Source organism: Chironomus tepperi, unplaced genomic scaffold (assembly GCF_022539635.2).
Source record: "Chironomus tepperi strain 1889 unplaced genomic scaffold, CSIRO-AGI_Ctep_v1 contig_171, whole genome shotgun sequence".
NCBI lineage: Eukaryota > Metazoa > Arthropoda > Insecta > Diptera > Chironomidae > Chironomus > Chironomus tepperi.
In genome coordinates this window covers 256,831-309,353 of record NW_027226293.1, presented here as the reverse complement: position 1 = coordinate 309,353, position 52,523 = coordinate 256,831, and the positions used below count along the sequence as shown (strand labels likewise).

The window sequence follows — 52,523 nt, the reverse complement described above, 5'->3', positions numbered from 1 at the left end:
ACAAACACCCCACACCCTCCCCCTGGGTTAGAACTGTAAAGGACTTGCTAGAATTATAATTTTGTGAAGAGGACAAAAGAAGCGAAGGCCAAATGATGTAACCAGAATTTTTGAGCCAATTTTCAATTTTTCGGACGATAACTGACTTCTAATGGGTACGCGTCTTTGTACCTCTATTCATGGATGGTCTAAAGCAAGGGTCTTTTATTTCTCGCAGAACACCTTAGTGGTAAGCCTTGATTGAAATCGCAAACGCCATACGATTCATGGTATTTCTTAAAAATTTCAGTGGCACATCAGTGTACCCCAGCAGACGGGTTGCTTGCCAATGATTTAAATAATCAAACTCCTCACTTCACATCACTTCCGGACAACCTCCATAGTCTGCATTATTTATTTACTTACTGCACACGTGCTCAACATTAACATGCACCTCTCTCTCTCGATTAAATAATTTCTCCGTGTTGAGTAACAGCCTATGCTGTATATTCACCACAGTCTCTCGCAACAACGAACGAAGAAAAAAATCTTCTGCTACAAGAATTCAACAAACATGTAAAAAAGAAAGAAATGGATAGAAGAGAAATGGGAAAAAGAAAAACTGAGAAAAAAAAAAAGTAGCAGAAATGTTTATAAAATAACCTTCACCCATTCAGTTGCTCTTCAGTTGCTGCGCGATTGTTTCATGGTCAAGTTTGAGTTCTGATAGAAATAAAGCTAAAGTGGAAGTGAAGTTTTTACGGAGTAAGAAATAAAAGTTGCATGTGCCGTTCTATATTAGAAAATGCAACAATTTCCATAAGAAGTTAATCAATTGTGAATTGTGAAGGAAGGAATAGAAGTAAAAGTTGCTAAATAGAAATTTTAATCGAAGATCAAAATCAAAATAAAGAAAACGAAAAAGGTGAAGAATATAAGCATTAAACCATATAATAAGCTTCACGTTGCATTTGATTGTTTTACAACTAGAATTAAAAGTCATGCGGGTCCATCACATTAATTCTCTTGGCCTACACAGAAAGTTATTTTTTTGATTTGGGCGCCTTTTGACTTAAAATATTTTAAAAATTCTTCATGCTATTAATTGAGGGATTTAAGCGCATTTTTGTGGTTGAAAGTCATTAATTAAATGATAATTTTATTGCTTATAGAACAAGTTCATGGACGATTTCTTTAATTTAACGGCTTTATAGAATTTAAATTTTTAACGGCTTTTCAAAATTTGAATTTAACATAATTTTCACGTTTTATGATTCTAAAATTGAAATGAACAGATTTTCAAGTCTAGCAGTTGCTATGCGCATTAAAAGTAGTAAGCATGCCAAGAACTTGACATAACCGATCAAACGCTTTAATTCCGACATCTCTGCCCATTCCCAAATATGCACAAAAAAAAACTATTTTAAAGAGTTTCTAATTTTCTCCACAATAAAAAAAAAGATTTACAAAGCATGCGTCAACGATTGATTCTTTCCATTATTAATGCTCGCTGTGATCTCAGAATTATTTGTGATGAGCAATCTTCTTTCTTTTTTTGATTCGCTGCTGCTTGCTGCTGCGTAAATAGGTCAAATAAATTTCATTTTCTTTTTTGCCATATTTACACGCTTATGAATATATATCGACGAGGTAGTAAATATATATATATGCACACCTGATGACCACATTTAGCACACTTTTCAATTCTGAATCGAAAATGAGCTTAAGAAAAAAAATTGTGTATTGGGTAAATTAATATTCACATTCTGTTGTGCGACCGATTTACTTGAGAAAATTTCACCGAAAATTATTTGCATGCCAAAAATGGATAATTCTCGTTCCGCTGTAAAAAACAGGAAAATAAGTATTCCAGTGATAGTTAGGACGTTCATTACATCTAAATCTGGGGCATATTTTCTTTTAAAAAGATGATGATTGGTATCTCAGTCACATACCTTGTTGAACGTGTAAATATTCACAGTTATAGGAGATGCTTTATAGCTCTTTTTTTGATTGGAATAATATTTATTTATTTATTGTGCATTCTCTTGAGGCTGCAACTTGACACTCAACCTTTGTGGGTGGTTAAAGTCATTCATCAATGCAATAATATCTTAGATCTGTTTTTTTGGGTTTGGTACCTTTATTATTATATGATCTCATAATGATGTCATCAATTCTCTTTCATGACATATCCATCATGTTTGTTTAACATGCTGCATGTCTTAATAATAAATGTACTTATTCACATATCGGCGAATGTGGATCAGAGAAAATAAGGTAGAAATTGAGATGAAGCATGTCTGATAAAAAAAGGATTTTTTTGTTGCTTTATTCATTTCTTCTTGTTGATCATGTTGGCATTGTGCTGTGTGGATTTCAAAAAATTTTGATTATCTTTTGCCAACAATACCATAATTGCTACAAATTTGAAGTTCGTACTTTATGTTGTACTTTTTTTTTGGCATTCTTACAACTTCTGGGATGTATTTATTTGGTATGAAGAAGAGTCTGAGGTTAAAGTGGCATTGTTGAATATAATTTGGGATTTATTTCATTATTTGTTGGATTTCCTGCTACTGATTAATGTTTTTTTGGTCAATTGTAATATAATTCAAAAGGAGATCAACAGATATAATTGAAAAGAAGTTTCAGACAATCCAGAAATAGATTAATTTAATTTTGTTACAAAACAAAGGATTAAGAATCAGATAATTTAAATAAATTCCTAATTTTCTCACACAATTAATAGGAATATCCATGTTCTGTGTACTGTAAAGAGGAAGAAGTAAAGCATTCATTCCTAGTCACATAGAAAGATCAGTTAGATTATTTCCATAAATCCAAAGAAAGAATATGAAAAAAAAATTTGCTGGATTGTCAGAACTTTTAATTGACGACTTCCGAATCAAGTGATGAACTTCTTGTTCTCTCGATTCTCATGTTCAGTTGCTATATTGTCTCTATTTTCTATTCTACTATTCATAAATCGTTTGCCTTATTTGATAAGATACAGCTCATTAATTCATCAATCCATCAATATATCTATCTATGCATCTCAAAAGCTTCTAGAAATCTCACATTCGATAAAGCCATTAAAGTATAAACTCTAATGCCAAGAAGATCAAACTCATCAGAATACCATATACTTAAATAAATCCAACTCCATACTTAGTTTTCCATTGACTTGTTAGGCAATAATTCTATTCATCTTCACATCCATAAAAGAAAGTTCTTTTTCTTCCACACTGATTTGTCAAGAGTGCATTTTTTGTCGTTCATCTACAGTGACTTATTAAATTGTCTAGAAATAATACCTTGAAATTTCATAGAATTTTTTCTACGTCTAAAGGGCAATTAACTAATTTAACCAGCATAACGCGGTAGTCGAGTTGATGAAAGTAAACCATTTTTATGGAGACAGAAGTTCATTCTAGCAAAAAAAGAAGTAAAATTCTAAAAGAATAAAAGCAGGTTTAAAGCATTTCGGCAAGAGATAATTAGTAGATATTTGAAGCAATACATGACTACTTAGCTTTACTTTCTTTTAGCATTCTACCTTGTTAACTTATTCCTCTTAAGACTCTTTTGTTGCTATGAAATTCTTGATTAGGCTTGAGTGGAGAGAGCAACCGAAAATTAACCGTTTTAGAATAATTTCATTATTTAATTATCATGATCAAATGCCTTCATAATTACTTTATTATTACAATTTTTTTATTTTTGCATTATAAAGAAACCTGAGTAGTGGTGAATTAGTTCTCATGAATACATATTACGAACAATATAACTGAAACTTACTTCTCTTTGCTCATCATTCTTTATGTACGGCTCTTTAAAATTAATTCCTCAACGTTTTTCTCGATGAATATCATTTCGTTTTGGCTGACTGAGTTGATAGCTGAATTTTTAAAAATCACTGTTAAATGGAATTCTTAATCAGATATCCACTTGAGAATTATTCTTTTGCCATTCTTTATGTGAATTCTATGTGCTTAGTTTGCAATTTAGATCCGTCAAAGTGTTTTAAAAGATTAAAAAACTTTTTGAAGTGAGAAATTTTTTTCAGTCGTCATTTTGTGATTAAATTTTTGAATTTTAAAAAGCCGTTGAATTTTCAACAAGTCATTCAAAGCTATGGAATGTTAAAAATGCGTCATAACCTCAAAACTGTCAACCTAACCTTCAACTTTTGCACTCGCAATTTAAGTTCTGACATTTTTCTGGAATAAATATAAATTATATCATAAATCTATGGTTAATGACCTCAACAAATCTCATGTGGTTAATATTTCAATGTCGTTTGAAAAAGACATGCGACCCATCACCGCTAAAAGTCATCTAAAATGGCATATTCTATGGTTACTTTTTCTACTTATTTAAAATAGATGAAAAAAAAAGGTATTTTTGCACGCGTAAGTCCAATAATCTAATACCGTTATAATAACTCAACGAAAAAAAAAGAGTATGAAATGCCACAAACTCCCTCATCTGAATGGAGTCTATTGATTATGTCAACATTTCTACTCATAATGTGTCATGCCTTATTGTAATATATTTATCAATATTTCTCATACAATGCGCTAACGGTTAACAAACACCCAAATGACAAAAGTGATTTCTTTTCGCAATTTACATTTCCACTTTTACTTCAAATAGACATAGCTTTGATATTTTTTTGCCTGAATCGCGTTAAAAATAGATAGATGATGTTATCTGATGGCCTAATACAGATGAATACATTATCTGATGATCTTTTAGTGTGGACAATTTAATGTGAAACATCCTAAATAACTTTAAGGTTGTTGAAATTCAAAGAATAAGTCAAATTTTATTGAGCATGTCGACAGTCACTTAATGGGCTGGATTGTGCTAATTTTTGGTTGAATTCAATGAACTCTGGTGGATTTATTTAGATTTTTTGGGGTTTTTTAGCCAGTGATGTCTGATTTACTTTTTTGGACTGCCAGATCATTTGTGATCCAAATTGCTTTATCGTAGCCAACCGAGTGGTCAATCGGACATAATGACTAGTTATTAACTAGGCCTAAGGCTGACTTTTACGGGATCATCTCTATCATTACTGTTGACTGTAGTTCAAGTAATTATTAAGACATTATATCATGTTGTAGAATCGAACTATCGTTTGTCAGTTGAAGGCTAGCTTATTGAATATGAGTATAACCTGGAGCTAAGAAATACTCTGAACAGAGTCATAGTCAGAAGCTGTAGTCATAAAATCTCTTACTTAATTACTTCGATGATCATACAGATTACGTATGATTCAAGGTCTTCTTCAGATGACGCCTACAGCTGATTCTATCGCCTGTTTCGGCTTGCCAATTTCCAATTTGTATAGAAAGAGTTCTAACCTCATTCTCCGATTCTCCAAGAAGTCAACTACTAAGAAGCTACTTCATTGACCCAAAATTAGCCTCTCATGACAGTTAGATTCCTAAAAATCCCATATTAGGATAGTCATCATTTAAAAAAAAATCCCCCAATATATTCAAATTAAGCTTTTTGATTCTTTTTACAAACAAAGAATCTGTTGAATGCGAGAATTATGCAGATATCGACCCAATATAGATTGCCATATCGTTAATATTCAGCAACCTCTCATAAATTATCGAATAGAAAATTGGTTTTGAAAGGCTATAAACGAAAAAAGATTTAGATATATCCATAAATCACTTTATAAAGGATCAGATTTCATAATGAGGAATGGATTTTTAATTGCCGCTTGCTGTTGTGATCTGACCCGTAGCGGAATTAAAATTTCATATTTAAGTAACCCATCAAAAAGAAAGACTTTGTATTGTTTATGTGTCTTCATTAGAACCGGTCATAAAAATTTTTTTAAAATTAGATATAAATCATGATAAATTCAAGTCATTAAATTTTTTATGCAAATTTCTCTTGCTTGCCATTGAAATTAATATTTATACCGTTAATTTCCTCATTGTCTGTCTCATTGCTGGATCTTTTTCTTTAATTTTTCATTACAATTATTTTTTTTTTGTTAATTAAATGAAGTCAAAGTAATCACAGCAGTTGATGCTTCATTAACATATCAGATTAAAGCTAATTTCGATCGATAATTAAGCAAAATGATTGAAATATACTTTAACTATGTCATATCTTTTAATTTTCTCTTGTAATTGAATATCTCTAAAGAGTTAATTAACTTTGTTTCAATAACAAAGTAGAAATTGGTCCATAGCTGCTCTGAATATTTAATTCTGTTATGAGCTCACGATTTTACTTGGCATCATGTTCAATACAGTGTAACTGACTGGTTATCAGCAAATAAAAAATGCATTCCGCGTCGAGTAGTTCTGTTTAGTTTATTATTAATGGATCATTGCTGAAGAACGGTTTATTTATCTCATTTCTTGTATTTTTGCGGAGTATGTGAAAATTATGACATCACTGCTTGCAATCGTATGAACAAGATTCTCTTGTGTTGCACAAAATCCAGGCATTTATATCATTAACAGCTCATAACAATTATTGTCGAGATGAAAGTCTCATCTTTACTTTTTTTCATGCCATGCACGGCAAATGCAGTTGTGAAGAAATTAATTTCATCAAATTCATGAGACTGACTGGAATGGATGATGATTGGATTTGAGGAATGTAAGTCAGTAGTGAAAAGAAAACACAAAATTATAATGATGATGTCACATTAGCGCTGCAATTTACAGATATTTACTTGAAGGCTGTTGCATTAACCCAGTTCTGGATTTACATTCATTCAACAGTCATCATCAACAGCATCATCATTAGAAATATATGCTGTCTTTCCTCTGCTTACATCGTTGTCAATTTTTTCAATTACTTGATTTATAAATCATAAATTAGCTGGCGGTTTTCTGAGAGGAAGTAGAAATTTTCATCCATAAGAACTTCCACTTTTCATCATCAAGTTCACTTTCACAAGTTTGTCAGGTACTTGAAGTACACAGAATGTAATGAGAATCAGTCAAATAAAAACAAATAGTAAGTGATCACGACGGAAGTGATCATATATTGTGTCTGTACTCAACGGTGATGCTTTCATACCTTCTAAGTTTTATTAAATGTAAGAAAACTTCAAATTTGTGTCAAAAATGTTCACATGATTTTGGATAATTCCTCAAATCTTTCCGAGGCTTTCTTAATGCCATAAGTAGAAAGAAATTTGACATAAATTCTTCTTCGGCACTTGGATCAACTTCTTTCCTTTCAATTTCTGCATAATAATGGGAAACAGTCTAATCATCATTCAAATAAACAAAACAAAACAAAACGAAAATTTGATCAAGAGATATAGCAATTAAAGTCATTCAACAATAACCAACAATAATCAGCTATTATTCTTTCGACTAGACTCAATAGCATCTCATAGCTCATAATTGGCCAATTCATGATTAGAAATTTATCAATTTTAGCGCATCTAAATGTGTGCTTCAAAGACATCAGACTCATGTATTAATTACTTTATTAATCCCCTCATGTTATGCTTGTGGAATTTATTTGTGGCATTTAATCTGAGGAAATTGTTCTTGTTGTGTTACTGTTATGTTTTAGAGCTATCGAGTTATAGTCTCAAAGTTAGTGCAAAATGTTCACAGAATGCCAAGCTTATAAAAATAATGAAATTAAATGAAAATGCGCCTTACAATGAGCATTTTATCTTCTGTTAAACTGTTATGTTGTTTGCTTATATTCACAACATTTTTCGTTCTTGAATTGAATCACCATTCATTGAAGTGGATATAAGTGAAAATATAAGAAGAAATCAATTGAGAGGAAAGGAATGAAAAGAAATGTGTCAGATTTAATACTGCGATATTTCTCAATTCCTATTCGCAATTACTTATTAATAGAAACACTCAAAATTTTATTTGATGGTGCTGTTCAAGCTTTCTTCTTGCCTCCTTTACGGTGGAAGAGAACATGTTGATGGACAAAAGTATCAATTACTTAGTACGATGCTATTATGACTTTTTTTTTGCCTATTCATTAGTGAAAACATTTTAACACACGCTGGTAAATTAAAAAGAAATTTTTCTAAACATTTATTCTTCTTGTTCCTCCCATTCTACATATAGCCCGAAGAACAACATACACCACTGTGTAGATTTGGATCTGACAACATAACAAATTAAGCATCAAAAAACAAAAATGTGTCCAAAAATAAGGCTGATTACAATTTTAGGAATAATATTGCTCATTAATTCGTTAACTACCTCAGTACATGCAAGACGAAAAGCACGACAAGAAGCAATTGACAGTCCGATCGAAAACGCTGCAGATGCGCCATTAGAAGATAATATTGCCACAGCTTCTGGTTCTGATTTAACTGAGAGCGAGGAAATTGTGGAAGTACCGAACGAATCACGCAAAACGGAAGCTACAGTCGTAGAATCAACAAGCTCATCAAATAACGAATGCAGTCCAGATAATATCAGTTTTGAACTTGTGACTGGGTAATGCTAATGAGAATATAATGAAACAATTTAATTACAGAATAATAAAAAATTATATGATTATAATGACTTATTACTTCCATCAACAGTTATATGTTCTCAGCACCAAATGCATTGCTCGATTCCGTACCTGGTACTTTAATGCTCAACGATTGCTTAGAACAATGTCAAGCAAATGATTCGTGCAGTGCGGTTAATTATGAAACTGGATTATGTGTGCTATTCTCAGCAAATGCCGATAAATTACCGGGTAAATACAATCCCATTTCTTCGCATTATTCGCACAATGACTTGTTGATTCTTGTTGAGAATCTCACAATTTATTTTTATAATTTTGCAATACGAGTGAAATTGATACATCAAAATGGTTAAACGAAAATGAACTGTGCTACTTTTGTTGAGTCTTTGTATGAATTCTTGTGTGTTCGATCGGAAGCCTTAATAATGTGTAAATGATTAAGATAAATACAGTTCATCGAGTTTGGCAAAAGGTTAAAGACTGCAAACTACTTACTTGAAATCTTGAAAAGGATTAATTTGGATTATATTGATATTGTTGTAATTTAAGAATCTTCATGTATTGTGCTGATTTATTGATGAATTCCAATTTTGGTCTGTATTTTGATAATTTCTTAAACTTGAGTAAATTGAGGAATTTTTTGAATCTTTTGAGTTTTCTTCATGTTCCTACTTTCTTGATAGCTATTATGAATAGTTTGTCCTAATTTATGTCCAGTTCTGATGTCAATAAGCTTCTTTTTTGAAAGATTTAAGCAATTTCTCTGAAAATTTCGCAAAGTAAACAAATCTTAGAAACCTTTCAAATGTTTCAGAAAATAACAAGAATTTGTACGGTTCTCACAAAACCAGATCAACTTTGTTTCTCACAAAATATTGTGGCATAATTAACCTCTTAATCACTCATATTAATGATCTTTTGAGATAATTTCGTATCGATTAGAAAGCAGTATATAAAAATATACGTAAGTGATCATAAAAGCATCATCTAAAAAGCGATGCGTTCGGTAGAAATTAAAGACGAAAAAAAGAGTCTTAAATTCACTTCTTATTTCACCTCCCTTCCGCTTACTAGATGATTTTACGAAAAAAAATCTATAATAATCATTACAGAAATGTCCATAAGACGTTTAAAAAAGAATTAAAAGAAATTTTTTGTAACGATCAAAATTTATTTTTCCGAGCAATCAAATGCCAAGAATGAACAAGATGAAAGCACGGAAAGAAATCAAAAAAACAATTAAAATAGATTTTTGTCGAAGATCTAACTGTTTTATGTGTAGTAATCTTTCAACAGCGTATAAAGCTATACTTATCTAACAGAATAGATACTGCGAACAGTCAATGAAGATTGATGAGTTTTCAAAAAAAAAGTAAAGAATTAAAATTAAGCTTGAAAAATCTTAAAAGAATGAATGAATTAACGTTATTGTGCTAATAGTATCTTTCTATATTCTACAGATTCATCTATTTATTCATTTTCATAACCTTTTCTTTCTTTCCTTTCGTTTCTCAGGTGCATTAACAAAGTCACAGTTTCCGGTATTTACAATTTATGCTCAAAAGACAAAATGCTTAAAGCAGAAGCCATGTGATCGTCCATGGTGCATCGATAGAGTTCAAGGCTATGCATTGAGAAATCACGTAAAACGATCATCTACAGCATTGTCACGTCAAGATTGCTATGAAATGTGCTTCAGAGAAACTGAATTTTACTGTCGGTAAGTGTGTACTGTGCTGTGCTTTTTTTTTTATTCGCAATTATTTTGTTTGTCTTTTCAATCTATGCGTGAAAAAAAGGCTTTTACCTCCTAACATGTCATCTCGTTATTTCTTTTTTTTCTATTAAAAATGGAAAAAAATATTTTTTAAAAAAGTGAATGTGTGAGGATGACTAAAGAGCATTTTACGATTTAAATCAGTTAAATTGCTTCAAGCTTGAGGGCACCTCTAACTGTTATTTGAAAATTGAAATTAACAAGTTTTGCGAAAATTGAAATGAGTGAGGCATGTGCTGTTGTCTTGCATGACCTCGGGTTCTTTGTTTATTCTTCCTTAAATTTATTAAACTTCCTGTTTTGATGATGACTTGACAGAATGGAAATGAGTTGGCATCAAATGACTGTAACAAGGTGCATTTTGGACAAATAATTCATACTTTCAAAGACATTTGTGATTTAACGGCTTTTTAAAATTTAAATATTTTAGTTCAATTTCAAGTTCAATGTTTGATCTCTTCTGAATTGAATTGAAATGAAATTTGATTTACTGAACAACATTGTAAACAATCTTGAAAATTCTTCAATCTCTAAACTCAAGCAGTGGCTTTTATATGCACAATCCGTGTGCAAAAGTGAATTCAAGTAGTCAAACACCTGTTTATTGATCCAATAGCATATAATCAATTGAAATATCCACAATAATTAATAAAATTAACAACTCAAAGTCAGTAGCACATGCAAAAGTGATCGCGACAGCTCATTTGTCTTACAGAAAGTGTTTTAAAAGAGAATCGCAAGGCTTAAAAAATAAAATAGTAGCAAAAAGAAGAAGGGAAGAAAAGATCGATTGAGAAATTTGTGTGTGGCGATTGATTGGAGAAGAATAAGATAAATGAAATTAATTCGTGTAGAAAAGAGTAATTAATTAATCGCACTCGTCGACAAATAAGGAGGGATAAAAAAAATAAAGAGAAGGTACGATGATCGATTTGTTTAACACGCCATTTACCAATTTATTAGAATATTTGAATGAAAGAAAATTACATAGCTGAACGTAATGCTTTGATGAAATTTAGACGGAACAAATCCTTTCTATCGTCTTAAATCCACACATTCAGTTCCATGCAAAAGAAGCTTTTCTTGCTTTATTATTTAATTTTCATGAAACTATGCCGTGGTAATTTACCTATATAACTTTTTTTTTTTAATTTCTTACCTGAAATAAACTAATGCTATATAGATAGCAAAGCATGCGTTACAATTCCAATGATGATTAAAACCTTAAACTTAAGGTGTAATCGTGATTATTCAACTGCGATGATGTAATTGAGATTAGCGATATAACTGAGAAAAAAAAGAAAGAAATTACATGATTTGATGAATTGAATCGCTTCTGTTTGCTAATAAGAATTAAACACAATGAAATAAGGCAAGTACATGCCTACTTATCTATCTATCTCATATCATTATTCTGCAAACAATCATTAGAAAAAATAAATTCCACTCACATATGAAGTAAGTTGCATGGGAGTTCATCGAACCTTTTTTTTTTTTCTTTCTTTTTAAAGAAATTGTTTTTTTATTTTTATGCGAATGATGGTGAGAGATGTTATGCGAACATTGTTGATGATGCTGAGATTCCATCCTTTGGGATTGTCCACTAATGATGACCATTCATAAATGGACTGTTGTTACTAACGTTCTGTTACGTTGAAATGACTAATTTGTCAATCTATAGTTCGAGACTTGACAAAGTTGCTTGTTGGAGTTGACAAGAATACGATATAATACGTCATAACCAGTTGATGGCAAGTTAATGTCCTGTTGATGACTATTTCTAACATAATTTTGTTCACTCGGATTGATGTTGAACCCGATAATTAAATCAGTTAGATAATCTCGAGAAATACTTTGTATCCAGTTGTTACATAGCAATCAGGCCACACTCATGTCTTTCCGTTAACACGATGACCCTGGAGACTACATTGTGCTGCACGGGAATGTACTGCATCACAGTGCTCCAGTGATCCGTTGTTCATTAAACTATGAGCTAAAATTCAATCAAATCAAGCTGTATGGCTTGGACATGGGCTTTTCCTAGGCAATACACTTAGAGTACGAATACTTCACGACCTGTTCAAGACTATTCATCAGGGCTAGTGCATCAGTATTCTATTGAATAACGAGCAATCGGCTTGTAGCAGCTTGAACAAACTGTAATCTGCAGGGTATTCTGCCACGAGGTTACATGACTGAACATATAAATTCATTTATGATATATATACATCATTTGCAAACACCTCCCATTAATGCAATTAAGTATGTGAAAATTGAGTATTCTCTGCTAATACTTAATGTTGCGTGAAGTGATTTATGATTTTCATTAAAAAATTACAGTTTTCGATGTTTTTTTTTTTTTTCATCCCATCAACAAAAAAGAATCAAGCATTATGAGCAAAAGTGCACTTGAAAATAAAAGATTCTTAATGTCCATCTATGGTGCTGTAAAAAATTGTCAGACTTAAATGTTCTTGTCTCACAATTACCATACATAATGATTTACAGATGACTATCAAATATGCAAGAAAATAACTTCCACTTCACTGTTAACAATCCACATACGTTACACGTTTTTAAGCAGCATCAAGCAGCAACATTCTATAATTACATTCCATCTTCAGCAACAAAACTATCGATGATGTTCTTCTCTTCCATTTTCCATCAATCATTGGATAATTAATTGAATTTCAATATCAATATATGTAAAATTATTCAACCTTACAGCATGAAAACTTTCTTCACACACATTATTCATGCAATATTATAGTGTACATTAACTGCTACTAAAAGGTTTAATAAAAGTGTCGAATATGCGCGTGAAGATTTTAATAAAAAATTATTATTTATGAGAAAATTAGCTGGATATAATTTATGGAATGTTGTACGCAAATTGAAAATGAAATTGAATTGTTCATTGAATACAGGGCATTGAGTTTAAAAGAGTTTAATTATATACGATAATTGATTTTTATTGTGGTTTGAAATTGGTTTACACGGTATTTTAGTGTTTAACGATAATTATATTTATTAAGGTCATGGCTTTAAATACTAGTCATTTTTAGTTTGAAATTGCAATGTCCTTTGTAAAAATAATTAAGAAGAAAATTTTCAAGTTTGAACCTTACAAAAACACCATGTTTTGTTTACTGCTAATAATCGACAATTATTGACTGTTTGGTTCCTTTTTGTCTCAATAGTAATATGTATGAAATCTAAAACTTTATGATCCAGGCAATTCCATGTTGTCGAACAGTTGTAATTGTAAGCCTACTAATTAGATGGCTATCAGACACAAAAAACCATGCAAAATCTACGTCACAATTGGTCCAGATAATTGTCCAGAATTAAGCCTTTGTTTTAGGACATGTCTACAATTACCTAAAATCCTATTTGTTACTGTCAAATTTCGATAAATCAATTTCCAGCCTGATCAAGGTTAATTTGAAAACCTCATTTTTGTCAAGTCCAGTTTTTCCTCAATTTCTCATTAAATCGGACTTTGTTGAGTTCTCTTATGACTCGTTGTTCCTTGGTCTTAATTGTGAATACAGGGCATTCATCCGGTTTGTCACTTATTCCTACGATAATTATTTAAAATTGAGGATTTGAAAATTCCACAACCTCCTTGTTTGGAGGTTGAGAAATTGCAACAAATGTTTTGTTTTATTGAGGGAATAGTCTAAAACCTTACAACAGAATTGAAAAAAATAGCTGGAACCTTACCCTAGGCAATTGTTTTGCCTTTGGCAAGGCTTGTGCCTATTCAGATGTCTAGGTAAACAATACTTATAATAGATTTTGATAGCAAATCGATAAATGACAATCTTCCCGGAAACTATACAATTGTTTAGATTTAACAAAACATTACATCAGCTTTTCCTATTGCATGTATGTCAAAACAATACAAATTATTTTATTAAAACAGTACAACAGCAATAAATTGATCATGACAAAAACCAGCTTTTGCAACAATTTATTATAGCGGTTTACCTTTCAATTTTCAATTGCATATTTATGGTCAGTAATTGCTATAATTCCCATGATATTCCCATATGCAAAAATAAAGAACATACATAATCAAATTTAGAAAGTTTTTCTTAAAACAAAAAAAAAAAAAATAAGTCGTGACATAAAGAATTTCTCTTTCGACATAAAAAATCGAAGAATAATAAGAAGATTTCAATGCAGTAGTAAGAAACGAAACGCTAATATAATTAGTATTAATTATGGTAGCGCCAGAGGATCAACACTTATAATTCTAGTTCTTCTAAAGCTATTTTTTCACTCGAAATAATCAGAAATGACAGCAATCTCTCACAGATGTAGAAATAAATGCATTTATGAGAGAACATAAATTATAATTTTACCATATATGCCCTCGGGTGTCATATAAATGCTCATACGCATGAGAGGATACATAAAAAATACAATCGGTAATATCAAATTAGAACTAAAGATTCATTTTATTGATAGTAAATTTGAGGTTATTTAAGAAGATATAATATATAAAATTGATATAAAATGGTGTTGGCGATTTGCACCATCTTGATGTTGATGAAGTGCTATTAACGTAATAAAGTAGATTGATATATAATTAACACAATGAATAGATAGGAACGGATAGGAACGTGAACTTTATTGACGGTTAACTTAAGTATATACTTTTATGGATTCATTCATAGCTGTATTTAGGAAAGGATGGGAGGTTGATGCTCTGAGTTGAGGTATCAGCGGCATATATCAGGAATATACAGGAAGGAATCAAGGTTGAGGAAGTTGAAAAGCAAATCAGTTCAAATTTTGGTTAAAGTTTGATTTTGAAGTTCAAAATAATCGTTAAAGTTAAAAAATCTTTCAAATTCGAAATTGAAGTTCAAAATTGTTCAAATTTGAATCTCAGGTCCAAATCCCTCAAAAAATTTAAATTAAAGTTCAAAATTTAAATTTAAAGTTCAAATCTCACTAAAACTTGAAATCAAAGTTCAAAACCACTTAAAAATTTGAATTTCATGTTCAAAAACCGTCTAAAATTTGAATTTGAAGTCAATCATCCCAAGTACTCCCAACCTTTCGCCCAAAATCACTTCATTCCATCTCAAAATATCCATCAACATCTACTTAAATGCATAGAAGATGAATAGCTGAGATACAATTCAAAGCACCATCAATTATGTAAATCAAAATGAAGTAATATAAAGCTAATAACAAATTTAATTTATTAAAATGCATAGCATTGATGCTATGTGCACGGTAATCAGTAGCAAAGTGAAATAACCGAAATGAGGGGTCCAATTAAGAAGAAAATTTTCTCACATTTTTATATTTTATAATGTTGATTTTTTATTTTCTCTCCTTTCTTCTATTCATTTCATTGCGCTACGGATCTTTTACCTTAATCTTAACCTTACGCCTTAAGCGTCGCTCGGAATGTCTATTAGATTAGATATGTTGAGGCCTTTTTTAAGAACACGCGCGTTTGTCCGCAAGTGGTTATTTTATTACCTTTTTGTATTTATAAAATAATAAATTAAAGAGTCATCTCTATAAAAGTTTATTTGAGATTTGGATTGGATGTTTGGACATTTGAGTGCATGTAATTGAGTGTTTTTGACTGTTTGTTTTCAAACATTAAAGAATTTTTGTTATTTGAATTCTTAAAAATTATAATTTATGCTTAGATGCATGCGGGATGCAAGACAATATGGAATTATTGTTATTTTATGATGAGATGCAGTCGAGTTTTGAGGTTCTTAGATTGAATTATGACAGGAAATTGGATTGAGCTTCTTAACGGTTTTCAAAAATTTAAATTTTGTGTCAAAAAATCCCAAAAATTCAACATTTGTCTTAAAAGTCTTCAAAAACTCAAATTTACTTCCTAACGGTTTTCAAAAAATTCAAATTTTCCGATTCAAAAATGTCAAAAAGCCACAAAATTATCATAAAATTAAAATTCACTTAATTCACGATTAATAGTCCAACAATCATGCCTTCATGCCTAAATATGATTAGTCACATAATTGAATTTAATGACAATCTAACATAATAACCGCAATTTCATGGTTTTATGTCAAAATTATGCCAATTATTGTCTCATTGTTTCAAAAAAAAATAATAAAATGCTACCAATTTTAAATTTCTAAAAACCGTTATATTCAGCATAAAATGCATCATTTCTATACTCAATTCATTTCAATTTAAAGGTGATGGATAATGAGATGAGTAGCACCAATTCCTAATTTACTTTATATAAATAAAAAATTAATGTTACTCATTAAACGATACTGCTTAAAGTGTCAGTAATGGATTTTCATTTAATATAGTAGAAAAAAAATTTATGTCTATAAGACATTAGAATTGCAGCAGCACGCAACCTATTGAATAAAAAAAATTTCTTTAAACTCATTTCTAAAATAATCATATAATAAAATTTATGTCTCAATTGAGCATTATTTATTAGTTTTCTCTTCTATTGAATCACATGAAATTATAATGAAAATTATGTTAAAAATATTTGAAATGAAGCTTTTAATCCCATCCATTATAATTGTAATATAATGATCATCAAAATCATCATAACTTACAGTAACATTAATTGTGTATATATAATACCTCCGCATAAGATAGGTTTCTGTATCATGTTCTACTTTGGTATTATTTTACCACTTCTTTCTCTTATATTTTATATAAAATATTCATAAATATAGTTTAGACTCATGAAAATATTTAAAATAGAATGAGATCAAAAAGCAGCAGAAAATCGTGTGTATATGTGTTTAATAATTGATTTCGCTTCTTTTTTCATGCCATTTTCGATACTACATAAAAATTGTTTTAATTCGTATTATTTGTATGCGTACCTACAACCGAGATCAAGATTGAGATTTTCTACAGTGGATATTTTTATGCTGACATGATATGCTCATGTATTGGATCAGGTTGACTGTTCAGGTTGGGTGAATTGAATTTGTAAAATGAAATTCTTTTGTCAAAATTTCAGTTAAAAGTTCAAAATTTTGATTTCGTTCGGAGTTCAAATTTTTGAAAACCGTTAAAAGTACAAAAATTTTTGAAAACTGCTGAAAGTTCAAAAATTTTTGAAACCGTTGAAAGTTCAAAAATTTGAAAACCGTTGAAAGTTCAAAATTTTTAAAAGCCGTTGAAAGTTCAAAATTTTTAAAAGCCGTTCAAAGTTCAAAACTTTAAAACCGATTAAAATTCAAAATTTTGAAAACCGTTAAAAAACTCAAATTTTTTGACAAACTATAAAAAATTCAAAACTTCTCATGCGTCTAAGCCTACATAGACTTTCATATAAACATAATTCCATACCAACATAGCAGCACAACATTCGACCAGACCAACCCGACTTTACCTATTTCGATCTATGATAATATGTAATGACGATGATGATATGTTGCTTGGAATTTACTTTTCATGATCCTTTTCAATGCTATTCATATTCACTATGCATAGATAAGAATTTCAATTTTATAGTGCATGCGAAATTATCATAAAATTATTGTGTAAAATAAAATAAGACAAGTCAGAGATAGGGAATTGTTGAGTAGTAAGAGAAAATATGCAGCATTACTGCATTAATAGAATTGTATGGATTTGTGCTTTAAGATGTGAAATGTGAGATGTGCAAGTATAGAATGACATTGTATTGCCGAGGCAATTGTACTATTGTGCGTAGTCTCATGAATCATTCAATAGAAAATTCTACGAACAATACAGAAAGTTGTCTGGCTGCAATGTTCTGTGGTCAGATGGTGGCTGTAATTAAAAACTTTTTCATACGTGTGAATTGCCTACTTAGATTCTCATGTTTCCTTCCTATTAATAGCAGCATAACACAAGCAGTTGTGATCCATAACTGGATTTTAAGTCTTATGAACCCAAACTTTACAGTTCATAAAGATTCCATTCAGCATTCCTATAGTTCCGATAATTAGATTGCTAAAATATGTGCCTAAGTACTTAACATTCGGAAGTTCACTTAAGCATCGAAGAAATTTCTCTTAAAAATTTCATGAATCAGCAAAAAATGAAAAACATTTTTCTTATACGAAAGCATCGACTAATTGTGCATAGACCTATTTACAGACATTTCGTGAGTAAAAAATTTCTTGCTTGCCAGCATCAATGTCTATAGTTCTCAATATTTGTATGACTGTCAATCTATTTATACCTTTGATTGAAGCTTGTTCTCTTTGTTTGTCATATTGATGTGCATTGATGTGCATGAGAGTTGTATGGAATCAGTAAATTGGGTTTTGTGGCTTCTAAATGTAGTCATCCTCCTTATTATTAATGATTTTTCAATTTATATTGAATATTATTTTATAACGGTAATTTTGATTTTGAATTTTTTCAAATGAAATTAGTTGATTCTCCCCTTCTTAGTTGCCTTTCCCTTAATTATTGCAAAATTTAGTCCTAATTTAGATTTGGAACAGTAAACAACTAATTAAGAGTCATCTTAAGTCTTTAACCTCAATAATCGGTCATTATTCTCTGATTATTCAGCCTGGCAATCACAAACATTCCTGCAAAACTGCGATAAACTTGACGATCCAATCTAATTTCACTTCAAAAAGAAGATATAACAGAAAATGTGGCATCCTAAAGAGCTATTCATAAAAATTAGTGTAGAATAATTGAAGAAAAATTTGTTAGGGCAATTTTCCACTCGATTAGACGAAAAATTGATCAAAATAAAGCGATTGAACATTAATTTTGACAGTTCCGTTTGTTATTGAAAGAAAATGAGCGGTGCGAAAACTGATTCCATTAATCATGTTGATTGTGCAATAGACAAAAAACTGTAAGTCAGGTCAATAATATTTGTCCAAGAAATGCACACAAAAAAACAATTCAACAAGGCAGCATAGAAGTAATTGAATGTAACAAATCTCTACAAGATTCATAAATTACCATTAAGAAGGCATAAGAAGAACTGTTCACATCAAGAAAAAGAACACGGCATTCGCACGGGATCATAAAAAAAAGAGACTTTCTTCTTACTTCCCTCTTTCCTCATTTGAATTTCGGTGCTACTTTCTATCTCTTTACATCTCTTCCAATTCTCGTTAATAAAGCCCCGAAAGTTATTTGGCATAATCGATGAAATAATGGAACAGTCAAAAGTTTTTTTTTTTTGTTGATACAGACCGGGAAAGTCGAAAGAACCGCAACTTGTTTAATTCTTTTTCAACTAATTAACTGCACATTTTATATCCACAATCAATGCACTTTTATGTGCCTTTAACATCTTCTCACATTACTCAATGTCTTTATATTTAACTTAATTTCTTATCTTACCATTTTTATTACTTTTTAATTCACAGTTCGGCAAATTGGTACCCAAAAACGAATGTATGTGAACTTTCGGAAATGGATCGTATAACATTAAGTGGATTGTCATCAGCATTTAAGGCAAAAGACGATGCAGAATATCTTGAAAGTAATTGCGTTGAAGAGCCGACAAAATTATGTGAATTTAAGCATTTAGGTGGAAAGATTTTGAAGACTGTTGATGCTGTATACCAAGATGTCAATACAATTGAAGAATGCCGTGAACTGTGTCTCAATTCGCCATTCAAATGTCGATCATATGATTATAATGATACTGGTGAAATGGTCTGCCGATTAAGTCATCACAATCGTGTCACACTTGCTGATATTCAAGAGCCATATTTGGAGGTGCCCGAAGCAACAACACATGAGTTAGCTGGATGTTATAACGTATCGATTGAATGTCATGCTTCCGATATGGTAGCCAAAATTCGTACATCAAAATTATTCGATGGAAAAGTATACGCAAAAGGCTCACCAAATTCATGTTCTGTCGATGTCAAAAACTCATTGGAATTTGAATTGAGAATGGGCTATCAAGATCTTGAATGTAATGTTCGTCAAAATGGAAATGGACGTTACTTGAATGATGTCGTTATTCAACATCATGATATGATTGTAACATCATCTGATTTGGGCTTAGCATTAACATGTCAGTACGATTTAACCAATAAGACTGTATCGAATCAAGCTGATTTGGACATTAATGGTGAAATTGAGCCTGCCTTGTCTGAAGAAGTTATTGTCGATTCACCGAATGTCATCATGAAAATTACAACACGTGATGGAAGCGATTTGAGATCTATTGCTGAGGTTGGTGATCCGTTGGCACTTAAATTCGAAATTATGGATAAGGATAGTCCATTTGAGATCTTCGTGAGAGAATTAGTTGCTATGGATGGCGTAGATAGCGGAGAAATTGTCTTAATTGACTCACGCGGATGTCCAACAGATCAATTCATTTTGGGGCCAGTACTAAAGATGCCACAAAGTCAAAAGATACTCATCTCACATTTCGATGCATTCAAGTTCCCCTCATCGCCAACTGTACAATTTAGAGCACTCGTGACGCCATGTATGCCAAGTTGCGAACCCATTCAATGCGATGATGAAATGAATGGTGGCGGTGAATTGAGATCAATCCTATCATATGGCAGAAAACGAAGATCTGTTAACAGTACAAACGAATTAAACTTAAGACGAAATAGACGTAAAGTCGATGAAAAGACAAATATGCATGAAGACTTGCTTTTGGTACAAACAATTCAGATTAATGATAAATTTGGATTTGCTAACAAACATCAACAAACAAAGCCAACATTGGCAACGACTGATAATAATAATAGCGAAACTGTTTTCTATGTACCATCATCTGAGCATCCATTCTGTGTCAATGGAATAGGTAAGAGATTATGGAGACTTTTTGCATATGACGTCTGACTTTATTTCGAAATCTTCTTAAAACTTTATCTGTTAAAATTCAAAAATTTAACGGTTTTGTAAAATTCAAACTTTTAAAAGAAATTGCAAAATTTGCAAAATTCGGAAAATTTAACAATTTTGTAAAATTTGAATAATTTAACGGTTTTGTAAAATTCAAAATTTTTGAACTTTCAAACGGTTTTTGGAATATTATAAGACGTCATTTGCAAACAACTCCTTAATACCGCATATTTTTATTATTTTTATCGTGCTGTATATGAAATGAATTGAAATTAACGCTATTGTCATTATTATCATTTTTCATGTATATAGGTCTTATTGTAACTGGAACAGTCTTCTTATTAGCACAGCTTGTAGTTATTGCTCTATGGATGCATCAGAGAGATACATCTAAATTAAGGCCATCGATGTCAAGCACAACTAGCTCAATATATGATAGAAATTATGCAGCTTTCCGATAAATTCAAATATGATTGATACTTTGGATATCATCAATAAAATATCTATATAGTTTGTGTAAGGAACGCTGATCATCAATCTCGTGCAAGTTGATTAGATTAATTATTTATTAATTTATGCTGCCTATTCTTTATGTCTACAACTCAATTCTTTTTCGCCATTGGAAAATTATTGGAATTCTCAGCGCGCATTTTTTTTATAATTTTATAGTTATATTAATAGCCATAAAACTTTTATAATTGTATACTTTACTTAATCCCCAAATTTAGTTGCATGTCATTGCACTTGTGCTGATTGTGTGATGATGTCATCATAAAATAATATGAAATAAGCTTTATTTGGGGATTGAGCGTTTAAGTCTTTAACAAATAATAATTTAAGAATAATAAAAAACGATTAAATTCTTTTCGAATATAATAAAAAAATTGAAATAAATGAGAAAAATTTTTTCTTAAAAAAAAGTCTAGAAAATTTTTCATTGTGATTGAAATTTCCTGTCGTTTCAGCACATATGATGGTTATCTGGAGTTTAATTGCATATTATATGTACATCTTGACAATGAAATGAAAAATTTTGATTGAAGAGTATAGAGCGATGGATATCTCAAGGCGCTTTGTGATGACTTTATTTCAGAAAACTATTTTAATTGTTTGTTAATTACGATGGTCGTTAAATTGTCTTTTAAAATAATAATTGGTTGCATTATTTATTCTAAGCTTCAGGTAATGACTTTATTGTGGTTTTCAAATGCAAAAGTTCATTTGGAAATTTGAATTTGTTAACGGTGTTGTAGAATTTGAATTTTTCAACTGATTTGAAAAATTCAAATTTTCTAGTGGTCTTGTGAAGTTCAAAATTTTTAACGGTTTTGAAAAATTCAAATTTTCTAGCGATTTGTGAAGTTCAAAATTTCAACGGATTTGTAAATTTCAAAAATTTTAACGGTTTTGAAAAATTCAAATTTTGTAACGGTTTGTAAAGTTCAATATTTTCTAACGATTCTTTGTAAGATTCAAATTTCTTATCGGTTTTTTGTAGTTCAAAATTTTTAACGGTTCTTAGGAATTCAAATTTCTAAGAATTCTTGCGGTTTTCTAAAGTTCAATTTTCTAGCAGTTTTGTAAAGTTCAAATTCTTAACGGATCTGAAGTTTAACTGAACTGAAATGAACTTGATATTCATCAAATATTGACATTTAATCACAAATTAACGACTTTTCATAGAAATTTTATAACTGGAATTAAACGATTTTAATTCCACTTTTATATACTTAGTATATTTATAAAACATCAAGCTAGTCAGCAGCCAGCAGTTCAAACTGAAATAGATCACTAAATGAACAATAAAAAGAGAAATAAAAAGATTGAAGATTTAATTCTTAAATATTAAATCACTAATTTCTGTTTTTATTTCATTCTCATCTGTCTCATTGTATAGTAATCATTATTTTTCATCATCTCGCACAACATAAAAAGTTCAAACTTGTATAATTGTTTTTCTTTTTTGCTTTTTTTTTCAGTTCTCTTAACCGAGAATCTTTCATATTTTTTTTTATTTATTAGTTAATCATGACGTAAGAAGTTCTAGAGTAAAGATGAAAAAAAAAGAAGCATTTATTATGTTTTCGTTTAATTATCATTATGCATCTTTCGGATCATCGCGCTTCCTTTACATTCCATTAGATGAAGAAAAAAGTGATGATGCTGCCGATGACTTTTCATCTGTTAAATTATGATGAGTTGCATAATAAGAAGACGGAGCTTTCTCATACAATTCGTCCATAGACGATGATGCTAATGAAGATGGACTATTGGAATTTGTAGAGCTTGTATGTTTACGATCAAAATCATCGCCCATAACATGTGCTACAGTTGATTTCTTCGGATTTACATGAATTTCATTCATATTGATGTTACATTTCATTTTCTGTTTTGGTGCAATATAATTCATATCAAACTGCTTAAACATCTCAATATCACGTTCATCATTCTCAATATCAACCGAATTTCTGCCTTGACTCACATACTTTGCGCTTTCTAATTTATATTATTATATTTATTTATAATTCTATTACTTTTCTTTTCTGAATCTTATAAAAATAATATATTATAAGAAAAGGCATTAAAAATTACCATTTTCGGCTGGGGGAGCGTGCGGACGACTAACAAGTGTCGGTTGAATTAATAAGTCACCGAAAAGTTTTGGCGTTGTTATGTCTGAAATTAAATTTCTTGGCGTTCCGATTGGTGCTTGAGCTTTCGTTTGGTTTTGAAAAAACTTTGATTCCGTCACATTGTGAATTGTTACCTAAATTTGAATAAATAATAAATTAAAAATTATTAACGGTTTTTTACAATTTAAATTATAACGGTTTTTCAGGATTTAAAACATTTTCGCAGGAATCAAATAAATTAAAAAATTAACGGCAATAAATCTTGATTTCTCAGGCATCTCAATTTCATACATACGCACATACATTGCAAGCAGACACATAATGTTCAAAAAAAACATAAAATGTACAGGAAGATGTAATAAATTATCACTTAATAAACGTTACCTCAGAGTTCAACATTTTTCCTGGTTGTAGCCGTAAATCATCGTAATTTATCGATTGAGATGGATACGTTTGATAATTATTGGATCGATGCATGTAGTTTTCATCACAACCGGCAGCGTTATTTTGATTAAAATTAACCCCACTTCCGCCAAAATGTGAATATTGAGATGATGATGAAGATCTCATTCCATATTGATTATATGGATCTAAATGTGCATATTCTTGCTCTTTACGTCGTTGTAACACGTTCTTCATTTCACTCCCTATAACGGAGCTACATTTTGGTTGTGATTGTTCTCCATGAGAATCTGATTCGTACGGCATGAATGATGATCGATTTGATGTAGTATTGTTGTCAACTGTTGAATGAGTTACGTATGATGAATTGTTCATATAATTACTAGCATTTCCGGCATTACTTGGAACACTACTGCTACTAGCTCCAAATGCATTCTGAAATGCTGGATTACGTATTGTATACATTCCATTCTCATTCTTGATTATTGACGCTTGTTGTGGATCATTCATTGGTGATATGAATGGTGGTGTCTGTAAGTTTCTCATCATTGACATCATTGTTTCTGAATTGCCATTATTGTTACTATTATTATTAGTAGTTGTATTGTTATTATTAAAGAACATTGGATTCTTTAATGTGACCATACGCTCTCCGCCATTTGATTGTTGCTGATTTAATTTATTAGACGATCCATCATTTCCATCACCTTTTGACTTCTTTTTCTTATTCTTTTTCTTTGCATTTGAATTCATCTCATTCGGTTGATGATGCTGTTGCTGCATTTGATGATGCTTTTGAGCCGCCGCATGTGGATTACTCTCAACCATTATTATACCATTAGGATCACGACCTTGCGAGTATACCATATGATCATCTATTCCTATACGTGATGATTGTTGACCGTAATCTTGTATCGGTTGTGTAATCTGTTTAAGGAAATTTAATGTATTATTAATAACAATTTCTTATTTAAAATTGATTCCAGTGCAAGCAAGTTCATTTTAAGCGCACTAGTGATTTTGAATTTTTAGCAATTTCAAAAATTTAAAAAATGTAACGACTTTAAAAAATTCAAAAATTTAACGGGTTCATAAATTTGAATCTTGAAATATCGATAATTTTTAAATCTCAAAAAGTCGTTAAACATGACAGCCAACAAAGTGTGCCGTCATGCAACCACAAAATAATGCACAGGAAGCCAATCATAAGTGAATTGCTTTAAATTACTTACACGATTGATTGAATCTCGTTTGTTGCTTACTGCGTCATTAGTCGGTGCTACTTTTGTCAAAGTAATTCCTGGAGGCAAGCGCAATCCCTCAACTTCTACACCACGACTCAATTGATCCATAATTGAATTTGGATTTTGGTGACTAGGCTGTGCAGAAATTGTTGGCTTTTTGACATAATCTGCTGGTTTGTATACCGTCGGTTGATATTGCGGATGTAACGGAAACGATTGGACGAATGATTTCGGCGGTTCATTAACATTCTTTTGCTTCTTACTATTCTTATTCATTTGCTTGGAATCTTTAGAATTATTACTCGAAGTAGCACTTGTGACACTATCTTGTCTCTCAATTATTTTACCTTTCTGGTTAACAACATGTTGAACTTGTTGCTTCTTTTGCAAATTTTTATCATTCTTGACATTTTGCTGCGATGATTGTTGTTGATTTTGAGCTTGCTTCTTAACATTCTTAGGCTCTTCTTTCGACTTTTTATTATTCTTGGAAGTTATTTCCATGTTTGACATCTTTTCTATTATGCTATTCTCTTCCTCATCGTCATGATTACTTTCTTCCTCGTCAGTCTCGGTCGTAAACTCTTCCTCCTCATCGTCGTCATCTAAAAGCAATTTGAAAGGATTTGCTGCAAATTCTGGATCGATATAAACTTTCCTCGTCTTCTTTTTAGCTTGCTGTTCATCTACTTGAGTTAATTTACTGTTATCGTTTTCCTTCTTTATTGATTCCTGCTTCTTCTTGGCATTCTTACTATCTTTTGATGTCTTTTTAATATTCGTTTGACTATTGCTTGTTGTTAAAGCTATTTGTGGTGGCTGTAGTTGTTCCTTCTTCTTCTCAACCTTTTCACTTTTCTTATTTTCCTTTGACTTTTCATTCACTTTCTCATTAGACTGTTTCTTACTTAACTGTGGTTCCTTTTTGTTGTTATTGTTTTTACCATTTTGTTTGGCATTCTCCTGAACTTGTTGCTTTTGTTCCACAATTGTTGCTTTATCATGTCCATCACTATCGTTGTTTGACATGTAAATTTGAAGTGATCCGTTTGCATTCTGAAAAGCTGTCGGATGTAAACTTGAAGCAGGAACAAGTTGACCATTTACAAATGTGTACAATAATTGGTCTTTGTCAGGCGTTGTCCCTTTCGCCGTAACAGTAACTTGTGGTTCAGCATGTGGCAAATTAACACGCCTAATTGTGACCATTCTTTTTGCTGGATCTTCTTCGTTGCCTTTTTGTTGAATTACTAATTGTGGAATATTTTGTTGTTGAACATTAGCTGCCTGTTGTGCTTGTTGTTGTGACTGTTGAGATGTTGGAGGAGGAGGCACATGAGCTGTATTTTGTAGTGTTGCTCGAACCGGAACTGGTTTTGGAATATTTTGTTGTTGTTGTTGTGCATTTTGGACATGATTACTAGATGATGATGATGATTGTTGATGAGTGGAAGTCTGTGGTGGTTGCTTGGGCAGTGGAAGATCTGGCGCAATTAAATTCATCACGGCTTTCATCTCCAAACATTCATCAATAACGTTAAGTTCTGGATTTAACGTCTTTACGCCGTCAATAATATTTTTAACATTAGTTTCGACCTTCTTACGTTTTGTTATTAAGTCAGTTAACTTTTCTTCTGCTGCTTTTACACGTTTTGATTCCTTATTATCCTTTGACTTTCCTCTTGATGACTTCAATTGACTGATTTGATTCTGTACCTGAAAAATTGAAAATAACGGATTTTAGATATTTGAATTTTATGAAATTTTCATTTTTTCGTGGAATTCCTTCATTGACATTGATTTGTGCGAAAATTCAAAATTTGAAAGTTCGTTTAGTTTTGATCCAATTTTAAAAGGACATTAAATGTCAAGTTCAAAATCCAAAACTGTCAAAACACTTACAACTTGTACAGAATCATTGAATTTTGAAAATAATTGTGAAATTGCAAATTTCATAATTAAAAATAATATTTTTACCTGTTTAATATCAATGTTTACTTCGTGTAGATCATTATTGACGTTTTTGAGAACTTCTAATTGCTGATCAATTTGCCTTCTAACTTTGAGTTGCTGCTGTTTTGCTTTTTTAAGTAATTTCTTAGCCGCCGCTTCTTCAGCCTTTTTCTGTTCAGCTACTGCCTTACTACTTGGTCCTTCTATATACTCAATTAGATTTTCTAGTGATTTAACATTAATTTCAGTAGCATCTTGAATTTTAACGTCCTCTGGCTTGTTATTATAATTCGGTTTAATTAACGTCGTTTTCTTTTTTCGATGCTGCAGTTCCAATTCAACTTTCATTTTCATAGAACCGCCAATGGACGCACTTGTTGAGGACGATTTTGGTTGTGGCGAATTTGATGCTTCAGTACTTTTAGTCGAAGAGTGTTGTGCTTGAGTTGATGGACTTGATTTTGGAGATGATGGTGTTCCATTCTTAAGCAGTAAACTAATATTCTTTAAATTCTTTGACTTACTCGTAAAGTCCTTTTGACTTTGTAGATGATGTAGTTTTTTACGTAATCGATCACGTGCTTCCGTTGACCTTGGATTAGTTACGAGATCCTGATTTTTCCCAAATAGTGTGCAATAATAACAAACACAATCATCCTTTCCATGTTCCTCTACGGGTGATGAAGTACCAGAATGATTATGACTATGTCCATGACTGTGTCCATGATTACATTTTGTTGGTGGCTGAGAATCTGTAATAGGTTTAGCAGTTGTCACCGTTACTTGAACTTCTTTCTTTTCACCATGAATTTGTTCTAAACCTTTTACCATATCTTTGAGCATATTATGCTCTTTCTGTAGTGACTTCAATTCCGCTTCCAATTTCTTATTGCTTGCAGCTAATTTGAGCGCTTCCACAAGTGGCTTCTTAATCTCATTCTCAATGACTGCTTTCGCATTCTCAGTATCATCACTAAGAGATATTGAACTGAGCTTATCAGCGACTTCTTTCATTGAGAATTGAACTAAATCTAAAGCATTGCTTCCAGCTGAGGCAGTTATTTTCAATTCATTCAACTGCATTTCTATTGGTTCAATAGAATTTGTTGAATTTAACGAATGCGTCTCATGACTAAAACTTTTAAATAAATTTGCCAGATTAATTTGTTCAAGCCATTCAAGATCTAATACTATATCACCGCCATCATTCGGATCCATACGAAATAATGCATGAAAATATGAGAATATTATATGTTTTTGTGGAAATTTAACGTCAATTTTGAAATTTTCAGCTAATGCTGCTGCTAATCCCGCTCGTAGAGTTGGATCAGCTATTTCATCGTCATCCCAAAACATATTAAGCAATAGAAATGTATGATTTATTTCATCTGCTTCATGCATTATTTCTTTTGCAGCTGCACCGCCTTTTTTACGACAAAATTTACGAATTAAGCTCTGACTTGGAACTTTAAGGAATTTCTCACGATCACTTGGTGTCAGTGGCTGATAGATTCGTAGTAGAAATTTTGTAAAGCTTAACGGATATGATCCAATAATAAGATTTGTTGCCACTTGACATTCCATTCGCTCACATGGTGGATCATTAAAGACACAAAATATTTCAGGATGGAAACAGGTTTTCGTGTATGGCTTGCGATCCTTTAAATGTTTAAAGACACACCACGCCAAATGATAACATTCCTCATTCGTCTTTTTCTTTATCTCCGTCTTTGAATCGTCTGGAATTGCACAAATGTCCGGGACATGATTACCATCCGATATTAAGCACGCCCAACATTTACAGTTCTTATTTTTCTTCATGAACGGTTCACTTCTAATACTATTTATCACACTCAACCATACTTCATCATTCTCCGACGATACTATCCAATCTAATGCCAGTACTTGATCACTCAATGGTTTTCCAATATCCTCATCAATATCATTAAGATTTCTCATCGATTGATAAATCTGGTGAATCATACCAATTCTTTCAACACGACCAATTTGATCAGGCGTCGATTTTCGATATAGTTCTAGAGCAACGAGTGCTACTTCCCAAACTTGTCCAATTGCAGTCATTTCTTCATCAAATTTAATAAATCGATATACAAAGCTTTTATATGTTTCGGCATCCACTTGCTCCTTTAATCTCAAAATGCAGTCTGCCATTCGACTCTCAATATCGACATAAAGGAAGCGATAATACATACATTGATTCATTAATTGCCATGTTAAAGAAAACGTTTGTAAGTGCTCTCTCATTTCAATGACTAATGGTGTTTGAGTTTCTGAAATTTCAGTGATTCGATCGTATCCGTCAAGAATATCTGCAAATAAAATTTCATTATTAAAAGATCCAGTTGAGCACTAAAATTATGTCTTACAATTTAGAAATTCCTCTGGTTTATAGTACTCTTCATCGCCTTCAACACACTTTGTGATTTCTTTGATGCCTTCTCGATATGCAAGAATTATTAATGAAAGTTGAAGGCACAATAATTCAAAAAGTTGATGTTTATCGCGCGCATAAAGCATATTGAACACTATCATAAAAGTCATTTCATTTGATATTGAAAAATAACTTCCCATTGATACATGAATATTCTTTTTAACATCAATGCTGCCGTCGCTAAACCAATGAATTCCGCATGATTCAGTCAAAAGTTCCTGGTATTTCCTCTTAATAATTGAATCTTGTTCACTGGAAGTTGAAATAATGACATTGTGTAATGTTTAATAATAATAATGAAGCTGTTACTTACTCTGGTAGAAATTTATAGTAAGATCTGATAATCTCTTGAAGTTTCGACCATAATTGATTATAAGCACAATTTTCTACGTAAGTTCCTACAATTGTCTGGCGAAATATTATGCATCTATCGCATTTGCAATGAATGTTAAATGACTTCTCCGTATGCTTAGCGACTGCCTTATTGTCCTAATGATGATATTTATTAGGTAATTTAAGACAAGCACATGTTGTTTATTTACTTACATTTTCAGCATTTTTCGCCTCTTGGATTTCATTTCTTGCTAGGATTTTAACTGCACGCTGCCAAAATTGCTCATCTTTCCTAAGGATATCCACATCTGCACTCTGTTTATCCTTCTTCTTGTCCGTATCATTCGACTTTATATCCATTTGCTATTAAAATAATGAGAAATTTTGTTATTTGAAAAAAATTATTAAAGAATCGGGAAAGTCGTCTAAATTGTTTATGTCTAAGATATTTCGTCATGTCCTCAGTTGATGTCTCTTATCTGTGCGTACATTAGATATATTATCCATGACTTAAGTCCTTTATAAACACTGTTAATGCCTTAAAATATCGCTCAAATTAATTTTTTATTTTATTTTCGTATAAATTGCCTTAGTTAATGCCCCTTTGTGTTTAAAAAGTTCCGCTAAGGGGCACGACTGTGAAGAATTAAACACAATATACGCTGACTTATATGCCATGTTCAGCACAGCTGATTGTGTAAAACGAATATTAGTAAAATTAAATTATTAGAAGAATTAATTAGAACATAAAACTGTAATTTTTTAAAATTTCATCCGAGACATCATTGAAATGGACTCAAATGTCAACAAAAAATTTAAATTTTGAAAATCCGTTGTTAAAGCTAAAATTGTTTTCTTAGATGGTCTTAGGTTAATAAAATAATTTAACATAAAAACATGGATGGGATGAGTAAAAAAATGAGAAAGAAGTATAATAAATTTATGAATAGTCAAAGGAAGAGGAAGAGGAAGAATAAAAAGGTAAGGAATGCGGATAAAATAAGAATTGGCGAATATTCATAATCACCAAAATTATTCATAAATTCAAGGGGATAAACATTGCAAAAAATTGAGTAATTTTGGTGGGAAAACAGGTTGTTTGTGTAAAATAAGCTTTAATTAAGTCAACAAATTTAAAAAGTTTCTAAAATATCTCAGGTTTCATTGAAAAGTTTTATAAAAACAAATGTTTAGGCACTAAATTGTTATTCCTGTAACTCACCACATTCAATTCTGAATTCCATGGAATGCACCCCCCTTGTATTAATAGAGAAGAAAAAAAATAGTGAATATAAATAATAAAGAAAGTTTAATATCTGGTGATGCATTAAAATGAGTTTTAATCAGCGAAACTTAAACCCAAATATTTGGGAAGCACAGCGACAAAATAATCCACAACAGTTCATTAATAATCAACAAAATTTTTATGGAAATAACAGCAATTTTCCTCCTCGACCAAATTTTCATTCACAGCAAAATCAGTTAAGGCCACTACTGAATCTGCCACAAATACCTGGTCAACATGATCAGCATCAAAATTATCGGAATTTCAATAATAATAATCAGGATTTTGTACGGAATAATAATAATAGAGGACGACAAAATTTTCAGTAAGATCCAATAAATGTCATCCATGATAAATATTCAGTAGCTAATAACTAATTATTATTAATTTTTACTTCTAGTAACCACAATCAACCAAAGTGGCAAAATAGGGGAAGTGATAACAAAGATTCTCGATTTAATGACTCAACAAAAGATAATACAAATAATGGTGAACGGTAATAAGTCAATGAATACATTCTAAGGACACATCATGTTATTAAAAATTGATTATTTAACAATTTTAGGTATTCGAGAGAGCCATCGGCTGAAAATTCTCAAAATCCACAACAAAATGACGATTCTAGGCCGAAAAGTCTTGTGGAACATTTAAAATCGACCATGAAAAAGATACCGAGGAGTAAATCACAAGAAAATCCAGCAAATGAGAGTATTGATGCTTGTGCTAAGAATGCATCAAAAAAATTACTTAGTCAACTCAAAACTATGGATAAAGATAATGTGAAAGAATTAATTAATAATCCAAAACAGCCACACAGAAAAGCTGTTTTGAATATTCAGGCAAGAGAAAAATTGCGTGAAGGAATGAGAAAACAGCTAAAAACACTTGGTGCTGAAGATTATCAAGAAGTGTCATTCGATGCTGTTGAAAGTGTTAATTATGAGAATATTCCCGAGACCTTAATTGCACAGATTGGTCGTACTGTTGATATGGATTTAGGTGTTGAAGATATGGACTTACAGCCCGACATGGATGATGAAACTGTCGAGGATAAGGACATAGAAGTGGTTACAAAAAATTTAGGAAATGATTTCCTTTATGGATCAGAAATGCTGTTAATGAACGGCTTCAATTTGCTTGGTGAAAGTGAAAATGAGGCCGATTTAAAAATTCCAGAAGAAAGATTCTTTCCACCACCACTTCCCGCAGAACCAATTAATCGACCGCCAGAGCCAGTACCGCCACCTGAAAAGCCACCAATTCAAAGATTCGATGATTGGGAAATCGAAACAGCTCGAAATCCTGATCCGCCTAATGTTAATAAAATTAAAACAATACCCGTCATTGTAAGTCATCCCATACCACCAATACAATCTTTACCTCCTCAACTACCATCAACAAATATTATTAATAATAATGTATCAAAGAAACCACATGAGAATCCTCTCCTTATTTCACTTAGTGAAGCTAAAGATCAAATTCCATCGACTACAAATAATAGTACTAGCATTAGAAATAGTACAAATAATATTGGAACTAGTTCTTTAGCGGATAATAAACTCATCAAAGTACATTCATCACCTTCTCAAGATTCCTTTAAAACGCCATCAATTCCTGATCCAATTACATCTACTCCATTCTCAAATGATGGAAGTAAAACGCCATTTAACGACAGTAAGTCATTTAATGACAGTGGCAAGACCCCATTTGCTGATGGTGGAAAAACGCCATTTATTGGATCAGAAACGCCTTTCATCGGCTCTGAAACTCCTTTTGTAGGCTCAGAAACGCCTAATATTGGTTCCGAAACACCTTTTGTTGGCTCTGAAACTCCATTTATTGGAAGTGCTGACGATAAAAATATTTTCGAGACACCAAAACGTCAAAAAGTGCCGGATGATAAAAAGCCAGTCATAGAAAACACTCCTGGAAGCGACTCAACGAAACCTGATGAGAGTAAGTATCCTTATTGATCAGTTCCAGTAGATGAGATAATTTTCATGATCTTTCATTAATATTTTAGGTACAGAGTCGCGTTCAGGACAAAGAGCGAATGAAACATATGGCGAATATCGTAGACGATTAGCAAATAATGGTGAAGAGGAACCGAGCATCCAAAAGGATGATTTCAATAAGCCAACAAAACGTCCACCACCTGCACCTAAACGAAATCCACAAAACAAAGAATTGGACGACGATAATCGAAGTCCAGCACATAATGATAAGAGCAACTGGATGTCTAGTAACAGGAATAACAATAATAACAATAACAGTAATGAAAATAATAACAGAAAGTCTCGGTTTGAGATGAACAGAGCGAGGGAAAAGAATAACAGGAATAATGATAGGAACGATAGAAATAATTTTAAGAATAATAGGAACAATTCGCCAAGGAATGCACCAGTCAGTCCGTGGGACACATCACGTGATAGAGATCGTGAGGATATGCGTGATGCATTCAATTATCGATTCGATAATAGCAATAGTTCAAATAATAATACAGAAGGTGGTGAAATTGATCGATTATCAAACCTTCTCAATCCAAAACCAGTTCAGTTCAAAGGCTCATTTAATAAGCGCTCAGGTTTTAGTAATAATAAAAGCAGTCGAGATTTCGTGGATGAAAGGAGAGATTTTATACCCGAACGAAGTCGAGAAAGAACTCCAGTCAATAATTCTGTTGAACGAGAAATATTCGATGTAAGTTCACCAAATGATGCACGACCTTGCTATCATACATTAAAGAAAATCATCGAAATTGAGACAGAAATCAATCGAATTCATGACAAAATTCACGGAATCGACAAAGTCATTTCGAATCTACAAACAGAACGTATTGGATATCAAAAATCATTTACGAGATTGCAACATGATAAGAAGATATTACTTGATAATTTAGCAAAACGAGCTATGGCCAATGACAAGGATACAAATGAGAGAACAACATCAAGAGAACGTGAGAAGGACAAAGAGAAAGACACGTCAATTGAGATAAGACCACATAAAGAAATTAAAAAGGAAAAGGATACAAGTACTAAGAGTAAGAACACCGAACCTGTCGTGGAACAAAAGAAACGTAAAGTTGATGATTGGCCACAACCCTCAATAGCTGATGATGAGAGTAAAAAGAAGAAAAAGTACACAATAGAAGAGGAACCAAAATCTGCAGCTCAAAAGGCTAAAGAGAAGGAAGAGGAGGAAAGACGGAAACGAATTGAAGAAATTCGACGACAGAAACAGCTCCGACGTGAAAAAGAGGAAGCAGAACGACGAAAATTGGAAGAAGAAGCTAATAAGGAATCAAATGATAAGATTCTGATCATTAACCGAGAGAAAGTACATGCAAAACTTAAGGAACGTGAGAAAGAGAAGAGAAAGGAACAAAATATTCAGTCATCATCATCATCACCATCACCTCCAAAACCATCGCCTAAAAAATCAAAGATTGATATTCATTTATTCTCGTCAGATGAAGTCATAGATCCAGTAGATGTAAAAATGAAAAAGTTCAAGATTGAGTTCTTGAAGCTGTCATTAAAACAAACTATTCTGGATCAGTATCAATCTGGAAAATGTCCAGAAATTGATATTAATGAGCTGCCTAGTGCATCATCCAGTAAAACTTCTATTAAAAGTGATAAATCTGTTGATGATATAAGTAAAATTATTAAAAAGGAAGCTGAGCAATCAAATAAGCAATCTAAGTCAGAATTACCAATCTTGCCTAGTAAAACATCCGTTACATCACTAACATCTGTGACTAGTATTGATAAAGATCCTTTAGCAATGGACGATAATGAAGAAATTGTAAATCCACCGACACCTGGAAGTAATTTGACCTTAAATGAGGATAATGATACAAATGCATCGGATCAAGCTAATAGTGATCAAGACTACTCAGAATGGACGGGCAATTTCGAATCTCACAATCAGCCAATTGTTCATATACAAAATATTAATGGAAAGCATATGGTGTGTGCAGCTGAAGACGGCAAATTATACAAATATCGTCTTAATAATGGAAAATGTGATGCCATTTTTAGCAAGCACACTGAAATATGTAATTCATTTTTATATGAAGATACTGACAAAACTATTTACACAGCTTCATCTGACGGCTATGTTTATAGATTAAAACTTAAGGTAAGGCAGTGAGAATGCTCATTTTTATTATTTACCAGTTTTTAACCATTTTCTGAAATTTAAAAATTTAACGGCTTTCAAAAATTTGAAAAATTACACATCATAAATTTGGAAATTTACATATCAAAAAAGCCGTTAAAAATTTGAATTTTTGAAAGTCGTTAAGCATTAAAATTTTAAATAACATTTTAATGGATTTATAATTGCTATTATTAATGTGCTTATAATGTCTGTGACAAGCTACTAGATCATTAATAAATTCCTTTCTTTTTCTTTCGCAGTTATTTGATTCAATCGCATCAAAACATTTTAATGAACCTTTACAAGTAATTGAAAAATCAAAATATGCTTTATATGTGGGCGCCAAAAGTGGAAATATTTATAAACTTAAACTTGACGTAAGTATCTTTTTTGCTAAAAGATCTATTTAAAAATAGCAAAGCTAACAAAAAAAAATGTCTTCAATTTTAGTTAAGTGATGAAGAAATTGAGCCTTTATGTTGCGTAGATGCATTGATCCTTTGTATGCGATCAGCAAAGGAAGGATCGAGGAATATTCTATTGATATCGTCTCGAATGAATGCAATACAAGTACGTGATGCAAATGAAGGACTGTTGTTAAGAACACTGTCTGATGACTTGACCGGTGTTAGTATTTATGATATGCTTCTTGAGGGTAGTACAATTTATTGCGGTAGCAATTTACACGAAATATTTGCTATTGATTTTACGGTAAGTTATCATTTACGCCTCAATTAAGTATTATTTATTAATTGTGTGTGTTAATTAATTTATAGACTGGTGCCTTGAAGAAGAAGCGCAGCATGAGCGGTGCAGGAGCTATATGTGTACGAATATACAAAGAAAATCTTATTGTAGCTTGCTACGATGGAAATATTTATATCTTTGATTTAAATGCTGATGATGACGCTTGTAATATTACTGGACCATCAAATATGCTTTTAGCTATGGATCTCTGGGATGACAAAGTATGCCTTATATTCAATTATTCTAAAAATAATACTAATAATTAATTTAATTAATTCCAGATTATTGCATCTACAAAAGATAAGACACTCAAAATTATGAATATTCCAACCTGAATAATTGCTTAAATCAATTAAGCATGTAATGTGTCTCATGAGATACACATTGAATGTGTGTGGAAGTTCTATATGAAATATTTAGTTTTATCTTTGCTATAATTTAAAACCATTTTAATGAAAGGAAAATAAATCACAAACAAAAAAATGTAAATTAAAATATCATGTAGAAATAATAAAACGACACAAGAATTACATATATTTAATTTTTTTCGTGCTTTAATTTATGTCGTTGGCTCAATTTCAAAACTTGAGACTAATTGCATTTAAATGTTATTTTTTTTACAATTTTAAGTTGTCGACCTTAAACGAATTTTAGCAATTAAAATTTTAACGGTTTTCAAAAATTCAAATCAAAAACAAACTCAGTTCATAAAAATTCAAAATTAGAAAGTCCGTTATGAATTTAAATTTAAAGTGACCGTTAAATTTTTAGAAATTTTATGGTAAAATATCAGTTTATTCATAAGGATAAGTTAACAAAAATAGTTACAACTACCATAATATTAAGTATAATGAATCTTTATATAATAATTATGGATTATTAACAACCAATTGTACCAAATCTGCCTTCTTTAACTTAGTCAATCCACTAACATTTTTGAATTTCAAATAATCCTTAAGCATGTCATTGGTAAGGCTCTTTATGTCATTTTTCTTGCATAATTCATGAACCAAATCGAAGTTTATGTCTTCAGCAGCTCTCTTCTTTCCTGGAGGTCCATCAGTACTTTTTGGAGCTTTCCTTTTTGTTGTTGATGCTTCCTCAAATCCACCAAATATGTCTGACAAAGTAGCAACAAATTTGCCTATTCTGTCTTCTTGTAACTTAGTATCAGGCATAGTCGTATCCTCAAACTCTTCAGGATCTTCATTAAATTCAATTTCCTCTAATTTATTGTAGATTTTTGCAATGACTGGATTTCTAAAGTACATTGGATCATAATTGACTGTCAATTTGGACATAACAGATGCCATTGCCTTATCAATAGCTTCGTCTTCTTCACACTCTTCTTCTGTGTCCTTAACAATAAATTTTGAGACATCTCGGATGTCTTCAGTGTATGGAAGGAATTCCAACAAAAATCCATCATTTGTATACAGATCCTCATTTTCTTCTACAGGTATCATGACTGCCAGTTCTGGATAACTTTTGAGTCGCATAGAGAAGGCACAGTATACAATTTTATTCGATTTAAGGCATGTCTCCCATAAAGCACGAAACATTTTTGTGGAATTTTTGATGTGCTTGTCATTTGGGAAAACAAAGTAGCAACTGCGCTTATGATTTATTGGATTGAACGACTCCTTTGGCTTAAATCCTAAAATTTTGACCTTTGGTTGGATGACTTGCTTCATTTCGTAAACTTCCAGTGGTGTAAATTTGACCTTTCTGCCACCAATTTCAAGGTACTTAACAGACTTATCTGCTGTTAATTTCTGGTCAAAATTTATTTCTGCTTCAATGTCATTCTCAGCTTCCTCAAGTTTTCCATATTTGAAGTTACGATGCGATCGAACAACTTCCTTAGACTTTCGGTCAATCATTACTGGCTTTGGTTCCTTTGTCTTACTTAATTGTGAATAAATTCCGACACCGAATTTTGCTTTGTCAGAAATTTCAACTGTTAAGTACGAAAGTGCTCTACAGCGAGGATCATGAAGCATAAATTTAGTCTTTAATGTTTGAACATCAAATGTAAATGTTGGATCAAGTGCATCAACTTCGGTGTCCATGACTTTTGACATAAGTTCTGTATAGAACTTTTCAATATCAAAATCACGTCGCATTGGACATAACTCAAAATGCATTTTTAAATACTGTAAATCTTTGGCCTTTGCCATTGCTTCATTATAAAGCACTGAATTCAGATCATGTGGAATTTGATTGTCTGTTATCCAGAAGACAGTAAGGGAATGTACTTTTGATCCACAATGAGATACGAGCGAGTTACACAGCCATAGAACGTCTGAGATTTTTGCATTATTTGAATGACCATATCTGTTATCAAAGTCATTGTAGTCGTCGGATTCTTTAGTGTTTTTGATAAAACGAATTGAATCTGCTTCCACTTTATGTAAAGGCATAAACACTGCACAGTTGCTTGGTGCAATAATTGATGAATCCATTGCATCTTTTGGATCCGGTGATTTTTCTGTGTTGTAGAATATTATGCCATTCTAAATGGACATTTTAATTAGCACTTGTTTTAAGTAATCGATAGAAGTAACAACTTACCAAATCCTTGACTGATCGTCGGACTTTTTCTCGAAAAGCTAGATCCAGTGCACTCAAAGTAACATCAATTGGTGATATTTTATTATTCTCTGTTTCTATAACTTTTTCGAACATAGATTTAGAGACATCAATGACGAACAGCACTAGAAATAATAGAACAATTAACTTAATGTTTGAGAAAAATAAATTAAAATTCTTACCAAGATCCTTCCCATCATATACGAATTTCTGATCATTGTCTTCATCGTCACTGTCGTAATTATGGTCAAATGTAAAGTTTAGAGCCATATTTGACACCAATTATCCCGTACTTTCTTTGATAAATTAATTTTTTATAGCATAAACTTTTGCGCGGTATTGTGAAATTATAAGTTGTTGTTTTGTTTCATTTTCAGGAATGAATTCTTTGGAAAACGGAACTAAGGCAGAGTTGATGATTGTGGTAGTTTTTGTAATTCTGTTGTAGAACTTGTGGATGCATTTTATGATCATTATTAATAAATTATTATTGTCAATATAACCTCATTACTGGATGTCTAAACTGGATCATCTGATTTTAATCTATTGGTATTTCAAGGAAGATACTGAAAAGAATGTTGGAATGCTTTGCGACATGTTTTTTTGATCAGCCTTCAATCTATTTTGGTTGTTCATTCATAAAAAATAAACATAATGTATTATTTGCTTCATAGCTATTTTTGGGGGTTCAACAGGAAAGCGGGGGTGTGATGATATTTCTTTATAGTAATCTTGTGATCAACAATTAAAATTCCCAATCTAAATAAAGCATAGAATGAAATCATAATTATAGCAATGACCGCAATATAATCACAAGAATTTTCCCCGTAGGCTTTTCCTTCGAATTTTCCCATTTTTCATGTTTGGAGAATTTTGTTTACTACCAGTTGGAACTCATCAGCACAAACATTTTCATTCATAAAAATTCCAAATTGGTTGATCTATTTCAGGAAAGTGATCTGCTCATTGGGAAAAATCAATAAATGAAAATGCGTGAAAATGTCCGAAAACATAAGTAACAGAAATGAAAAATTCCTTAATGAATGACGCATAAATTTTGAAAATTCAATAACATAATCGAGGAAATGACGCCTCAGTGAAGGAATTTTACACATCGTTTGTAAACATTGGCCACATAAAGAAAAAAAATTGAGAAAATGAGATGGAAAATTTTTGCTAAATACTTAATAAGCATGAGATTTTGGAAGTAAACATTCGTAAGTATGAGTGATTGATGAAATAAAATGAAATTTAAAAGTTGATTGAAAATTACGGACTTTTGAAATTTAAAAATGGTCGAATTTGCTTCATAAGGAGCGAATTGAGGCCTTATATAAGGTGTGAATTTGCTTATTTCTTTATTATCATTCAAACTTTTGACGTCAAAGGATCAATAACATTGAAAGGAAATAAAATTTCATTAAATTCAGTTGCAAGATGCTAACAAAATTCCAGATCAAATGAATCAATCAACAAAGCATTGAAAAACTTTTTCAAAGATCATTTCTAAAGCCATAAAAGTAGAAAATTTTTATTCTTAACAAATATGCAGTAATTTGCAGATTAATGATCATTCACTTTTAAAATGAGTAAGTAGTGATGGAATGATCAGACAAATTGCTCATCGTACAATTACAAAATAACCAGTAATTGTACTAAAAATATCAGCAAGAAGAAGCAAAGAAATATTTTACGCTAATAAAGTCAACAAAGAAAGAAGAGAAATAAAAAAAAAAGCAAAAATTTCACGAACGAAAATCGTGAAAAATTCAGAGAAAATGTGAGTGTGGCTTGAACACAAAATAAAATAAGCGAAAATGTTTTTTGAGTTTTCATTCATTAAAGTGAAACATAACTGATCAGACGTGTATATGCTCTTATTGCACAAAGTAAGCCGCGAATAAAAAAAAGACTTGGTGAAATAAAAGAAAGAAAGAAATTTAAGCAATCTTTGTGATTAATATAGCAAGTCTCAAGAGATATCAATTGGAACTTCTTAAAAATCTATAAAAATTCTAAATAAAGAATTTAAAGTTTAATAAAAAGTGAAAAAAGTAATAAAATAAAATTATCAAAATGACAGACGTTAGTCATGAATTATCAACTTTACGATACGTTGTGGTAAGCATACTTGACCTAAGAGTTTAAAAATCTTTTCACGAGAATCTAGTTGCTTTATCATTTTCTCTGACATTCTTGTGTGCCAATCTACGCGCACACAAATATTTTATTTCTTATTTTCCCTTCTGATGTGCCGCGATAAAAAAAAAAAACGAGTCGAGAAACATTTCATAAATAAGACAACAAAAAAATATTCATTTTCCCACAAATGACTGAAAAAATCTACGTCAAGAAGGCGGTTCTTTTAAGAAAATGAAATTTTTTGGATGAAAATGTAAAAACAGATTTTTGCGAGGCATACAGGCACATTTTTTTGCCAGCTATTTGAGTGGGCTTTTCATTCTCAAATTTTAAGCTAGAAGTTGACAAATATCCTGTGATGATCGACAAAATATCAGGCTAAAAAACCATTATAATTTTAAAATTGCTGTGCAAATTAATGCGTTAATTCTAGACATTTTCAAGATCTCTTTTGTGTGTATCTGCTTATAAATATTTAATATTATACTAATGGGAGCACATTTAAAAGATAAAAAAAAAAAGTTCAATTTACAATCTTCAATTTTAATTGTAAAATTCCAAACCCAATTAAATAAAAAGATTTTAAATGCTTTGCATATTTTTGCTTAAATCTTTCACATTTTCGAATTTTGTAAGTCGGGCATTTGGAATTTATCAAGTGCTGTGGAATTTATTTTACTTAATCTGCAGCAAAATAGACACAAATTAAGAGCAAAAGAAAAAAGATTTAGAAGATGCGAATGAAAAATGTGAGAAGAAAGTGTGTTTGACTTTTGATCAGCTGACTGTCTAACTGGGGTAATCAATCCATTGTGATTGATTGTAAATTAATTGCGATTAAATATTTTTACGACTAGAAATTTCAAAAAACGGGAGTTTATATTGTCTAGAGCGTGGCCGTCTCGACATTAAATTCGAGCATTTTTAAAGCCATCAAACATAGACTTATTTTAAAATCAAAATTTACGTTACAAAGAAAAGTAAACAAAACAGTCAAATTTTGAATAAAATAACGGTCATTTTTGAGAAGGTTACTCCGATGTTACCTTGATTACGAACTCAATTGACACTTAGTCATCCTTCAAAGTAAAAAGGAAAATAAATATACTTTTTAAAACTCTTATATCACTTACTGACGCTTCCGTAAACTATAAAGAGGAAATCCTATAAAAATACTCTCTATTGTCTATAACAATAAGTAATCTGTATTGAATTTATCATCATACTAATGATATTTTAACTATATATTACTTTACTCGGTAACAAGCTGTTCAGATTTATCAGATTAAGGTTGATATGCTGCCATATATCACGATAATCAACAATTTGAAGCTTTAAGTCATCTTCACAAGTAAATTAAAGCATTTAATCGATCTGATCAAAGAAAGCGAAGCTTCTTATTCTTTAACATTCATTATTAATGGTCTGATCTTCTTAATTTACCTACCCATTGACTTAAATAATAAATTTGTTTCTTTTAAGTTTCACTTTCTGGATCTCAAAGCATAAAATCACACAAAAAATATTACAAATATTAAGAGTGTAGATCCGACGCAAATGTTGACCCTTAAATAGATCAATTGATTCCTGTATTTTTAAAAAATTCCTTTTGCCATGTCTGTTTAACGAGGCACTTTAGTTTATTCAATTATTTATGAGAAGACGCCACGGATTCGCACGTGTATGCAATAATTTAGATACAGTAAAAAATCAATTAGCCTGAGACTCATCATAAAATGTTATGATTGAGATGATGCTTCAATCAAAAAGTAACGATTTATGAATTTTTTTCTGGTATTTTAAGTAGAATTTTACTGTTTGTTGCCTAAAAATTGTGCTGTTGATGGATGGATATCAATGCTTTCACACTCGTATACTACATGTCACTACTTTACTGGGTAGCTGCTATTGAAATGTCAAAAATACAGCAAACCATAAAGTTTACTTATAGATCCCATTTAAGACTGAATAAGGTGACAATTAGCTGTTCGGATATAGTTCAGTGAATCTTAAAAAAGAGGCATTTGACCTATTAAAGCAACAATAAGCAAGATGAATCAACGCAATTCTTTTAATCACACGCAAATACCCTGAGAAATAAGAAAACAAGCAACGAAAAGTCTATTCTTGGTACCATTTTTTTTTCTCAATCAGTTGATCATTAATGTATTGATGTCATAGGAGTCTAGAGGACGGAAAAATGTTTGTGGCATTTTTCACGTATCGACTTATTTTGTTCACGATGAGATTTCACTCAATATCTCAAAAATCAGTGTGAAGGCACTAATGGCAAATAAATTCAATTAACGTCTTAGTTACGTATTGGACAATCATCATGAAAATTTACTGAGCTCAGTATTATATTAGCTATAGTTGGCTAAATATTATCAAATAAACTTAAATATATATCTCTTGATCTCTTTAATTTAACGGATTTCATTAGCATAATTAAATTTTAGCAGGCTGTTGAAAAAAGTAATATTTACAAAATATTTTCACAACTTTTTTTTAATGCATTATTAATTCAATCAAGCTGTATGTTATTAGAAATTTCATACTTTTCATTATGTGATACTCAATGAATTACAATACTGTTAATTAAAATTGGATAATAAAGTTATGACTCATTTCATAACTGATATTTTGATTTGTGGATTATTTGCGAGTTTGGTGGAATCGATCAAATATTATGAAGACTGAAGTTCTTTAATATTTGATTACTTAAACCAGTGGTGGGCAACTTTTAATATTTCGTGGCAAACCTTGGTGGTAAGCCTCGACCAAAACCGTACACGGTATACGGTTCATAGAAATTCCAACAATTTCTGAATTGCCTCGACACACAGGTTGCCCACCACTGACTTAAACAATAAATATCTTCTAAATTCCATCCAAATGGTAATTCCATTCAGAAATTCCACCTTATTTAGTTAGCTAATTTAGAATGTCAATATTCAACAATTAAATGTGATAAAATCTCTTGCTGCGGTACATTTTCTCGCTTAAAAAAATTTCCTAAGCTGATCATCTTTTACATTCTTTTCCTCACAAAAATAATTTATTGCTCACTTTACTTTCGCTGAAACAAAGTATTGTAGTTACAATTTTTTTGTACAAAAGGTATTCAATTCTGTTTTTGAAAATAAGACATTTCCCAAGCAAATTTAAATTTTTGTTGCATGACGCTTTCATGAAAGGTAATAAAAGAAGAAAATGCAATTGTGTTTTACTTCCATTCCATTAGTAAACACGAAAAGAAAGAATTTTTCGCTAATAAAACAGTAAAAATCTACAATTTGGGTTTTAACGGCTTTTAAGAATTTAAAATTCCATTTTGAAATTTTTATCTCACTTCAAAAATTATTTCTTAAAATATTCTTTAATTAAACATTCTTTCATCAAATTAAGTATTTAGTTGACATATAAAATTTGGCACAAATGATCTACAGAAGATTGAAATGTCAAAATGAGCTTATTTATTAAAATTAAACAAATAACAAAGTATCATTCATTCAATTAGCCGAAAATCACATCTGTTTTGCACATCATGCAGCCGAAATAATATGACAATATCTTATGTAATGTCGTCAAGCTCAAAGGAATTGCAACAAAAAAACAGAAGAGAAAGTCAGAGGAGAAAAAAAAAATGTTTTCTATTTTTAGCTAAAGAATTTCGCAGAGAATTAAAAAATCTGTGTCTCCATACATCTGCGACGCGTCACAAAAAAAGAATCTGAAGAATTTGATTTTATAAATATCCATACGATGTAACTTTCAAGGATCGTTGTCCGACTATAAAATATTAATGACTTCTATATTAAAACATAGTGTTAAGCATGGCGCTGAGTTTTGATGTTCTCAATTAATTTTAAAATTCTTTAGTTTTGTATTAATTCTATGACAGCTATCCACTCCGTCGTCTCATACACATTTATATACGAGAATTTTCCACTTGAGACTTGAAACATTTTTTGTTCAGACTTTAAATTTTCTCGACTTTTTGTACATGAGAGGAAAAATATTTTAAAAGATATAACGCTTTTTGCTTGCCAATAATAAGAATCTTAATGAAACAGATTTATGGACTGTAGTGGCCATTAAAAATTCATAAAATTTTTAACATGCTGGGTTAGGGGATGCTGAGAAAATAGGATTTTTGCATTCTTCTTATCTACAATCATGAATTTATTTCGAAAATTCACCTCAGATGCCTGATTTATCATTAGATGACTGGTTAACCATGCATGTTTTGGATTAGAGTGTGATATTTGCAGGACTTGTATGGTACGGGTTGGTATAATCACATTATAGGGACAGTGTAGTTTTGGTACCTAGTATGGCTAAGTGGTACACCTGTACCAAACCATACCAGTACTGTAGAAATTGATTACCAGATACCCTTGTTGAATACATTACAGTTCAATGAAGAGAATTGTAGATATTTCCCTAAAATCCTAGATTTACTCTAAATGTGCATAATCATTTCATGCATGTTATCGAACGCAGCAAGACACACGACATAGAAATGAACAAAAATCCAGCTCCAGGCCGACTAGATTCTGCCCTGAAGTCGGATTTCATGGAATCTGGCGCTTAACCATAGTCACACTTGACGGTGGTTTGAATTTCAGTCATTTCCAGTCTTTGTGCTCTTCGGGTATATTCAATACCTTTCTTATATACTCATGAAAGTAGTAAAATTAGTATTCAAGTAGGAATTTTGAATGATTCATCCCTAAAATGCCTACAAACTTAATAATCCTTTACGGAAAACTTAAATTAGTTTTACTAAACGGAATAAGCGACTGTCAAGAAAATTTAATCTTAGATTTTCAAAAACGATTTTCTGCTCAATAAATTGTCTGTTGACAGAAGCAATTTCTGAAATGCCTAATAATTTATAATTTTTGTTTTTTTTGTTTAATTTTGTTTGGCTCTTGGCGACCCTGAAATTATTCCAATATTGTGTTTACGAATGTCTCATTCCTTTCTTATTTCTCTATTTTTCCCTTATTTTCTTGTGTTCGAATCACTGCTTTGACGTCAATTAATGAAGAAAAGAAAATATTTTGCGCTATTTCAGAGAACAAAAAAAAAAGAAAGAAAAATAAAGATTGTCGCCACATCCTCTACGATGATAGATTTGATCGCTATATTTCCATAAGATCCTATCCTTAAATGGTCATTTAATGAGCAACATTACTATTTTATATGATTTATTAGCCAAAATATCTTGGCAGATATCAAATGTAAATGTCATTTGATTGGAATTTTAATTTAAATTTTTCAAGCTTCTCATTTTCGTCCTCATCCATTCATTCACTCAATTCATTCATGATTTCTTTTTGTCAAATTACAAGATGATGAAAAGATAGATGAACAAGCAGCAAAATAAATATTTTAATTCATTAAATTGCGGAAATAGGAAAGCCAAAACAATTTCCTTCGGTTTGGCTATTAAATAAAAAAGAAAGAATCGCAAAAAATGTTCATGATCGCCTTCAAAATTCACTTTATTTTGATATTTTTCGATGTTTCACACCGCATTATCTTAATAAAAATTTGTTACGCAGGGAAACAAGCACTAAAATTTTATTTATTTTTAGATCTTGCTTTATGGGATGAAATTTTTTTGATGTTGACTTTTTAAGGTTAAATAACAGCTGAATGATTTTTTTGTTTTGAATTTTAACCGCAAAAACTTGAATTCTTTAAGGTTAGGTAAATCTGGCAAGTGAATCTTGCTGTCTAGGAAAATAATTTTCAAGTTCTTGGACGTGAAATTTCTTTAAATTAAGCGAATTAAATGAGAAAATCTTTTTGAAGTGAGCGAACGTTCAGTAACCTTAAAAATATGACTAATTCAAATTTGAAATATCCGTTAAAAATTTCACAATCTTCTGAAATTCATTTTAAAAGATTTTAGTCATTTTATTGCATTTCTGCATGCTTATTCACTCCAGAATGCGCCTTAGTCACCTTTTTAATCTCCTATTAATATGGCGCATATTAAAAAATGAATTGGAATTAAAAGAAAATAAATAAAGCATTAAATAAAGAAAAAAAAAAATTCGCGAGAATCGTGTGGTGATTTCAGTTGAATCGCGTGAATCGTGATATTTCTCTCATGCTGTGGGTGGATTGGATGCTTTGTACAAATAAACAGATGAAGAAAAAAAAAGTTGTATGAATGAAATTGAAAATTTCGACGAGTTTTTCGTCATCACATTCCGGACATTCCACAATTATTGATTCATGTCCAATTTATCACCGAAAAAGTTTCAAGGATATCAGGAACTAAAGTGCTAAAATTTCAATGAAAAAAAGCGCGTGATAATGTTTCGTAGTTGATTATTTATCGTTTTTGTTTTTTGGGGCAACAGATTCGCTCTGAATTTGTCAAGATTAAAATTTTCAATGATATACGCTTGATACTTATTAATAGCTGCTTATGTTTACAACTTCGCATTCGGCGTCAATGATATTAATTCGATGTTTGACGCAGTTGACGCATCAGAATGAGGAATTTATTGCGTAAGGTTATAAGAAAGTGTAAATAAGACATGGCGCCTGTCACAGAATCAGTACAGGAACTATTTGTTGTTTAAATGAACGAGAATGTATAGTTACTCGGTTCATTGTCAGTAGAAGTTCATTTAGGAGTGATATTTGATAGATTTTCCAGTCCTTTAATAGTTTTCCAAACGTTTTGTGCAACTCCAGTATCAAGCAGTACTGTTCAACGACTTAAGCATTGAGTATGTGTATGTTGAGTCTCTGTTTAGTACTTAAATCTTGTTCTGCTAATGTAGTATCTTCAGATGAGTATTGTAAATGATTCCAAACAATAACAAGTTACTTCTCTAATTCTGAGTCTAAATATGATCTCTAATGTCAAAGCTGCATTATTCGGATACACAAATAATCAAATCACTGCGTCATCAATTCACTTCAGCGTACTTCCAGAATACACCAACAGCTGGATTCAATATTTAATAAACTAAACAATCCATGAAAATCCCAAACATTGTAAGCAGCGCAAATCTATAATAAATATCATTCAGCACAAAGAAGATATTTGCGGAAACTACATATATTTAGACTAAATATCATAAATAATAAATGAACAACAAGTGCACAATTCATATTTCTGAACATTCTACATCTCATTCCTTAAATTCCTCAAACTCTTTCTTTGTCTTCCATCAAAAGATTCACAATATTTCATATTAAATGATTCATAATATATTATTTTGTATATTTCCTTCCGTATATTTTTAGCATCAATTTTTCACACATTCCTTTCATGACACCCTTTACGGTTATTTAATTAGGGGATGGGAATGTATCTTCCACTTCAGTTTTGATATATTATTATGAGACATATACATTTTTATGAGGAAAAGCTGCTCGAAAAAAACAAGTTTGCGACGCTCTTCCTATTAAAAAGTATAAAAGATGCTTGGCAACTTCTCAATTACTCTCTAAAATGAAAAATATAAAATCCCTGATCATGAAAATACTCAGCTGTTGTTCGGTCGGTCTTAGAAACATGCTGTACACGTAACAGGGTGAAGGTTCTTTTAATTTGGCACTGATGATTCACATTTAGCATGTGAAATTGTACATATGCATGAGTCTCTTCTTCTTTTTACTGTTTTTTTCGCGTGGGTACTTTACTGTCTCATTAACATTTCACTGCTGTCTCTCTTTGTTTGGCTATTTTTGGCATATTTTTTCTTCCGTTGACATAATTGGTGAAAAGTCGTAAAGGCTTTAATTGTTAACGCTTACCTTCCTATACGTTGCGAGTAAAATGCTCTGTATTTATCTATTGACGAAATGACACGAGATTAAAAGATGAAAATTGATGAAGCCGAGATAATTTGTCAATGAGCCAAATTGAGACGATACAATACATTGCATGGCTAGTGATGAGATTCGTTTGAGACGAGGATTAAAAAATTGTATATAATAAAATTAGCTGTTTTTTAATTGAATGTAAGGTTATGTATTCAATTTGGGTAGATGATTTGTTTATCTGATGTTTGCGATCTATGTTGTCGTTTCTATGACATTTCCTAGTTGTATTTTAAGGATGACAATGTTTTTAAAGATCATTATCAGTACACTGTAGTGTTTACGATGCCAATTTGCGTTGTTTGAATTTTAAATCTAGAAGAACTCGTCAGGAACTTATCGAGTGTTGATTACAATTTATACCTGAGATTAAGACATTAATAATGTGTTAAAAAAAAGGAATTTAAATCTGGAGCAAATTGATTTGAGTTTAGATTCAGATTTATACAAGCCAGTCGGTACAAAGCTTGTTATTTCACAGTTTATAGTAATTATAAACCTTGATTTAATATATAATCAATAAAGAATCACAATACAATTGCCAATATGCCTGACGAAATGAGAAAAAAGAACACACGACCTAGTATTTTATATTTATTTCATTTTTAATTAGTATCCGATCTGTAATTTTAAGAGCTCGAAGTGCATCCGATACTTTCTTTTCACAAAGAAGTCTTTATTTTAAATTTTTGTGTGCTAAATCCAAAATATAATGGAAATCCCGGTAGACAATTCACCACAAGAAGAATCAGAGGTAAAGAGTTGAATATGATCTGATTAGCAGTTCATTAACACAGCACTTAAATGGATATAATAATAAGGCAACACCAAACAATTGTGATGATTTATGCAGCTATTTAATTACTTTGAACTTTCACTTTGTAAGTTCATTTTCATTTCTCTCTCGGGCACTGCGAATTTCATTGCTGACTAAATATAAAATAAAAGTTACATGCATATTTATATCTTGTGTACAATTTACGCAATCTGGCATGTGAATAGGAAATAATCTTGCTATTATCATACATGCTTTTGAACTTTAATTGTTATGAAAGTTATCTCATTAATTGTATTTTAACCTTCTTGCGATGATCATGATTATTTATTATTATTATACCATTGCATAAATTAGTTATCGCAAGTCGTGAATCGAGTTGGTTTAGAGAGAAATTTCGCAAGACATCCATTAAGTGCAGTAAAAATTGTAAAAGCGAAACACATTAAAAATTCAAATTTCGGTTCATAAAACAATAGACACGAAGTCTTTACTTTTTGTGCTGTCATAATTTTTGCGTCTTAAATAATCGATTTTATTTTTTCTTGGTAGCCAATATCGTTATTACTTCCGTTCGACAAAAGACTACTTGAATGTGTCTGTCGAATAAAAGAAATTTAATTCTGTAGACGACGGATTATGAGCATTAAGTGTTTAATTTGGAATTATCTCACGTTTTTGACACAGTTTTAAATTATCCATGTTAATTAACGAAATTTTTTGAATTTTTCGAGTTTATTTATAACTTATGCACATCAAAATTGGCTTAAGTAAGCTTTCGTGATAATGATCATCTTTAAGTGTAATGTCGTGTGCATTGTGGGAATCCTCGGTCAAATCGATACAATCTATATAATGGGCTCTGGTGAGAATCGAACAATTTGGGTAGATGATTTGTTTATCATATCTATGTTGTCGTTTCTATACTCAAGGATGACAAAGAGTTTCGCGCCAAAAAATTCCCGCCAAAATTTAAAGATCATTACAGTACACTGTAGTGTTTAATGCCAATTTGCGTGATACAGATTCCTAGTCTGTCTAGCCAAACCATTCAACTACAAGCCTTACCATGTCACTAGCAGATTCACCTGTATATGACTCAATATCCCAGATTCCACTCTGCTTAACCACCACACGTTTGGTGACTAGTGACACGTGTGCACACTTAGCTTTTATATCGCGCAATTTCAAAATCTTGTGTCTGAATATTAGATGTCAAGAGTGAATGAACCTTTTGTCTGTGTTTACATTGAAATATAAAGCAACTAAGCTTCTCAATTTTGAAAAGTGATCAAAATAGTTTAATTGCTATACTTATTCAGAGTTGATTTCTATTTAATGCCTGAATGAATATTTAATAAAATTCTCAATTTTTTCATCCATTCAGGACTCATCACTCTCATCAAAAGTAGCCAAATTCAACTTAAAAGTCACTGAACATACAAGCAATCAGCTTCAAAATCCATTCAGTGGACAACACAACTCGCGATCAAGAAGTCCAAAACAGTTTTTGTCACCAGATGAATATGGAATTTAGTGAGTAATTTTTTCATAGGACTCATCACTCTTAAAATTCATATTGTAGAATAATTAGGGACAACACAACTCGGGAAGTCCAAAACAGTTTTTGTCACCAGATGAATATGGAAATGAGTAAAAAGAAAAAACCTCTTGAAAAACTCTTCCAAGTTGTAGAAGTTGATCCAAATTGAGAGGGGTGGGGTGGTATGGGAACCTTGGATCTGCTGATCAAACCCTTGGATATGCTGTATACTCTGTATCGTATTGTCTTCTAACATATTATATTCTTTCCTTTCAGACCAAAACCAGGCTCACTTACAGAATACCGTGGAATGAAAGCCAATATCCAAGTATTTCAAGAAATGATTGATTTATGTCAAGTAATCCATGATGCAGGACAACCAGTTGAGGGCGAACCAGAATTAAGACAAATAAATTTTGGTGAATTATTCCAAATTTATGTTCACATTAATGACAAAGTTGTTGGACTTTTATTGAGAGCTAGAAAACATGAGCTGTTGACGTTTGAGGTAAATTGAAGACATTTTAATGATTGAATTGGAACTGATGAATATTTTTTTTCTAATTTCTAGGGTGAATGCTTATTCCAAAAGTTCCACGATCATGTCCCAATCTATCTGTTAAGACCAATAAAGAGAATCCGTGAGATTATGACGGAAAAACAGACCGTAATTCGTCGTTCGTTAAGTCCCAATCCAAGGTTAGTGAACCCATCCCTGTGAGCAAATAAATAAATAAATAAATAAAATAAATCCACAATTTCCTTATTGCAAATGTCATTTATTTGCAATGTTCTTGCATGTAATATAATATATTAAGTCTTCCACATCCACATTCATTGTATTTTCTATTACAGTGAAAATCGTGAAAACTGATCATCATCAAGATCATTGTGACTAAAATATGAAAAAAAAAGAATTTAATTTTTTTTTATGACTGTCAGATGTTTGTATTTATCTACTCTATTCAATTTCCAATGTTGTCCCTCACTTAACTGTCACTGCATGAGCATTTCTCTCTTCATAATGTACAACACTAGCTGTATGTCAATCATCACACAAAGTGTAGAAAAAATTCACTTTTATACGTGATTATTTGTTATTATTTTCTGTTGAGAAGAGAGGAGCATGTGATTCATCACTGAAATATTCCAATTTACAGGCCAACTAATGAATTACCATGAAAATTTTCTTTTGCGAATCTGACGAATCAACCTTGACTTTTTCTTTCTTACTGCTTAATCTTCCTAATAATTTTACTTACAATTTCCTAAATTTTACCTTCTTTCTTTTGGACGGATAGACGAAACTAAATTTTTAATTTTGTAAAGATTTTCGAACTAAG

At 31.3% G+C, this 52,523-nt stretch overlaps 5 protein-coding genes across 6 annotated transcripts; 3 read left to right on the top strand and 2 right to left on the bottom strand.

Moving 5' to 3' along the window:
- Positions 1 to 690: 690 nt before the first annotated feature.
- On the top strand, positions 691 to 21,888 carry LOC139088862 (uncharacterized). The gene is made up of 6 exons (XM_070638182.1): positions 691 to 904; positions 8,076 to 8,453; positions 8,543 to 8,703; positions 9,988 to 10,192; positions 19,606 to 21,014; positions 21,368 to 21,888. Exons 2-6 carry the CDS (start codon positions 8,149 to 8,151, stop codon positions 21,514 to 21,516), a joined length of 2,229 nt encoding a protein of 742 aa, XP_070494283.1. The 5' UTR covers positions 691 to 904; positions 8,076 to 8,148; the 3' UTR covers positions 21,517 to 21,888.
- A 997-nt stretch (positions 21,889 to 22,885) lies between these two features.
- LOC139088844 (SUN domain-containing protein 2) lies at positions 22,886 to 30,701 on the bottom strand. The gene is made up of 9 exons (XM_070638157.1): positions 30,562 to 30,701; positions 30,286 to 30,435; positions 30,053 to 30,228; positions 29,675 to 29,991; positions 27,312 to 29,617; positions 25,323 to 27,050; positions 24,073 to 25,017; positions 23,648 to 23,822; positions 22,886 to 23,551 (listed from the first exon to the last, which is right to left on the bottom strand). The coding sequence occupies exons 1-9, from the start codon at positions 30,577 to 30,579 to the stop codon at positions 23,184 to 23,186; spliced, it is 6,183 nt and encodes a 2,060-aa protein (XP_070494258.1). The 5' UTR covers positions 30,580 to 30,701; the 3' UTR covers positions 22,886 to 23,183.
- Positions 30,702 to 30,914: 213 nt separating this feature from the next.
- Positions 30,915 to 36,800, top strand: LOC139088869 (uncharacterized). Of its 2 annotated transcripts, XM_070638191.1 has the most exons (9): positions 30,915 to 31,053; positions 31,546 to 31,682; positions 31,758 to 31,853; positions 31,923 to 33,313; positions 33,381 to 35,500; positions 35,782 to 35,898; positions 35,972 to 36,232; positions 36,298 to 36,489; positions 36,550 to 36,800. In XM_070638191.1, the coding sequence occupies exons 1-9, from the start codon at positions 30,970 to 30,972 to the stop codon at positions 36,601 to 36,603; spliced, it is 4,452 nt and encodes a 1,483-aa protein (XP_070494292.1). In that variant the 5' UTR covers positions 30,915 to 30,969; the 3' UTR covers positions 36,604 to 36,800. The 2 variants fall into 2 exon arrangements, with proteins under 2 accessions (XP_070494292.1, XP_070494291.1); XM_070638190.1 differs by lacking the exon at positions 30,915 to 31,053 and having other exon boundaries at positions 31,297 to 31,682.
- Positions 36,801 to 37,051: 251 nt separating this feature from the next.
- Positions 37,052 to 39,231, bottom strand: Irbp (Inverted repeat-binding protein). Its single transcript, XM_070638211.1, has 3 exons — positions 39,043 to 39,231; positions 38,843 to 38,985; positions 37,052 to 38,784 (listed from the first exon to the last, which is right to left on the bottom strand). The coding sequence occupies exons 1-3, from the start codon at positions 39,128 to 39,130 to the stop codon at positions 37,138 to 37,140; spliced, it is 1,878 nt and encodes a 625-aa protein (XP_070494312.1). The 5' UTR covers positions 39,131 to 39,231; the 3' UTR covers positions 37,052 to 37,137.
- Positions 39,232 to 40,687: 1,456 nt separating this feature from the next.
- Positions 40,688 to 52,029, top strand: LOC139088877 (actin-binding Rho-activating protein). The gene is given in 4 exon segments (XM_070638210.1): positions 40,688 to 40,981; positions 51,025 to 51,173; positions 51,457 to 51,688; positions 51,752 to 52,029. Coding segments are annotated over 4 exon segments (576 nt in total). The 5' UTR covers positions 40,688 to 40,936; the 3' UTR covers positions 51,902 to 52,029.
- Positions 52,030 to 52,523: the final 494 nt, after the last annotated feature.

What these genes read in the sequence shown, in the direction of transcription:
- LOC139088844 (XM_070638157.1), bottom strand. An exon ending in AGGCGAAAAATGCTGAAAAT is followed by an intron (nt 30,229 to 30,285) that starts GTAAGTAAATAA and finishes TATCATCATTAG; the next exon opens with GACAATAAGGCAGTCGCTAA. An exon ending in AACGAGATTCAATCAATCGT is followed by an intron (nt 25,018 to 25,322) that starts GTAAGTAATTTA and finishes TTCCTTAAACAG; the next exon opens with ATTACACAACCGATACAAGA.
- LOC139088862 (XM_070638182.1), top strand. Translation starts at nt 8,149, where the DNA reads ATGTGTCCAAAAATAAGGCTGATTACAATTTTAGGAATAATATTGCTC. An exon ending in AGTTTTGAACTTGTGACTGG is followed by an intron (nt 8,454 to 8,542) that starts GTAATGCTAATG and finishes TTCCATCAACAG; the next exon opens with TTATATGTTCTCAGCACCAA. An exon ending in AAATGCCGATAAATTACCGG is followed by an intron (nt 8,704 to 9,987) that starts GTAAATACAATC and finishes TTCGTTTCTCAG; the next exon opens with GTGCATTAACAAAGTCACAG.
- Irbp (XM_070638211.1), bottom strand. Translation starts at nt 39,130, where the DNA reads ATGGCTCTAAACTTTACATTTGACCATAATTACGACAGTGACGATGAA. An exon ending in ATATGATGGGAAGGATCTTG is followed by an intron (nt 38,986 to 39,042) that starts GTAAGAATTTTA and finishes TATTATTTCTAG; the next exon opens with TGCTGTTCGTCATTGATGTC. An exon ending in GACGATCAGTCAAGGATTTG is followed by an intron (nt 38,785 to 38,842) that starts GTAAGTTGTTAC and finishes ATGTCCATTTAG; the next exon opens with AATGGCATAATATTCTACAA.
- LOC139088869 (XM_070638190.1), top strand. Translation starts at nt 31,405, where the DNA reads ATGAGTTTTAATCAGCGAAACTTAAACCCAAATATTTGGGAAGCACAG. An exon ending in CTCAACGAAACCTGATGAGA is followed by an intron (nt 33,314 to 33,380) that starts GTAAGTATCCTT and finishes TTAATATTTTAG; the next exon opens with GTACAGAGTCGCGTTCAGGA. An exon ending in TTTATAAACTTAAACTTGAC is followed by an intron (nt 35,899 to 35,971) that starts GTAAGTATCTTT and finishes CTTCAATTTTAG; the next exon opens with TTAAGTGATGAAGAAATTGA.